Source organism: Alexandromys fortis, unplaced genomic scaffold (genome assembly GCF_014885135.2).
Source record: "Alexandromys fortis isolate MF-2015 unplaced genomic scaffold, M_Fortis_MF-2015_v1.1 scaffold_0, whole genome shotgun sequence".
NCBI lineage: Eukaryota > Metazoa > Chordata > Mammalia > Rodentia > Cricetidae > Alexandromys > Alexandromys fortis.
Genome location: NW_026067949.1, coordinates 28,579,551 through 28,651,639, shown reverse-complemented (window position 1 = coordinate 28,651,639; position 72,089 = coordinate 28,579,551). Strand labels below are relative to the sequence as shown.

General features: G+C 40.7%; 1 protein-coding gene and 1 pseudogene across 2 annotated transcripts; one reads left to right on the top strand and one right to left on the bottom strand.

Annotated features, from left to right (window-relative positions):
* Positions 1-13,122: 13,122 nt before the first annotated feature.
* Positions 13,123-68,707, bottom strand: Slain2 (SLAIN motif family member 2). 2 transcript variants are annotated; one of them, XM_050149813.1, is made up of 9 exons: positions 68,073-68,707; positions 48,547-48,695; positions 42,925-43,089; positions 35,780-35,941; positions 34,705-35,064; positions 34,051-34,188; positions 26,197-26,274; positions 17,658-17,967; positions 13,123-15,975 (listed from the first exon to the last, which is right to left on the bottom strand). In XM_050149813.1, the coding sequence occupies exons 1-9, from the start codon at positions 68,459-68,461 to the stop codon at positions 15,909-15,911; spliced, it is 1,818 nt and encodes a 605-aa protein (XP_050005770.1). In that variant the 5' UTR covers positions 68,462-68,707; the 3' UTR covers positions 13,123-15,908. The 2 variants fall into 2 exon arrangements, with proteins under 2 accessions (XP_050005770.1, XP_050005771.1); XM_050149814.1 differs by lacking the exon at positions 26,197-26,274.
* LOC126506631 (uncharacterized) lies at positions 21,311-21,411 on the top strand (annotated as a pseudogene).
* Positions 68,708-72,089: the final 3,382 nt, after the last annotated feature.

The following is a 72,089-nucleotide window of genomic DNA, read 5'->3' as shown; positions in this document are numbered from 1 at the left end:
CTAGGCTTGTATCCCTGATGCCTTTGCCATCCTCTCCTCTCACAAGGCCTGATGACTCTCGGTGGTTTTGGGGTATAGTGAGGGACTTGACCTGTGTGATGTCGGGTACACAGGCAGCCATTTTCCTCTACAGTTTCAGCTGCAAACATGTATAGAAAGGCTGTGCTCTGAGACTGGGAGTAGTAAATGCCATCAAGGTCTTTGTCACCAAAGAGATGCCCCGCCAACCCTTTCCCGCCATGACAGCAGGCCAAGTGCTAAACATGTCTTGGTAAAAGGGGAGGGGTCTACTCTTGCTTGTTTCTGGATAGTTCCACTATTCAAAACAATGTAGCTTGGGAGAGACTGGGAGGAGAGAGTGGAAACTGCAGCCAGGATGTAAAATAAATAATTTATTAAAAAAAAAAACAAACACAACTCTGTGAGGAGAGGAGACGTCTAGTTACAAATCTGGGATGTTCGCTATTCTTGAAGATCGTCTGCGGAGATGTCCCCCTGCTTGTCTGAGTGGTCGCTTAGGACTCGGTAATTCAAGCAGTACCCAGAAGTCAGCTTCATGACTTCACTGGGACTTGTCACTTATGTTGACTTGGGGAGTCTATCCTCAGAGCTCTACTTAGCAGTGACAAAGCCAGTTAGGGCCTCGGACAGTGTAAGTGCCATTAGATGGGTCGACTTTCAGAGTGTCTGCCATTAGGAGGATTTTGTCAAGAAGACTGACTGTCATCCTAAGGGACTAGTCACAGTAGTGACACCGACCTGAGGAATTTATTGACCTTTGTTACCATTCGGCTGGGAAGTTCGCCAAGTTTTGACACATCTGTCTATATCTGCACTTTCAAGGGTTAATATACCAATTTAGCTAAATCGAATCATGATTCGCTAATTGATACCAAGCTCTTTGGAAATAATTGAATTGTTTTGACATCTTTTAGACTGGAGACAAAGTAAAGTGTCCCATTGGCACTTTCCTTAAAGTCTTAAGCGAGACATTTGCCAGTTAGTAAATGCCTGGTGGGCCTGGTGGTTTTTTAATTAAATACATTTTTAAAAGGCAGGATCAGAAGTTGCTAGGTACATAAAAAGTTGCTATATTTTCGGTCAGAGTTTGAGTTGAAGGGAGGTCTACGAGGTCAAACACAACCCAGCTATTCTGGAGTAGAGTTCCATTTCCTCCCAAGGCAATTGCTAATTGTCCAGGCCCACTGCTGGAAGGACACACCCCAGTCTCAAATGTACAACAGCAGAAGTTTGTTTTTCACCCACAGAATGCCCATGGAGTGTGTTGTGAGCCGTTTACTGAATTGTTCTTAGGGGAAAAAAAAAAACCATGAATTTAATTCCCCATCCTCCAGACTGACTCCTTTCCTCAGTCATGAGACTCTAGACATGTGGAAAATGGAGCACGGGGAAGATTACTTGAACACAGTTCTTACCTTTAGGTGATAGGCAGTTTCTTACCAAAGATTCTATTGGTCAAACTGTGACAATCTCAGTGCCTGCTGGGATCATCTGGTCCTGGCTTCTCAAGGAGGTTTCTATGAGTCTCTTCCTAACTTCTGGTTTTTTGTTTGTTTGTTTTTGTAGCATCGGTGTGTGTGTGTGTGTGTGTGTGTGTGTGTGTGTGTGTGTGTGTGCGCGCACACACGCACACACGTGTTTGCTGAGCATTGAAGCCAGGGCTTTACACATGCACACTGATGTAAGTAGCTGTGAAAACCCCAAACAACATAAACAAGAGAAATACTATCTTCCTCGGACTCTGGGATGACTTGTTAGTCTGTTACCTCTTCAGCTCCCTCCATCACTGAAGGAAGGTGCTGAAATTAGGGTTTCTATTGCTGTGAGGAGACACCATGACCACAGCAACTCTCATAAAAGGAAAACATTTAATTGGAGTGGCTTACAGTTCAGAGGTTCAGTCCATTATCATCATGGTAGGACATGACGGCAGGCAGACAGACATGGTGCTGAGGAGCTGAGAGTCCTACATCCTGATGTGCAGGCAACAGGAAGTGAACTGAGACACTGGATGTAGCTTGAACATAGGACACCCCAAAGTCTACCCCCACAGTGACACTTCCTCCAACAAGGCCACACCTTCTAATAGTGGGGTCCAATAACATTCAAGCCACCACAGGAGGTAAGACTAATTCTTTCATTTGTAATAGATTGGGGAGGCTGTAACCTCTGACCAGTCAGCAATGTCTTCCAACAATAGGGCGTGCCATCCTGTCTGCTCTTCATAGGTAGACTGTGGCCTTGCTTCTGCCTCCTTTCAATAAGACTGGAAAGCTCAGCAGGAGGGTTCGGTGTCTGCCAACCTTCTTGGCACAAGCTGGATTTGCCACTCTGATCTTTTTTTTTTTTTTTTTTTTGATTGGTTCAGGCTCCCCACCCTCACCTCAAAACTGGTACAGCATGCCCTACTGCCTTTTCAGTTCTCATTGCTTTTCATCTGACTTGGGTGCAGTTTTCACTCAAAAAAGATCCTTAAAAACCATCTAGCGCCCTATTAATGAAAACTGACTGTTTATAAGAAGTGTTATGGCACATAAACCGCCTTCCTACTTGCAATGCTCCGGTCGGTTAGCCCAGGAGTTGAGGCTCTCAGCTCCACATGTTAGGTCTGGATTTCATCATCGTCTCAGACAGTAGTCAAGACATTTTCTCAGACTGGCTCCCAGATGCTCTAGCCTCTGCTGTTGCCATACAAATCCAATTGTGAGCTCAGCTGCCAGCCTGTTCTGGCTGGAAGACGCCATAGCACCAGAGCTGCTCTCCCGGAGAGCTTCATCCCGAGGGGTGCGGCATCTGAAGGGAAAGATGAAAGGGAGTGGCGGATACCAACCTGGATGGAGAGTCTACTCACAATGGTGGTGGTGCCCACGACAGCCACGAGCTAAGCCCTGAATGGCAGCAACTGGACCAAGTTTGTGAGCATGAGGAGGAATTAGGAGGGCTGGCTTCCAGGCAGCAGCTTGAGGTTTCTTTTCCTTTTTTTTTTTTTGTTTGTTTTTTCCAGGCTGGTCTCGAACTCACAGAGATCCGCCTGCCTTTGCCTCTCCAGTGCTGGGATTAAAGGCGTGTGCCACCACCGCCCGGCAGCTTGAGGTTTCTTAGAAGGAGAAATAGTTGGTGGAGAAGCAGGTGGGGCTGTTAGAGCAGAGCGCAGGCCTGCAAGCATCTTGGCAGGTGGGGAGGAGCATACAGCGGTGATTTCTGAACCAGAGAACAGGGTTGGGGCTGAGTCGCTTTGATGAGAATCAGGACTTGCTGGGTCAGAGTTGCTCACCTCTATTACTGTCCTAGCCATGTTTCTCATTGGCTAATCGCCTTTCCTCCCATCCTGTTACCTACTCAGGTATTTTTTTTTCTCTCTTGCTAATTTAGATGGTGTATCTAGAAGTGCCAACTTTTTGTTTGTTTGTTTGTTTTGATTTGTTGAGACAGGGTTTCTCTGTGTAGTTTTGGAGCCTGTCCTGGAACTCACTCTGTAGACCAAGCTGGGCTCACTCAAACTCAAGAGATCCACCTGCCTCTGCCTCCTGAGTGCTGGGATTAAAGGCATGTCCCACCACCGCCTGGCCAAAAGTGCCGATTTTTAATAGTTGCCTCCAATAACTAGTGTTCTCTTCTTCTTCTTCTTCTCCTCCTCCTCCTCTTCCTCCTCTTCCTCCTCCTCCTCCTCCTCCTCCTCCTCCTCCTCCTCCTCCTCCTCCTCCTCCTCCTCCTCCTCTTCTTCTTCTTCTTCTTCTTCTTCTTCTTCTTCTTCTTCTTCTTCTTCTTCAAAGACCCCCAGTTTTTCTGGGAAGCAAAGAACTCCTCATGATTTGCCTTTGTTTGGAAACAGGTTTCCTTTTCTCAAGGGCCTCCACCTCACAGCCCATTTCTTATCCTTGCACAGAGGTTATACCATGTATAATGCCCCAAATACAAGCGAACTCCCTAAAGCCATATTCCCAATACGCTTCATGGCCAGGCTCCTTGTTACAACTTGGCCTAGGACTTGGCAGATCTTAAAATCCAGCCTGATGCCTTCACCCCAAAGCACCTTGTTCCTCTATGAGTGCTCGATCCTTCGCGGATTTGCTCACTAGGTGTTGGGCTCCATCTGGGTGCTTCCCCAGAGCCCCTCGGAAGAATCCTGAACCAGGTACACACGGCCCTTGACTCCACAACTGTTACCATCTGGAAGAACATTTCCAGAATGGATCAGTACAAGTTCAAAAGGCCCAAGGAGGATTCCCCCAAGAAACTTAACACCTTCCCCATATGGGATGCCAAAGCACTTGGGACAAAGTGTCCTTTTCCTTGGAGAAGTGCATCACATTCAAAGCAAAGGCAAGACTTTCATCTCAACCTGAAATACTTGAGGGACCATCAAGGAATGGCCCCAACATTCCCAGGATCTAGTATGTCTTAGGGAGAATACTCCTCTCTGAGTTATCAATCACACACGTACTAGTTAGAATCCCCACAGAAACAGAACCAATAGGAAGAGTTGAGTAAGATCTGTTTGAAGGAATTGGTTCATGTGACTATGGGTGTTGGAAATACGACAGTTTGCCTGCTGGGTTAACAGCATTGGGTAGAGAGGAACTAAACCTGTGTTCAAGTCTGAAAGCTGACTTTTTTTTTTCCTCTTCTTTGGGGAGTTCAGTCTAGTTTTGCTCTGGCCTTGAACTGAGGACGTGAGGCCGATTCACATTATGGAGGGCAGCCTGCTTTACTGAAAGTCCTCTGTTAATTGTACCCCGAGCACTTTCACAGAAATATCCAGAACGCGGTTTTACCTCCTATCTGACACCGTAGCCCGTGGAGGCTGACACATAATGGCCACCAAATGGCAAAGGAAGAGGAAACGGCGTTAAACACTTGAAGAAAGCCATCTTTAAAAGACTATCCCTTCTCTCGCTGTGATTCTTTTCCTATCAGCTTCTTGGAATTTTCAGCAGGCAAGAAGGAAACTAAGAAACAGAAGAAGAGCAGGGGTCACAGCGCAGTGGGTTAAGGTACTAGCTGCCAAGTCCGATGACCCCAGCTCCATCCCCGACCATGGAAGGAGAGATCTGTAGTGCAGGAGACTGCCCTATAACAGCTACTCATGCTGGCCACGGGACTCAGTGGCTACAGGATGCTGGGCAAGCTCCTTAATCCGTTACTGCCTCCGTTTCTTCACAAGTGAAATTGGGGGAAATTACAACTCCTTTTGCATGGATGGAGCTGGGCAGACGGTGCGAGAGTCAGGAGGAGCTGGCCTAGGCTGCAGTAACAGGCGCCAGATCTCAGTGCTTTAACACTACAGAGGCAAGGGGGCTGGAGAGATGGTTCAGAGGTTAAGAGCACTGCCTGACCTTCCAGAGGTCCTGAGTTCAATTCCCAACAACCACGTGGTGGCTCACAACCAAATACTGAGATTTGCTGCTCTCTTCTGGCCTGCAGGAAGAACAACAACTACAGAGGCAATTTCCCCTTTGTTGTGCTATGCCCTTTGCAGGCTGCAGTAGGCTCCACACTGTCCTCATTCAAGCACAGGAGAGGGAGCCCTTCATCACCTGTGGTTGTTTCTGCAAGGAAGACAGAGAAAACAGGCATCACAGAGCAGCTCTTAAGAGCTTTTGCCCAGGGCGGTGGTGGCGCACGTTTTTTAATCCCAGCACTAGAGAGGCAGAGGTAGGAGGATCTCTGCAGGTTCGAGGCCAGCCTGATCTACAAGAACTAGTTCCAGGACAGGCTCCAAAGCTACAGAGAAACCCTGTCTCGAAAAACAAACAACAACAACAACAACAACGACAAAAGAAGTTTGAAGCCAGTCTGTTGTATATAGTGAGATCCAGGCCAGACAAAGCTATCAATACAACCCTGAACTTAAAAAAAAAAAAAAAAAAGAGCTTTTGCTCAGTGTTTTGTTTCTGCTTGTAAATATTGAATCCTCACCTTCTTCCCAGAGGCAAGAGAACTGATGTTCACATATGATGGTGACTAATGACAACCACAGATGTGGACCCTGACCCCTCGAGTTACAGGGACGGAATCCCTAGCTCCACGTATGTATTTGGAGGCTGCTTGTTTATTTCCCAGCCACCCAGACTCCCGAAATAATCACACAGAAATCTGTATTGATTAAAACACGGTTTGACCCATCACTTAGGCATATTCCTAGCTAGCTCTTCTATCTTAAATTAACCCATTTCCATTAATCTGTGTATCACCACATGGCTGTGGCCTACCTGTAAAGTTACATCCGGTGTCTGGTGTCTGTCTCCTGTGGCAGCGTCTTGGCTTCTCCCTGACTCTGCCTTCTTTCCTCCTCTACCTGCTTGGAATTCCTGCCTTGTTCTAGTCTGCATTGGCTGCTACAGCTTTATTCATTAACCAATAAAAGCAACACATATACAGAAGGACTTCCCACACCATGTGTAGGGGGCAGAGCCACATGAAAGGATGAGAAAGTGGATCCCTGAGGGACTAGGAAAAGGGCCAGGGGAGGGGAAAGGGTGAGTGAGTCTGGGAACAGTGGGGTTTGGATCCTGGGACTGAAATAACAAGAGACACTGTAAGAACAGGGGCTCTGTGAATGAGAGAGGAGGGCCTCGAGATGAGCCACACATGTGAGTTAACAGGACTGACACGGACTTCCTGGGCTGTTTGTGGAAGTATGCACCTGACTCTGCTCCGACAGCCTTTCCCGGCTTCATCTGTGGATTGGGATTCAAACGTCAAATTTTGAGTTTCCGGTAGGACTGGGGCTGTAGCTCAGTAACAGACACTTGCCTAGCGTGCACAAGCCATAGTTGGACTGCAAGACCCCACGGGCACCCATATATTTGTACAATGTTTAACTTTGTGTCCACTCATTCTCATGTGCCTCACATTCTCATGGGTTGCTCAATAAACTTCTACTAAAGTGCTGTTCATGGCTCCAGAAAAAAACAAAATCAAGTTATGTTCTGTTCTCATTTATAACAGCTTTTTTCTCTGCCAGGCACGACACACCCCTTTAATTCCAGTACTTGGAAGACGCAGGCAGGCCGATGTATGTCTTTTTTTTTTTTTAAATATTTATTTATTTATTTATTTATTTATTATGTATACAATAGTCTGTCAGTGTGTATGCCTGCAGGCCAGAAGAGGGCACCAGACCTCATTACAGATGGTTGTGAGCCACCATGTGGTTGCTGGGAATTGAACTCAGGACCTTTGGAAGAGCAGGCAATGCTCTTAACCGCTGAGCCATCTCTCCAGCCCCGATGTATGTCTTTATACATGTGTGTCAGCAGAGGCCACAACAGCCCAGATCCCCTGGACTGGAGTTACAGATGGTTGAAAGCTGCCACGTAGGTGCTGGGAATCAAACCTGGGTTCCAGGAACAGTATTCAGTGCTCTTAACTGCTGAGCCAGCTCTTTGACCCCAGTGTGGACCATTTTTATTAGCTAAACTTCATTACACTTCCTCAGTTTTTATAATATTAAATTTGCTTTATCCTGTTCCAAGATTATGAACAAAGTACCACATTTGATCACTGTGTACCCTCACTTTATTTTAATTAATAATGAAAATATCACACTGATTCATTTGTACAGAAAGACAAAACAATCTGAATTTAGAGCAAGCTGGAGAAACTAGACACTTAACATTCCAAGAGCAGACAAGGTTTCCCCCTAGTGTCCGATGTAGATAACAACATCCTACACAGCTCATCGGAAGACAAAGAGAACAATGGATATTTGGTTTAAAAAATGTCAAACTGGGGCTGGGCATGGTGACACATACCTTTAGTCCCAGCACTTGGGAGGTAGAGACGGAAGATCTCAGTGAGTTCGAGGCTGGCTTGGGCTACATAGCAAGCTCTAGGATCGCCAAGACTATAAAGAGACTCACAAAACTAAAAAGGCAAAATGGCTTTATCACATCTTCCTTCTCACTCCCTTTAAAGACAAAATGTATTTCTACAATGAGCACACTGAGGACTACATAAGAGCAAGCCCTCCTGTCTCTGTCGTTTTCTCCAGCCCAGTGGAAGCATTAGCACTAGACAAACCCTTCAGCTTTGGGAAGGCAACAGGTCTTAGAATAAACACACTTGTTGCAACTGATCATCCTGACAGGAGCCAAGCGGCTGGCAGGTGAGTTCTCTCCCTGAGTTAAAGAGTTAAAGGCAGGGATACAGTTCAGCCCAGAGCAAATGTGTTCACTGGCAAGCTCGCCAGCATCTGGGTTAGAGAGTGGCCCAGAGCTGGGGAGGTTGTGATGGTCAGGGTGTTAGGGTTTATTTGGTTTTGGGGGGTCCTACCGGTGACTCCCCTCCCTTCCCATCTCTATCAGTGTAAAGTTGTCTGTGTGCCCCTTCTACAGCAAGGCTGGGCCTCTGTAATTGTTGGTTGGCTGGGGTTAGAGTGGATTCCCCAACTCCCTCTGTTCCTTGTGGAAGGACAGGAATAGAGTCCCCCCCACCCCACATACATATGCAAGGGGAAATGGGCTCCATTTCAGCGAAATAGAAATTTATTACTGGGGACAAAAAACAAACAAACCCTATCACGGGGGTGGGGTTGGGAGGATGGCAGAAACACAGACAAAATGCAAATTGGGATTATGTCCCCCCCCCCTTCTGAAAATGAAAACAGCACACGGGTGGGAGAATCCTTGATGGTTTTGGTTCACCTGAGTATCTATCTATTGTGGTCAGCTGACTCGAAGGTCATTGTACCCTCAGTCTCCTGTGCCAGGTAACCTAATACAGTCACATGCTACCCGTGGGGGGGGGGGCGAGTCTTTAGAAGGTCACAACTCTTGCCTCTTTTGTGTTTTTTTTCTGATAATCTATTATTATATGTTTTCTTAGTCACTTTAATTTCCTTCAAATTCTGCTTTTATACTTTTATCTTGTGCAGTCTGGAGAATTTTCTGGCTTTGCTACTGATTTTGTTTTTGATGCTAGGCTATTTATAACTAGTGCTTTAAGATTTCCAGATTTTTTTTTTCAGGGACCTTTCTGTAGCTGACTTCTGCTTTCATTTCTTATGATCAGAGAACATGCACTGTATAATTTCAATACTTCTAAGTGCATTGGTTTTCTGCCCCAGTACGCTTCCTTCGTAGATACCACTTTGTAGAGCCTACTTGATGTTACAGTAACTGCCTTCAAGACTATTAATTGCAGCAACTGGATCACTTGTGTTGAGGTGGGGTTTTTGCTGCTGCTGTAGTTTTGTTTATCATATTTCCTCAGGTCCGTATATGTCAAGTAATTTTAGGTAAAGTGCTGGGTTTGGGTTCCAGTATTAGACTCCTCACGTTAAGGTAGTCCGGGACTGTTTTTATTTAAATCAACCCAGACAGTTTCAGACTGGTAGTTCTGTGCTGCCTGTTGCATCTCTGCACAGCAGGGCTCTACAGACTGGATCTGTCTCTCCCGTGACTAGTCAGCATCCTACATCTCAGCCAGGGGCTCAAACTGCACCTCAAGTTTTCGAAGTCTGCTGGGCTGTCTCAGGTCTGGTGTCTGTAGTTTAGGGGAATGGTTAGGCTGTGTTAACTAGAAACAGGAAAAGGAGTTGGGTGTGGTGGTGCACGTCTTTAATCCCGGCACCTGGGATGCAGAAGCAAGTAAATCTGAGTTTGATACCAGTCTTGTCCACACAGAGCGTTCTAGGCCAGCCAGGGCGCCACAATGAGACACTGTCTCAAAACATAAACAAAATTAAAAACATTTAAACAGAAGTGATTCCTTCCCTATCTTTCTTCTCGGGGCTTCCCTCTTGCCCCACAAAAGTACCCCCCTTTTTCTCTGGACAAAAATACTGTATTTCCCTTCAAACTGAAGCCCCATCAGTACTACTGCACAACTCAGGCCATTCTCAGGAGGGAGAAAATGAAAAACCAGTCCAGGAAGGTGGGGCTCCCATCCGCTGCAGCTGGTGACACTACTCGTGAAGCAGGCTTTTGTGGGGCTTTCCACACGTGCCGTGAACACACCAGCTCCCATAGCGCAGAGCTGTGGCTGCAGCAGGTGCGGCTGCCCTCCTTGGGCTCAGTGAGAAGGAAAGAGGCAGAAATGGGAAACTCGCTTTTCTGTGGGTTGACTCCCCTCTCCAATCTGCTTTTATTTCCCCAGTGTTCTCAGCTGCCTTTGGCCCAACAGATTTCATTCGGTGGGGTGTTATTTTGTCTCTTATTTTTAAGAGCCCTCAACTGCAGACAACTGCCTTTATTGGAGATTGCAAACCGTGATTTACTCACACAATGGCACGGACAAAGCTGCGAGAATGAACAAACTATGGTGAGTGACAAAGGCAACGTGGGTGAACCTTATTTTGTGAAGTGGCTGAATCTGAGAGAAAACCGTGTTTAGCCTTCAATCAAGGAGAAAATACAAACTGTATGGTTTCACTTGAAGTTCAAAACTCTATTATTAGTGTTAGAACTGAGGACAGCTGCAAGGTGGAGGATGGGAGCGAGCGGCCTGTAGGGACTGTCTGGGTGGCTGGGCCTTGCATTTGCAAGGTGTTTGAGATTAGTTAGAATTCTAATGGAACATATTTTATGTATCAATTTCAGAACCACTTGAATAATGAGTCCTTTTGATTGCAAATGACAAAATCTGAGCTGAAACTGGCCCATGTTCTGGAGGAAGTTTATAAGGATGCCAAGGAGCGTGGTGCTTGCCTCATGAACAGTGAGTCTCAAGCACTAACACTGCCAGCACCTTGGCCTGCCCTGTAAGTGCTACCTGCAGGGTAACAGGAACTGACGAAAAGCTGTTTTATGTTGTGCACTCTGGCATTTGTGCTGCAGACCTGTTTTGTGTTTGTGCATAAACTTGTTCACGTAGACAGCACCCTTCATACGAATAGGTCTTCCTCCACTCCACTCCCAAGGTTCTCATGGGAGCTATGCTGTTTTAACTTAACTCCAACTTTCTGACCACACCCAATTAATCCATTACCTCTGAATTTAGGGGATGCTGACTTTGGTACTCTTGGATGTGGGACAGAGAATTCTGTGTTCCAGCAGCCTTCCAGGATATTCTAAAGTTGAACTCAACACAGACATCTTAATTCTGTGGTGTCTGCTGTTTTTCTAAAAAGTATTTTTGGCTTATGGGCTGGGGAAGATGGCTCAGTTGGAAAGTACTTGCTGCTTAAGCATGAGTAAGGACCTGAGTTCAATCCCATATAAAAAGCTGCAGCGTGATCTTGGAATCCCATCACTGGGGAGGCAGAAAGGAAGACCCCTGGCGCTTGCTGGCCACCTACTGTAGTGCAATCATCAAGCTCCACATTCAGTGAGGGACCTCATCTCAGAAACTAAGGTGGAAGGAGACGACCACACACAGAGATTTTGTTATAGAACTACCACTGCGTTCAATCCTGTCATCATGGCTTGGAGCCTGGGCTGGGAGTAAAGACATTAGTATTTGCCCATATGTCTGGAACCAAGAGCCTCACACGAGCAGAGTGTGTGAATCACAGCGGTCACCAGTGGCAACTGTGGAGCATGACTGACCCCCAGTTCTACAGACAGAAAACAAATAGCCTCCAATTCCTAAGATCGAGTTGAATACCAATGTGATCGATTTTCCCTTCTGATTCACTGTATTCTAATTTCTATGTTTATAAGAGTAAATCTGTTTTAGCAATGAGTCATGTGCACAAGGATGTCACAGGGAGAAACAGATACACACCACTCTCCACAGCAGCGAGTCATAGCAAGTGCACTCCGAATCTTAAATGAGAAAAATGTTCTCATTTTAAATGAAAACTTTCTACCCTTCAGTTTTGTATTTTATAACCATGTTTGGTAAAGGCTTTAATATTAATTTCTGAATTGTAGAACTATAGACAGTCATTTGACTTTATAATTAATGTTTTATTAAAGCAACAGGTATATATTACTTTTAAAAAGTCATAAAATAAATTTTTCTTTTTATTGTAATTCATTTGTTAGTAATTGACAACTATATAAATCGAGGGCTTAAGGTATGTTTTGATGCATGTATATAATTTATAATCAAAAATAGCATATTATAATTTTCTTATGAGAATATTCAATATACCTCTTCCAGTTATTGAGACATACATTACTGTTGACTATGAACTTCACTCTAGTGTGCAGAACAGAAGAATTTAGGTCCCCTTAGCTGTAATTTAGTTAACTGTTGATCAATCTTTCCTAAAATGACCTAAAGTAGATGAGAATTGGTTTGAATTCGTATGTAGTTCGTATAGTCTTAAGTAATTTGTGGTAAATACAGCCATGAGTAATCTGTCTTATTTAGCCCACCTAGATTTCTTAGGACTATTCCCTCCCACTATGTTGTCTTCTCTAACCTTTAGTCTAAGTAGGCCTTTTCTGTTTTGAGACAGCATCACTATATGTAGTCCAGACTGACCTTGAACTCACAATTTCTGTTTCAGTACTAGGATAGCAGGTCTGTGCTATTTGCCTGTCTTTCAAATACACACTACTACAGGAAATATTTCCTAAGAGCCTCCACGTAGGTCTTCATGCTGGAGACATACATGGCTTAGATAAACTTCTCATTCATAACTGACATAAGCATACCGACAATTCTTCAAGTGGTTCTTTAAGCTGCCTAGGGAGAAGACTTCCAGTGTGGGGTACTATTCTTGTGTGTCATCAGTAAGACAAACTGTAATGCAGGTGCAAGTACCTCCTAACACAACTAGCAGAACTCACTGCTCTCACGAGCCTCCACTGTTCCAGCCACAAGAGTCACATGCTAAGCTAAACTACGCAGTTTAGCAATGCATGGGCTTTTCCTGTTGGAAACCCCAGATAACAGCTTCTGTTTGCTTTACAGATGCTTCTCTAGCTACAGATCAATTCAGAGCCAATGAAAAGCTCCAAGAACAAACCCAATGTAAACTGAGATCACTCCAAATGATTCAAATACGAAACAAGGAGAGAGAGACTGTAGTGACCCAACCCTAGACTTCTAGTCTGGACCTGAAAGGGCAGTAAGATTAGAGTCTGTGTGTTTAAAAAAAGACTGAGAAATTTATTAAGACCAACTGGAGGCAATGGGGTGGAGGAGGGGAAGAAAAGGACTCTTCCCATATTCAGAAGTTAATAAAACACTTGAAAATGAATATAAATTTAATATAAACATTATGGTCAGGCTGTTTATTAAGGAGGCAACCACATATTACAAGTTCAGCTATAGAAATGTTTGTAAATCAAACTTTATGTGATCTAAACGGACCATGCATCGTACTGTCAAAACGGAACACCTGTACAGTGAATTGTCAATTGAAACATACATAGTCTAGACCATCCTAGTTATACAAACACTGGGGCCACATATGTATTTAATTTTCTTTGCTTTCAAAAAAACTTTTTATAAAAGCGATGTTCTGAGATAATTTAAAAAAGTATCTTGACAATTTATGAATGGTCCCAGTTTTACAAAATGTGATTTCCAGGGTATGAAAACTGAGAAGTCAATGCTTCCGAGGGTTTTATAATATACAAACAAGTTTTGTAGAAAAATGATCCAGCAAATGCTTAAGAATATTTATATTTTTCCAATTCTTTACACTTTTATTAACACACTTACAAAAAATAACATCCAAACACTGAGAAAATTAAATAACTTTGGAAGCAGAGGTCATAGTTTTCTGCTGACATATAAGTGACAATTCTGGGCTGTTGGCACAAAATAATCAACATTCATAACCCCTTACTACTAAATATCAAACATAAGTTAAAATCATAGGCACTAGTTTATCAAATCCACATTTTTTTCTGTATGACTAACCACAGTAAATCCTTAGATTTTCCCAAACAGAAAAACTGGCAATATGCAAAGGCTTTCTAGTAAAAAGGCCATTTTTCTCTTTAGGAAACTAAAAGTCAATAGTCTGTGGTAGTACAGCAGCAGGTAAAATAATATCACCAAACTCAGATCCCAAATACAATTTTAAACAAGTGATGAAATAGTTTAATTAAAAAAAAATAGATATTTTTTCTGATGCAGCCATTTAAAAACAACATTAAATAACCTGAATATTCCTTTTGAAACTGATTATCTAACTTAAAAATGTAATAGATGGTTCATTAAAAAGTTCTTTTAGATTATTAGATTGCAGCATTTATCATTTTTTGAAATGTCACACTGAAACAGAGACCTGTCTGCTGTGTGCACATGTGACTCCACAGACAGCGGCTACTTCTTTGTTCCTTAGATCTACACGAGACACTCCCCACCAAAGCACCTGTTTCCTCCTCCTCTGAGAAGCAACAGTTCTAGATCTAGTTCATCATTATGGATAACCCCTCCTTTCCCCTCACCACCTTCAAATGCAAGGATACAAGTTCTTCCAGTCTACACTCCAGCTCCCGGCAAGGACAGCTACTTGTGCTAGCTAGCTCAAGGTCTCCCTGCTGGTCCAGCGTCAGTCCTGGCAGCCTGGGTCTTTGTTATCATTAACTTGATGCTTTCCTGGGCAGGAAGCTTCCCTTCCATTTCTACTTCCAACTTACAGAACATGCTCTACTAACAGGAAACGTGTTCACATCCCTCCACTTTTATGTGACCCAACTGCCAATATTTTAGATCTGTCCAGATTAAGTATTTAAAAAACAGACCTCATTATCAAAAATGAGAAGTCAGCTCAAGTTAGTTTGGTAATAATCCAATAAAACCGAAACAGTTGACTTCAAGGGGATATATATACACGTATGCCACTAGAGTGCAAGTTATCTAGCAAATTAGAGTCAGATGGTTTTTACCAAACAATGCAAACACTGATGTAAGGCATAATCTAAGTCAAAAGGGACAGTATTTTAAAAAGATAGTTCATACAGTTATTCAGCTTAAAGTGGATCGACAACCACATAATAGACCGTTTTGCCACTTATGAGCAACAACACAACCGTCATCACCAGAGATATTTGTAGTTAAATGCATAGATTTCCCCTCCTCTTGCGGTATGGTTTTATTCCAGGTTGTAAGCTCTGAGGTGGTGTTTTACAAAGAATAAAAACACACACAACTTGTTCTTTCACATCACAGGAACCTGGTAATGGAAACAAGATCGCTTAGTTCTGTGACAGAAAACAGCGTGTGAGTAAATGGGCTTCAGTAGAAAAGCCACCTTTCCTGAGCCAGGAACTGTAAAGTTTAGAGAGATTGTGCAACTGATAGTAAGCCCTTTTGGCAATCAAAACAAGCACACAAAAGTCTGAGATGTTGACGCAACGCAGTGGGCCTGCACGGTGACGCCATTTGGTGGTGGCTGTATGTGACTACGTCTAAAACATAACATTTAAAAGACTGATAATTTTTCCAATGAGCCTGCAAAAGTAATTTATACAACTCTCTTAAAGACAGGTAGCATGTTTTAAGTCTTTAGCTCAAGTCTTTCCTTTCCTTTCTCCCTCCCAATCTTTATAATTTACTCTATCCTGAAGGACTAATAAAACAATTTAACTAGTCAGAATATTAGTTCTTGTTAACACAATATTTATTGATACAGTAAAGTAGGTTGAATGTGACGTTCTGGACAGCCTGAATTCACCACCTTCCCATGTACAAAGGTACTCTCTTTACAAATGGGCATTTCTCTTTGGCATCCATTAGGTATTTGCCCAGATAGTGGCCTCTGTCAAATAATAAAAAATAAACCGTGTTTCTAGTGAACAAAACTAAGAGTGACTCCATGGAGAGCGATTGCATGATTACCAAACATATCCGATGTTACATGGTATTAAAGTGCTGCTTCGTCATCTCTGCCAGTTGTGCTATTTTAGACAGAGAGGGCTGGGGTTTTACAACCCCAAGAGTCCTATCTGCAGAGTCTGCATAGAAAAGTTGGTTTCAGTCTGGTGAAGGGGTGGTCATGAAGCTGTGGACCTCTGCGTTCTTGTCTCTGCTGCTCAGTAACAGCCATCTTTCCAACTGTCATCTTTCATACTACCATAGGTCTTAGGAGCTGGCAAGGATCTGAAATAAAGGAAATTTATGATCTTTTTTAAAATGTCTACACAAAATACTACATACATTCTGTTACACGTCTTCATTACTTTTCAGGTAACACCGTGTCCCATGAGGGCTATTCAGGGAGCTATGAGACCATGGCTCTAAACGACTTTCAGAACAATCTTTCCTTGCTCAGCATCTTCACAGCTTTCAGAATTTTACTACATCCAAGATGATTCCTCTCCTTTTCTGTTAATGTAGCTATAGAATTAAAGTGAGAGGAAAGGAAGTCTCACTCTAACCTACTGTCTTGTGAGACGAAATGACGACTGTGACAACTCAGATTAGTGTCACCACCACCACCAGAGTGGCCGGAAGTGTGGGCACCAGGGAAAGGGTTTTGAAGTCAGATAAACTTGTAACCGACGGTCTTAGTAGTTGCATGTCTTCACAAAAATGACTTAATTTTACTAAATTCGTCTATAAGAACTCACTACTGTGACAGCTAGACAAGGTCAGGAGTTATTTAGTACAGTGCACAATACAAAACCATTGCGTTCCACAACTAGATCTGAAACTGTATTTATATCAAGATATAGCAAGTACAGAGTATAGTTTAAATACAAGATTGGAACGTCTTTGTTTCAAGAAAAAAAACTAGCTCAGTTGGTAGAGCATGAGACTCTTAATCTCAGGGTCGTGGGTTCGAGCCCCACGTTGGGCGCCATCTGTTGAAATAGGAGCGGCGGCGGGGCTGCGTCCCCAACACCCCGGCCGCTTGGCTAGCTCATGCCCGAAATAACAACACACCAACTGTATTCATTTAAGAACTGCTTGGCCCATGAACACTAGCCCTTACAGGCTAATTCTCGCACCTGGACTAGCCCATTTCTAATGATGTGTGTAAGCACCCCAAGGTGCGCTTACCGGGAAGAGTCTAGCCTCCGTCCATCTTGGTGTCTCTGCTCCAGAGAGCAGAGCTGTCCGGTCTCTCCGGGAGCCGAGCAGAGTCTGACCTCACTTCCTCTTCCGCCCAGCATCCTATCCTGTTTATTCCGCCCACCTATCTTTTAACCTATCAGGACCAGCAGTTTCTTTATTGCTCAGCCAATGAAATCAACAGATTGATATATGACACTCCCACATCAGGTGATAGCTGACATCTCTCTTTACTGATGGTGCTAATCCCCTTCCAGAAGGGTAGAGATCATGTGGCTGGGTCACAACCTCCCTGGGATCAGAATCATTTCAAGATTAAGCAACAAAATGGGGAGAGAGGCTTAGAATCTTTTGAGGTAGAAGCTGGGTCTCCATTTATAAACACTCCATAGACAATTCTGAATTATACCAGTGTGAAAAGCAGCTGCTCAGTGCAGGCACAAGTTTTTCAATCCCCTTGTGCTTCTCTCATCTTTTCCGCTGTCATTCCCCAAATGAACAAATATCACAACAAACTCAAGTGTCTTTAACAACTTTGTCCTAGGAGTTTCCTGAGATGCTTAATCTTGTTAGGCATTTGAATAAAATTAATCTGAAACAAGAAGAGTATTATGTCCAACTGAAGACTTCTTCAGAACAAGGAGGTAATGCTTTACTGAAACTGTCCTAAGGTGGGGGGAGACACCATGAGTCCCCACACTCAGTACCGAAGGGAGACAATACTGACTTCCACAGGCTCAAGTGTGCTGAGCACATTTACTGCTTACCTGCGAACAGGCTGTGCAAGCTTGCTGCGAGGCACTGGTATGCCCCCCGCAGAAGGGGCGCTCGGCCGGGGCAGGCCACTCCTCATTGTAGTTGTCCCTGCAGGTCTGGTTAGAGTGGCGCTGTTGATATTGCTGGAAGGGTTTGCTGGGCCTGTGTTCTGCACCACGGGAGGTCCAGGTGAGGAGGTGGTTTGTGTGAACTGTGTAGTTTCTTGGCCACCAGAGCCATGGTTACTAAATGCTTTCACTGGCTGCCGAAGAGCCAACGGTGATGGTGCTGCGGGGGAGCGGAACTTGCCTGGAGAAGGTACTGCATGCAGAACAGCAAAGGAAAACCAGTGTTTCCAGAGGGAACCAAGCACCAGCGAAGTTACTGCTTTGTTACCGTGACAATTGAGCACTAGAACATCTAATTATGAGCCTCACATAGAGGATTTCTCTGGGCGAATAGAAAAAAGGTTACTTCAGAAGGTTACAATTGTCCTTGAAAAAAGTACATTAAGCAGCGTATCTTGGATCCCACAATAGAGGAGGGGGTGGGCACCATAGGGACCAGAAAGATGGCTCAGTAGTTAAAGGGGCTTGCCACAAATACCTAGAAACTCAAGCTCAGTCTGAGGAACCTATATAAAGGTAGGACTTGACAAAGCTGTCCTCTGACCTCTACCCCCACCCCACCATTGCCTGATGTTCATCTGCACATGCAACACAACAAGTAATTTAAAAAGAAATAGACACCACTGGATGCTGTCTAGAGGAAAAAGTAAGGGTTGACGTAAACATAAATTGGATGGCTGTAGCCTCAAAAACATGTCTTCAGTATAATTAAGAATAAGGAATTAACAGTTACTATTATTGTAAAAGTTAGCTCTAGAGGCACTGAGATGATTTAGTGGGTCACGATGCTTGCCATATACATATGACAACTGGAACTGGATCCCTGGAACCCGTGACAAAATGAGAGAAGTAATTCCTGAAAGTTGTTCTGATACACATGCGCATGCAGTCCAGGAGCATGTGAGTCTATGAAGTCATATAATGCCAAGTCTACTAAGAAAAATGCTTTTTTATTAAAACAAATGCCAGATACATGAAATGAAATGTACAGTCTGCATTGATTTCTAAGTCAAGTTTTAAAAACATTTTATTATGGCAGTAAGTCCCACTGAGCTTAAGTTTAGATCTCTTGGGGTACACACCCACTGTTCTCTACTTCTTCATGTTTGAACACATCTCCTCTGAAAGAGTTTCCTCGGAAGGTCATGAACAGCAACACACAATTCAAATATATCCTTAACATGTTTTATCAAATTAGAGATAAGGCAGGGTGGAGGTAGGGGGTGGACCAGAGGCAGAAAGACAACACTTTTACCAAACACCTCCCTTAGTTTCAGGAGGGTACAAATGGAGAGAAAGCTTGGGTCACAGAAGTGGGTTATTCTATACTATTTTGTTTTCTCCACTTCTCTCCATCCGTCTTTGGGACAAAGTGACACTAAGATACACTACAGTAATGGGAAGAAAGACAGGAAATGTGGCTAACTTTGACTGAGAAGCACTTAAGGTTAGAGAAGCAGACTTCTAGGTGTGTTTGTAAGGATGTTTCCAGAGAGGATCAAATAAGGCAGGGAGACGGCTCTAAATGTGGGGTCGGGGTGTGACAAAGAGTTGGGGACCTGCTGGATGTCATAAAGGAAAAGGAGGAAGCTAGCTACAGCAAACACTTTCTCTGTTTCTGGCCGCCCAATGGGAGCTGTTCTGCCCTGTCTCACCCTCCCTGCCAAGACTCATCAGAAGTTCTAAGACCAAGATGGAGAAGACAGCCTGAAATAGAGCTTAAGTAGGGCTCTATAAGCCTGCTGCTAGACTCTTATAAGACTGGACAGGTTCATGAACCATTGAGTACAGTGGTTTCTGCAAGGAGGAGGCCTGGAATGTTGGTTTCAAGAGTAATATGAAATGAGAAAGTACTGAAGCCCTATAGCTTTTTGTTGTTCTGAACATACTCTCTGATCTCAGGCAGATCAAACTTATGAACAGAGAAGACAAAATCAGAACTCTGCAACACAGTGCTTCAGAGGAGAGAGCTGCTTAGAAGACTTTCAGCACTCAGCTTAGGGGTCTGCTTGAGTCTCCAGCTAGACAATGGGCTGAGTATTTGCAGAGTGAAGCTCCATGCCTGTGGACACAGGGCTGTAACACTATAAACTGAAAGCTTGCAAAGCCACACAAAATTACTGTGCCTTGAGTTTCAACCAACTACAGTACAGTCCTTGCCAAATCAAGATGTCAAGGCAAGCCAGGGGACACCTCTAAAAGGATCATGTCTTAACTAGGGAGCAGGGAAATGACATCCATATGGGACTGGACACCAGCCCTAGAATAAGATACCCAGAATCTGCTCTAACAAAGCTTTAAAACAAACATCTGAATAAATGTGTCCCAAAGCTGCTCTCCAGGAGAACAAATCCAATTTTGTAAGGTTACTAGAGCACACCCATCCAGTTGTACATACTTAGTGGGGGATTTCGAGTTGCAGAATGAGGTTGAGAAGTTGGAATAAAGACCATATGTCCACAAACAAACCTAAACTAGTTACTATGTGGTCTTTGAGAAAATAATCGATCCCTACTATAAAGGCTTAAACTAATTTGTAAGAAGTAAAATTACTTAAAGTCCAACAATATTTAAAAAATACAATATCTATCACAGAACAATGTAGACTTCCACACTGTCCACTGTCTAGTATGTAACCACAGAAGAGCAAGGAAACAGTAATGAAGGTCAGGAAGGAAGTCAGGAGGAACAGACCAAGAAGAGACTGTGACGACTGAACTAGCAGGAAGGACTTTACAAGAACTCTCACATAGGCTCAAAGATACACACTGTTTAAATGTAAGGAGGAGAGAAACACATTTTTAGGAAAAGCACATGAACTTTTTAAAGATGAAGACTTGTATTCAAAATGCTCAATTCTCAATTCTGTTAAGAGATTACTAGCAACCTAAATGCTGGAGAAGCCCAAAAACTAGGAATGACAACCCAAAGCATGGAGAGTCGTCAGAAGACTCAAAAGAGGGCAAAGGCCCAGTACTAGTATCTTTTAGTCCATGCACCTGAGTACCAGAATTGGGGAGAGACTATATGTGTATGAACAAGGCTCTAAAACTCCTATATTTGATAACAACTCATAGGGCCGGTAGATGGTGGATAGGCTAAGCCTGACAATCTGCGTTGGATCCCTGGAACCCAGGGTTGAATGAGAGAACTGACTCCTCAAAGCTTCCTCTATCTCCACATTCATGCTGTAGCACAGACATGAACATGTGCACACAGGCATGCATGCACACGTACACATAAATAGAACAAAAAGACATACTCAAATGGACAAAAAAAACCAACCAAACAACACTCCCCCGCCCCCCGTAAGAAGGGTAAAACAGGAAGAAAGCGGGACCTCTATACTAGGACATCAGTCAGATTTCTGAAAGCCAACAACGAACTTTTGCTTTTATTGAAAACAGAATCTTTTCTTACACAATGTATCCTGATTACAGATTCCCTTCCCCATTACTCCTCCCAGGTCCTCTCCACCTCCTCTCCCATACGGAACCATTCCCTTTCTGTCTCTTAGTAGGAAAGAACAGGCTTCTGTGCTTGCTTCAGCAGCACAGACAACAAAATTGGCATATACAGAGATTAGTACGGCCCGAGCAAGGATGACATGCAAATTCATGAAGCATTCCCTAATTTTCTTTACAGCAATAATAAAATGAAACCCTTTCAAAATAAAATATTTTATAAAACAAAACTATCACACTGGAGTTAGACAAGTGAAGGCAAAGAACAGCGACCCACTTATTACACACTCAGGCACCACACAGCAGGAAGCCATGACATGTATGCAGAGGAGCTGGTACAGACCATGCAATGTAGGCTTTGTGCACGCTGCCTCAGTCTCTGAGTTCCTATGTGCTTTAATAACATTAATATAGAGGGCCTTCCAACAAAGAATTTTTTAAAATATTTATTTATTTATTATGTATACAATATTCTGTCTGTGTGTATGCCTGCAGGCCAGAGGAGGGCAGCAGACCTCATTACAGATGGTTGTGAGCCACCATGTGGTTGCTGGGAATTGAACTCAGGACCTTTGGAAGAGCAGGCAATGCTCTTAACCTCTGAGCCATCTCTCCAGCCCCCCAATAAAGAATTTTTAAAACAGGAAAAGGGAACACTAAGGAAATGGTTCACTGGTTAAGAACACTTGCTGTTCTTGCAGAAGATCTGAGTTCAGTTTTCAGGCCCAACGTGGCAGTTTCCAGGACCCTCTTCTAGCTTTCATAGCTACCAGGCATACGCATAGTGCACATATATACATGTAGACAAAACATCCATATAAAGAAAACTTAAAAAAAAAAAAAAGGACTGGAGAGATGGTTTGGTGAGTAACACATGGGCTCTTCCAGAGGCCATGGGTTTGATTCCCAGTAACCATGAGGCAGCTCACAACTGTCCAGGCCTGAAGGATCCAGCACCTTCTGCAGCACTGTACTCATGCACATGGTGCACAGACATACATGCGGACAAACATACACATAAAAATAAATATTTGAGAAAGAGGGAAGAGGAATTAAAATATCGGATTTCTCAACAGAAACAACGTAAAACTAATGGAATAAGATCATTAAAAGTCTGCCCAAGAGGCTAGAGAGATGGATCGGCAGTTAAGAATGTTTACTGCTCTTGCAATGAATCCAGGTTTGGTTCCCAGCAACCATATTAGGCGGTTCACAACTGCCTGTAACTCCAATTGCAGGATATAATGATGCCCTCTAACCTCTGAAGACACCTATGTGCATATGGTGCACATAAACTCACACAGGTGTGCATACACACACTTAACAAGTAAGTTAAAAACCACACATAAATATACATTTTAAACTCAATATAAAGATGTTTAAGATGTTTTTTAAGAACAACAGAAATGAAACAACTCCCCAGACCAAAGTAAAAATTTGTTGTGCCCGGCGGTGGTGGCGCACGCCTTTAATCCCAGCACTCCGGAGGCAGAGGCAGGCGGATCTCTGGGAGTTCGAGGCCAGCCTGGTCTACAAGAGCTAGTTCCCGGCCAGGCACCAAAGCTACAGAGAAACCCTGTCTCGAAAAACCAAAAAAAAAAAAAAAAAAAAAAAAGAATTTGTTGTTTTTGCACTCAAATGCTAGAAGAAGGAAATGATACAAAGTGCCACCACCTTCAATCTGAATGAAGTCAGGAGAAAAGGGCAACAGTCGTTTTATTACTGGACACTAGGCACTTAGAGAAAAGTGGCTATTCTTGGTGCAGTGGGCTTTGGCCTCAGAACCTAGAGGTGTTCTAAACTCAGGATCATCAGTAATTGAACCAGTGTTGTATTTTACAGTGCTGGGGACTGAACACACACCCTTAAGCATGCTAGTCACGTGCTTTACCACTGACTACACGTCCAGCCCTTGGTTTTTGAGATGGGATTTCACTACATATTGAGGTTGGCCTTGAACCCACACCTTCTGCTTCCACCTTCCAAGTGTTGGAGTTACAGGTATATTAACATTACACACAGCTAATACTGAGAAGGGTGTAATGATAACCCCACACCACACCACAACATACGAAAGCCTGGATCACTAAGCAAGAATGGGTTGTTTGCAGTTGAAGAGCTTGGATTCACAAAAATTACATAATCCTTTAGAAATCTGGTCAAAAGCTTTAGTCTTTTAATACAAAATTCATGAGATTAAATTTATGTAAAAATGTAAAATTACACAAAGCTACTTGATTCAAAAGTAAAAAATGATGCGCCAGACAAGGAGATTTAAGTAAGCAACAGTTCTTTTATTGTAGTCTAGTTAGTGGTCTCTGCTCTTTTGGATAACATGCCTTTTGTCACGTACCTCTTCCCGACCACTCTACTGAGATTAATTTGCTTTTATTTTTTCCAGTGCTGGGAATCAAACCCAGAGCCTCCCTGATAAGTGTGAGCAAGCTCTCCACCCTGAGCAAACCCCTAGTCATGTCATGTTTTCACCTTCCTTACTAGCTAGAGGCAAGAGGTTTTCAAAAATCTGGAAACCTCAGAAAAGTAGCCCACTGTTCTCAAACAATTCCATAAGGTATTTTTTTTTCTTTTAAAAATATGGTATAGCCAGGCATGGTGGCACACGCCTTTAACCCTAGCACTCAGGAGGCAGAGGCAGGTGGAACTCTGGTGTTTCAGGCTAGCCTCATCTACAGAGTGAGTTCCACAGTCAGAACTACATAGAAAAGAAACTATCTCAAAAAAGAGAGAAAAAAGTATACATGTTTCTGGGGCAAAAGTAATGTTTTCATTCAATGCATTGTGCAATGATGAGGTCATGTTCACTTGTAACTTTGTACCCACTGGCATCCGCACTTTCCTTCCACTCTTCAGATATCCACTATGTTACTTTCTATTATTTGAGAATACACATTAGTGGGATGATTAAAATATTCTATGTGTCTGGGTCATTATATATAACACAAGAGCCTTAAGGTCCATCCATGTTGTCACAAATCATGAGATTTCATCCTACTAAGAGCTGCATGCATCTCATTGTGGTCACATGTCCAAAGATCCAATCATCCACTAGGACACCAAGGCTGACTTTAGTAAACAGTATTTCAATAAGCAAGGAGATTCTTAGTCCCCCCTTCCCATATTTATCTTTGTTTTTCTAGCAATATTTGTGTATCATTGGTTTGAACCAATAGCTTTCCTTCTTATAAAAGGGTTTTTTGCTTTTTTCTTAAAACTAATTATATGTATCTGTGTGTGTGTGTGTGCACCTGTGGAGGCCAGAAGAGGGCACTGGATCTCTAGAGCTACCTGAATGGGTGCTGGGTTCTGGGAGCTGAGCTCAGGTCTTCTGGAAGCCTAACCAGCTCGTGCTCTTCACTTCTGAGCCGTTTCCAGTCATCAGTTTTAGATTTCAACTACTGTCTTTCTCAGAAAGTAAATGTGATCTAACTTTCTTGCTGTTCTTTACCTCAACCTCCTAGGAATTCCTTTTCTGTCAATAAAGCTATACTGTAATTATTGCTTAAATCTCAGCTATATTTATGTTATTATGATATAAATATTGTTCACAGCAGCGCCAGAGACTCTGAGTATGCTTACTTCCTTTTTGCTTATTAGATAATAGGATGTCTTTCCTAAAGCCCCAAATCATCTTCTCACTCTAAAGAACTAGCCCTACACAGTGTGTTCTTCCTGACTGTGGTACCACACAGCAGGTGTATCTATCTAGCACGTAGCACATTAAGCATGCACCCTATGCTACTATTTGACTATTCTTTTTCCTACAGATTCTAATCTTTTTTAAGTTTTATTTTTAAAACAATCTTTTCTCATCTTACAAACCAATCCCAGTTTTCACTCCCTCACCTCCCCCACCCATTCCTCAGAGAAGGTAAGGCTTCCCATGGGGAATCAAAAAATTTTGTCTGGCATATCACTTTGAGGCAAGACCAAGGCCCTCCCCTACACATCTAGGCTGAGCAAGGTATCCCTCCAAAGAGAATGGGCTCCAAAAAGGCAGTTCAAGCACTAGGGATAAATCTTGGTCCCACTGCCAGAGGCCCCACAAACTGCCTAAGCCACACAACTGTCAGAGGGCCTAGTTTGGTCCTATGCAGGTTCTTCCACTGTCATTGCGGTATCACAATCACACACTAACTCATTGTTGACATACTTAAACCTGTTTAAAAAATAGTGTTTTGCAATCATACTAACCACATCTTATTTATTTTTTTAAAAATCAAACATCAAAATTCCTCTTTCCTCAAATTTTCTTACTCTCAATAGGGAGGGAGATATCTTTCCCCACTGCTTCTGTTTGTTCTGTCCCATTCTGAGACGTCTGTTTGTTCTCAGGACTACAAGTCTATTCTACATCACTGTTTTCTTAATTCTTTTGTCCTCTATCTACCAATACACTCAATCTTTTGGAATCGATTATTGTCTAGACTTAGTGCCCAACTTTCATATATTTCTTTAGCATTCTGTTCTTACAAAAGCTACCACTTATATACTAAGTCTTCCACATGTATTCACTAACCAAAAAGACTTGAGTCTTAACTTCAATCAGCTTCTAACGCAAATTTCTCCCCTTCTTATCTAACCACAGATAAGTAAACCCAAAGACCAATATTTGAGGGAAAATATTAATAGAATGTATGACATTTATAGTACCTATATGTCCAATTCTCATTAATTTAAAATATATCTTTGATTTTAGATTAGTAGGAAAAATGATAAATTGTCATTTAATCCTTTCATAACAATTCAATACATACCTCTGAAGAAAATAGGTTTCTTCTGCAATTATCCACAACAGGGAATTAATCTGCATTATTTTATTAAGAAAAACAAACAAACTGAAATGTGCTTATAGGCACCATTGACTCAGAAATCCAGAAGGTGAAAGATTGATCTACATTACTTGCTGAAATTTAAACTCAAGCAGAGGCTGTAGTTACCTCTTTTTGTAGATGAAGTTGGAAGCAACTGTTTGGCTTTGAGGGAAGTACGAGGCAAATTTTTCAGCCTTTGAGAAGCTGTTGAAAAACAAGGAAGTGTAATATTTGCCAGGAAGAACAGGTAAAGGCTACAGCTTCTGTAAACTTGAACACTTAATGAAATTTAAAAGCTATCAAGGAACAGAAACCATTGAGGTAAATGCATTAGAACTCCAGAAGTGCAAGATTTTAAAGTGATGCTTCGTGCATTGAGTTGGAAAAGAAAAGGGGCAGAAATCTTAGTGCCATTGCATATTTTTAGAATAAGTTTTTTTTTGGTAGATTAAAAAAAAACTCTAATATGTCAATTGGCCGGAACATCAAAGAGAAAACAAGCTACCAGCAAACATGCTACAGATGCAAAGAATATAAACACAATGATAAAAGTGATGAATATAAGCACGCAGAACAGAAAATAAACACAGTACTCATTTGATGCAAAAAAAAAAGAGCACATTTTGGCAAAGCAATTATTGGTAGATTTACTGCTCCAAAATCAAACAGGAATTTCCATTCTCAAAAAGGAGAAGAAAACTCAGAACCAGGCAAGTCCTCGCACAACCTGGCAGCTTTAATGTGTTCAATGTTACCCTGATGTAAAATCCAACTAATTTGTACCTCAGACAGGGTAGTAGCATGTCTGGTCTGAGGGCCTATAGCCTATGCATGCATGTTTGTATGTGTGCATGTGTGTTTGTGCGAGTGTGAGTGTGAGTGCGTGTTGAGGGGGTTCTACATGAGTTAGGACATCTGCTTTGTAATGTGATCAAGGAGGACTGTAAGTCACTTTTCTCAAACTTCCAGTCTATTGACTACACTGAAACTTCCAAAACAGGCATGTAAGACAGCCCAGCACTGTGCAGATGAAGAAGAGCCAACTACTGCAATATAGAGTTACTCTGCTCTAGTCCCACTCTATCACCTAGTTAAGTAGTTCCAATCGCCATCTTTTAGTCTTGCAGGATGTGTAGAAAGATAGGCTTTCTACACCTTAGGAATTATATCCAAAAAATAAAAACAAATAACAAAAACACCAATGTTCTATTCCTCCAAGTCTATGTAGGATAAAAGGTCATCATAAAAAAGATCATCAGGTGGTAAAAGGATACTGGATGCAACACCAGAGAGAAGGGTAAAGTCTGTTATCTCTATCAGAGCCAAAACACTACTATTTCCCTCAGATAATCAACTTTAAGAAACTGTGGCTGACTTTTAATTTTGCAGCACTGCAAACCTTACTGTAGTGACATTGTATTTGATGCCAATGTAACTCAAACATGGTCAGGCAAATAAGCAAAAACTTCTCCAGACTTGGGGGAGAAAAAGCTGTTACTTTATACCTATAACCACAACATTATAAGATACTATTCACCTATATATTTGCCCACATGTTCTGTCATCCATATTTCTTTTCCTTCCTTCCTTCCTTCCTTCCTTCCTTCCTTCCTTCCTTCCTTCCTTCCTTCCTTCCTTCCTTCCTGCCACCCAGCCACCCAGCCACCCAGCCACCCAGCCACCCAGCCACCCACCCACTGATCCATTCATACATCTTGATTTTCATTTATACAAACAGGAGTATCCCAGGTACCCTGTTTGGGTAAAACAGTCTCAGGAGCCAGCTAGGAACTTTTCTTATTCTTATGAAATTATTTAGGAAAGAAAAAATATTTTTATGGAATATGTAGTAAAGGGGAGAATGGCAATAAAGTAGCAAATATCTAGCCTTCCAGACAGGGATGGCCACAAGGCAGGAAAGGAGGATGGGGAGAAGACTGGAGTTGCAATTATACAAAGCTAATCCATAAAGACTTTTAAAAGAGGATATCTACTCGGAGATCAGTGAAGAGTGGGAAGAGTTGTGTGGGGTCTGGAGAAGGCATTCCAGAGGGAGGAAGAAGCAACAGTAGAGAATGCTGAGACTGGGCATGCCAAGTGTTTAAAGAACAGAAGGAGGCTCAGTTGTAAAGAACCACAAAGGAAAAGCAAAGGATTATTGTTGGCAAACTATAAGCCATTGTTTTTTCTTACTTCTAAAATTAAAAATCTTAATTGTGTGTGTACATGACCACATATGGCATGCCATGGCAAATGTATGTCAGAGGACAACTTGCAGGAGTCATTTCTCTCCTTCCACCACACCGGTCCCAGGGTTGCTGAACTCAGGTCATCAGGCCTCCATGCTGAGTTTGATGTCTCTCCTGCTTCCATAGCAGCTCTGGCTTCCCATTCCTAGCTATGGGGAAGTCTAGGCTATCTGACATATAAATTCTCAGTGCTTGGACTATCACATATACTCAACCATTTCTACTGAATAATTACAGTGACCAACAACTGTACAAAATGTAGAGATTTAAAGTTATATTAAATTTGCATTTGCCTAAAAATCAATTGAGACACAATGAGAGTCTGAGCCTCTAAGATGTATTCAATCAAAATGCCTAGTGATAAAGGCCCCAAATCACCACAATTCTAAAATATTTTTTTGATTAAGGTAACTGATCCAGTATTACTTATTAAACTGATGGTCCTTTATATAAGTACTGCATATAATAGGATATATTTTAACTCATGTTTCAAAATAATGCAAAACTGAAGAATATTAGTGTTTTGGTAGTAGGTAAAACCTTGAAGAAATTCCTTCCTTGTGGACCTTAGGAGGCTACATAAAGGTTATCAACCACCCAGATACTCCGTAGGTGAGTGGAGCAGAGCACAGTATTAGTCCTATATACCTCCTCTGGGGCACACTCTGCATCCATGTAAAACTGTTCCTGTATTGAGCAAATTATCTACAGTTCAATCTCAAATCATGTCCCAATAGAGCCATCCAAGAGAGTTTTCCCAGATGCCTACGCATGCAAATTAGCCTGGAAGCAGTCTGCAGACAGTAGTGGGAAGTGCTGGGGAAAGCACTTTGGTTTCAGTTGGGTCAAACTCTAGACAGGCGGTCCTGCATAATTAACTTGACTACATGGAACCCTGCTCTCTGCAAAAACAAATGTGTATTTGGGAAGCTCAAATGCTACAATACATGTAAAAATACCTTAGCCATTAAAATTAATAATCAAGCTTCTACTATACAAAAAAAGATTGTCTTGAGGTTTTCATCTATTCCTTTTCGTCCCTTATAAGCCAATACTTACTGTATTTTTCTGAAAACTAAACTTAAGCCCATACTCTGGTAATGTTAGAAAGTAAGTTATTATCCTTTTGAAAACTTCTGCCTCTGATAACACCTCTCCCTTTAGTTGAAGAAACTGAAAAAATGCTCTGGTTTTCTTAAACTTTTTAAGTTACTCACATTTTACAAATATCAACATTAAAAATATATTAGCACTGTTATAATGCCCATATTTGAATGCCAGCATCCACAATAATGCAGCCATAGCAAATAAGCATGTAAGAATAGTGACTGGCATAGTGACAAGGCAAAAGAAGTGGTCCAGAGGGTAGAAATCAGCAGCCTTGCAAAGTTAGTCTCATGCATACCAGCAAGTGAGAACCAAAGCTTTACCATTCATAGCTGAAGAAAGATTTAAAAGAAAATGAAACATCTATTAAATTAATAACTGGAATTTATAGTGAAATGTACCAATTCCTTATATAAAATACATAAAAATTGTTGCTACATTTTTACATGTACTTTCTAACTTATTTGATTAAAGTATATATTAAGGTAAAAATTAAGAACTTTATATTATATAACTATACATATATAAAGCACAATCACACATTTTATTAAAAATATGTAAAACAATAGATAACATTTAAAAAATTGTGATGTATTACCTTTAAACAAAAATCTAAATTTTTACAGTATACTTAAGTTTTAAGCTTGTTAATATTCTGGATTTCCATTTTCTAAACACATTTGTAGTTATAAGTGAGTATTACTGTAGCTGCAAATGTAAGAGAGAACAAGCAGATACAATTCTCATTGTGGTTTTTCATGACAGGGTTTCTCTTTGTAACAGCCCTGGCTGTTGGTTGTCTTGGAACTCACTCTCTAGACCAGGCTGGCCTCCAGCTCAGAGATCCACTTGCCTCTGCCTCCCAAATGCTGGGCGTAAAGGCGTGTGCCACCACTGCCCAGCCAGTATACAGTTTTAAAAAAATGATGATCTAACTCTTCTGCCTATATAATTTGTCAAATGCTGAAATTAAACTCTGCAAAACTACACAAATATTTCCCATATAATGAACTAATAACTAGAAAACTATTGTTTTCCCTATACCTTTTCCTTAATTATAAACTACTAGAAAGAAACAAAAAGTAATTCTAGAATAATGTGACTATATAATGGCAATTCTATTTGCTAAAGAAGGCAGGTAATTATAAAAAAAACCTTTAGTATACATTTTTCTGTTGACATGTTAATAGGTGTATTATTTTAGTCTTAGGTTCCCAATCTGTTCATTGCCATAAAGCTTTAGGATGCTAAAATAGTCTAAGTAATGGGACGAGGATAGAGAGAGAATTTAGGCAGAGCTGGTTTTACCACACAGGAAACTGTTTGGAGATTTATCATGTAGAATTTTGAAAAATCCAGACCTTAATAACTGAAGCTAAATAGAATAGCACACCTGAAGGCGAAGTGCACATTTCAGCTCTATGTGGAGATGCTATAAAGAGCATGGCTGTAATGCATGTGAGGATTGTGACTCACTCAAAACGAGTTCATGCCATATTAACTAATACTGTAGACTGTTCTTCATTACTGGGTAAGTATTTGAGGGGGAAGCCCCCAGAAACAAGCTATTTTCACGTGTCAAATTAATTTGTGGGTTTAAAGACATAAAACCCACTATTCTCTAATCAAAGATAATAAACTTGAAATTCTACTTTTAAATTCAATTTAAAATTTTATAAATTCATGTTTCCTAAACCAATTATTACTACTACAATGAGTATCTTAACACTTAAAGCAAAAACAGTATCAACTCTTCAGTAAATGGAACACGAAAGTTTATTTGTACAGAAAACATTTCAGCATATACCCAGTGGAATAAGGCATATAAATCTTGAGTAACAATTTTCCACATAGCTTTAAAATGTAGTTTCAAGCTCAGAAAAAAAAAAGAAATATTTCTGTATGATCTTTATACCTTGGTAATAAACCACGGATATAACAAGTCTCTTGAGCTGGATCAACACAGTTTGAACACTAACCTGTCATTTGTTAAGATGTATAAATATAATATTTATATATTATAGCGAGGTAATTGCAGCAGTTCATTTTAGATTGGCTTATTATTTTTCTTTAACTTAAAAATTTTTTTAACCTAAGGGTGGTGTTTTGCTTGCATGATTATCTGTGCACTGTGTGCATATCTGGTGCTCAAGGAGGCCATAGATAGGCACTGGATGCTCTGAGACTGGAGTTACAGATGGTCATGAACAGTCAGGTGGAAGCTGGGAATTGAACTTGGGTCCTCTGGAAGTATACCCAGGGCTCTTAATAGAAAAGCCATCTTTTAGGCCAGGCAATAGTGGCGCACGTCTTTAATCCCAGCACTCGGGAGGCAGAGGCAGATGGATCTCTGTGAGTTCAAAGCTAGCCTGGTCTACTGAGTGAGTTCCAGAATGGCTCCAAAGCTACACAGAGAAACCCTGTCTTGAAAAAACAAAACAAACCCAGGGAGGGAGGGAGGGAGGGAGGAAGGGAGGAAGGGAGGGAGAGAAGTCATCTTCCAGATCCCTTGATTGGTCTGATTGTATACTCATGCCTACCTTAGTTGGTAAGCAGCAAATGTTTCAAACCAAAGCCCTTTTATAATGAGGCTGCATGCAACGCACAGATGTTACTAATGCATGGTTGCTAATGTGCAGTCATTCCTGAATCCCTTACTTGGGCCGTGTTTGGCCAACTTGACTTAGAAGTCATCACTGTGTACCTGTTTGGTCTTTGTCTATACTGCATGTGTCGTCTTTGTAACACTTACCAGTCTTGCTCCTTTCTTTCCATTACTTATCCTCAACACTCTTCTGTGCTGCTATGTGCTGGAACAGTCATTTTATTAAGAACTTTCATGGTTTTACTATGACAGCTGTTCCTTCTGATGGACCATTACTGTTTTTGCTAATGCTCTATGAAAAAGCTGCTGGGGTTTTAAGTTTTGGGTTCCAGTGCTATTTCCTCCCCCAAATTCCATCATTTTTAATGTAAAATACCGAACAATTTAAAGTTTTAAGAAATCTGTCATGCTAGAGTAGGAATGCCCTGTCACAATACTTCCTGTCACAAAACAAAAGCAAACACTACAGCTAAAGATATGAAAAAATTATCTCCATGAAGAAAGACCTATCACATTCCTTGGTTAATATTCACCCAGTTACCAAAAATACAATTATAGTGAGCACGCATCTGGGTCTCACTCTGTAGACCAGGCTGGCTTTAAACTCTCAGATCTGCCTACTCTGCTTTCTGGTGCTGGGATAAAAGGTGTGAACTACCAGACCAGGCCTCAAATTAATTTATTCTATATTCTATTTGATTTCAGATTTAACTCAATAGTTAATTCCCCAAATATTATAAAGAAATGTTGACCAATTCTTAAAAAATGAAAGTTTTGGTAACTTATTACCTCAAATTTAAACTATTATACAAGCCAATTAGAAATAGGGACTAATCTGACATCTACACTGATTAAATGTTATACTGTTTACAAATATATCTTTGGCAGACAGATTAATCAAGTAAAAAATACAAAATTCATATGAACAGATACAGATATTAAGTGAGATTATACACATCCTTATAAAATACTTTTGTTTCACAAAGAAAAGCCACAAGTTCAGTTTTGCTACAGATTTAATAGGCTATTATTAAACCAATTACTTTTATTATGATATGGCATTAAATATGTAATAATAAACTTTAATTCTGTTTTACTTCTGTGGTAGTGGGGATAAAATCCAGTTCTCCTACATGCTCATCAAATACTAGCACTGAGCTGTTTCTCCAGCTCTAGAAAGTCTAAAAGGGAAGATTTTTAAAGAAAATCTATTTTATAAGACATATACTTGGATAGTGACTGCCTACTTCTATAAATAAAAGCAAAGTCTATCCTTTTTAAAAAATAGATTTAAAAATTATTTATTCAATCCCTTATTAGTAATAAAAGCTTGACTTTATGCTACATAAATACAGGCATTTCTATGATAGCACAACACATACATTCCTTGAGAGCTTTAAATTATACAGTATTGCATATTAAAAACTGATGGATCTTAACTGAGAGTGGTGACACACACCTTTAATCCCATCATGTGAGGGGCAGAGGCAGGAGGAGCTCTGTGAATTCAAAGGCCAGCCTAGTCTACATTGTGAGTTCCAGGACAGCCAGGGCTATACAGAGACCCTGTCTCAAAACCAGAAAAGAGGAAACAAGACAAAACAAAGATGATCTTTAGCAAAAGGAAGTAGAAACCACAGAGAGTGTCATGCAATTATAAAAACTGTAAATATTTTATAAAAAGACAATTTTTAAATTTTATTACAGAATTACCTTTTTAGTTTTACTCTATTTTTTATTTAAAAATCTAAATCCAGTCACTGGTGGGCAGGAGGGAGTGCTGCATGCACCACGGTGCAGGTGTAGAAGTTGGACATCACCTTTTCTACCACGGGAGTTCCAGGTATCTAACTCAGGCTGCCAGCTTGCCAACAAGTGCCTTCACTGGCTGAGCCACCTTGCTGGCCACACAAAATCATATTGCAGTAATAATTTAATATAGTTATTCAGCACAAAATCAATCTCTAAGTTTCATTTTCTGCTCCTGAATGCCACTTAAAAGTGTAAGGAAGTACTTACTGGCTGAGGCCTGAGGCTGCATTCGAGGTATTCCTCCGTTTGGCACTTGAAAGTTGGAGTCGCTTCTGCTGCTCTTCACCGAGTCAACTTGGGTGTTTGATGTTCGGGATAGGTTTGGAAGACTGCGCCTAAGTTTCTCTACAATAATGGGATTTGAAACAAATAACAATAAAAAAAATTAAGCTATTCTTTCAGATATTAAGTATAATTCAAAGTAAAATGATATATTTAAATATTTCTTTCTGTATACTGTAAAAGTAACAGGAAATGAAAAAAAGAAAAGAGAAAAAAAAGAAGAAAAAAAAAAGGGAGGGAAAAACAACCATACCCAGACAGAGGCTATAAAAGAATGAAATAACAGCACCCTTAAAGAAACTATAAATTATATCATCAAATTTAAAGAAATAAAGGCCACTCCATGAGTAAAATAAAGCAAACCCTTAAAAATTCCCATGTCCACTTAATCCTGTAGTATAGCTTGGGACTGATATTACTACTGACAGATACTTAGCTTCATAAAGTTAAATTTACTTTTTCTCATGTTTGTATTAATAAAATGGTGAACATGACTATTTGAAATAAATATTTGGGGGAAAATGCATTCTTTTTACACTAAAATATGGACATCTTATTCTCCAAACTCTGCTGTTTTACCTTCATTTTTAACATTGCTTGTCTGTAAGTCTGTGGGATGGCCCTGGAGGGAAAGGCGAGGTTGCTGCAACCGGCTAATCATAGGCTGTGGGGACACTCTGCTGTATTCTATTCCCCGGGCAGGAGAGCGTGAACGAGGCGAATTTCTAGGCGACTGCTTAGGAGATGGTCGGGGTGAGTTGCGTGGTGATGGCGAAAACCTGTTAACAGCAGGGTATACTGCATGGTGCATACTATCCTCTTCATCATCCAAGCTCTGTGCATCCAGTTCTTGATCACTGAAAGTGCCCCGCCTCGTAGAATTGCAAGATGAACCAGAACTGCGCCGAGAGGTGGTGGCTGCATATTCTTGCCGGAGACCTAGCAACAGTGAATTTCTATTTATTTCTTTGATTGTATTTTTCAAACATTTAAATATTTTAAAAATTTAAGTAAATGATTACTATTGAGAAATTCGACTTAAGAGTGTAAAGTATAAAGAAAATTCTTTTTCTACTTCTAGACATCCTTCTATATAAAGATGCAAAGTTATTTTTAAACTGAATGAAAATGTACTATTTGTTTAATTCCAAGACTTTTTGAATCTGGAGTCTAAGTAACAGCGTAAAGCCATAAATTAAAACAAACAAACGAAAACCAAGTTCTACTATATAAACGTAGACACTCAACCTTGGACTGAAGGAACACTGAGGGAAGAACTACTATGTAGGCAGTGAACAGAATACATTAGCAACAACCTTTAGAGTAAGCTATAACGGGGGGGGGGGGGGGCTTAAGTACATCTTCAGAAAGTCCTACTAACTACTGGCATCCACAAAAAATGAATCTTAGAATCAGAATCAGGCCTTTATGTCATTACTTTATGCAGAGAAACTGCTATTGAAGGGGCAAGATCTAGGGCATCTTTTAAGGCCATAAATCTCTGGAGAAAGTAGCTCAGTGAAGAGCACACATTAAGATGAATCCCCAGGAACTACAAAATAAAAAACAAGTAACCACTCCAAATCCTTAGAACTTCTAGGTTCGTGTAGCCCTGTAGAAACAAAAATCTCAACTTTCAACAATAAAAACTTACTTTCTTCCTGCATCCGGGCTAGAATCTGCACATCAGTTACATCATTTAGCTTATAGTTGGATCCAATTGAATCTTCATCTAGTTCTGAAGCACTTAACTCACTATCTATAGAGGATTGAGGGCTGAGTGGAGGATTTCTATCTGATGAACTTTTGAAGTTACCTTTAGAAAAAGGAAAACACATCAAACCTTAGTAAAGAGAAAAACTGAGTTAAACATCTGTTGCAGCAAGTAGCCAAATAATTACACCCTTGATTCAGTTTTTATTCTGTCATTTACACATATAAAATTCTTAAAAACTAAATTAGAAACTGACCTCATTAGAAGAAAAGGGATATAGAGACTCCTTGACATACCATGTCACAAATACAAAAAATCTTTTAAGTATAACTTACTCATTTCCCACAAAACAATTATGCTTTCAGCCAGTACCTGCAAAGCAGTTGATTCGGTAACTACTGGCTAGACCAGCAGTTCTCAACCTTCCTAATGCTGCAACCTTTTAACACAGTTCTTCCTGTGTGGTAACCTCAACCATAAAATTATTTTTGTTGCTACTTCATAACTGCAACTTTGCTACTGTTATGAATTATGATATAAATATCCATGTTTTCCGTTGATCTTAGGAGACCCCCATGTGAGGGTCCCAACCTACAGGTTGAGAACTGCTGCCCAAATGGGTCACAACCCAAAGGGTGAGAACTACTAGGCTAGAGTCTTTCATCTTTTACAAGATACGCAAGGAAACCATTCTGTAAGTAAATGATGGCAGTGCTTTTTCCTCTCAAATTCAGTCATTTGCACCATAACCTTTTCCTTCAAGAAAAAAATTTAGTTTTCTTAAACAACAAAATTAACTGAGAAAAGTTTATTTCTTAGACATTTAAAAACCAACCAAAAAAAGAACACTAGGTTAATCTGTCATGTTTGCCAAATTAGAAATGGGAACCAGAATGTTCTGATGTTTGGTAGTAAAGTACACTAGATGGTAGCAAGAAAATAAGTATATTTTTTAAAATGTACTCTATTACTTAGACCAAAAGGAGGACAGAAAACTGCAGGGACAAGGAATACATACCGGCAAGAACCTAGCATGCTTCTCAGGAAACACTTTCATGTGACCCAGCTTTGTGAAGCAATGATAAAAGCTCAACACTCTCACTAACGTGCCTAATACAGATTTAGAACATACTGCCACAGTTTGTAGCTTCTTAAATTTTTTTGTTATGTATTCATTTATTTATTCATTCATTCATTTATATTTTATGTACCTTAATGTATGTCTTGGTAAGTATGTCAGGTCCCATGGAACTGGAGTTATAGATAGCCATGAGCCACCATGTGGATACTGGGAATTGAACAGGGGTCTTCTAGAAGAGCAGTTTTAACCATTGAGCCATCTCTCCAGTCCTGTAGCATTTTTTTAAAGATTTATTTATTTATTACATGCATAGTGTTCTGCCTGCATGCATGCCTGCATGACAGAAGAGGACACCAGATCTCATTATAGATGGTTGTGACCCACCATGTGGTTGCTGGGAATTGAACTCAGGATCTCTGGAAGACTAACCAGTGCTCTTAATCTCTGAGTCATTTCTCCAGCCCCATCCCCCCTTTTTTTTTTATAAAGACAGGGTTCTACTTTGTAATATAAACTGTCCTTGAAATTACTACGTAGCCTAGGTTAGCCTCAAACTTGCAATCCTCCTGCCTCAGCCTCCCAAGTGCGCGGACTACAGGCATGTTTTATATCATGTTCATCTAGTTTTCCATTATAGTCAATTCCCCACAAGCATTGCTCCAGACCATGCTGAGATCCCTCTTTGTCCAGGAACCACCTTCAGGAGTAGTAGCTGCAACCCTCTCCTAGCCCCTAGCTTTACCCTTCTGTCTGTAGCCATCTCAACACCTCGGCCCTACTTCCAGATCAGTGACCTACTTTCTGGAGAGTCACCTTTGACCTTCCTTTCCTCTCCCATCCTTTCCTCTGTCTGCTGCCATTTCCACACCCAATGCTCTAGTCCCAGACCTTGAAGACCATCTTTGCAAGGCCAATTAAACAGCTCATCTACCACCTGTACCTATCTAACCCTCAGATCATACATCTCCTGCACTGGCCAGATTATCACAACAGACACAAAAACAAAGGAAAAGTCCACATGCTCAACTCAAATCACAAATTCAAAACCACGAATGGGCAAGGCAACATGTTGTTTTACCCACTAAAACTATGTAAACAATTTCTAACGAGAGCTTTTTAGACACAGAATTTTAAAAAATAATCATAAACTTTATCAAAGGATTACAAGAATTTAAAAAAAGACAACACTTCATTTGACCTCCAAGAGGATAACAGTAAGAGAAGAAAATAAAATACATGGTTGTATGAAATGACAAAGATAATTCAGGATTTGAAAACTGAACTCAAAGATAGAGACATTAAAGAGAACATAAATTAAAATGAAGATGGAATTGAAAACTATATTCCAATTAGAAAACTCTGGGTAAAGCCTTACAAATAGAAATGAAATCAGGCAGAAGATAGAATATCAGGACTTAAAGAAGAGGATTCTAGATGAAATAAGCACAGAATATAAGAAACATTTTACAAGCAAAGGAACATGCAGAAAAACACCATCAAAAGACCAAATCAGATTTAATAAGATCACAGAGAACTTTCCAAAACCAAGAAAGATATATCCATACAGATCAGGGAACATACAGAATTCTAATTAGATGAAATTGGATGAAACTGGGAGGGAGGGAGGGAAGGAGGGAGGGATGGCATAAACAACTTCTTACTGCATGATGAATGGGTCAAAGGGGGAAAAAAAAAATCAAGAAAGAAATCAAAATATTCCTGGACTAAATAAAAATGAAAGCATAATACAACAAAAGCTCTGTGATACATTAAAAGCAGTCCTAAGAGGCAAGTTTATAACCTTAAGTCTCTACATTAAAGAGAATAAATAAATATCCTAATAATGTAACCTAAACAACTGGGAAGCCAACTCAAACCCAAGAAGTGGCAAGAAATAATAAAAATCAAAGAAACAGAAACAAAGAAAACAATACACAAGATCAATTAATCTAAGAGCTGATTCTTTTAGAAGACATATTAGTTGGTTCAACTAATCAGAGAGAAAGAAAGATGGAGGGATTGAGGAAGGGAGAAGGAGAGAAGATGGAGGGATAGACTGAGGGAGAGGGAGCAGTCAAATTAACAAAATCAAAAATGAACAGGGAGACATTATGACACCAAAGAAATATTTATTATAAGGTAACACTTTAAAAGAACATGTACTCCATTAAAATGGAAAATCCTGAAAAAAATAAGATTATTCCTTGATTCACCCAAACTACCAAAGTTAAACCAAGAAGAGACCAACAACTTAAACAGACCCATAGGAAAGGAGGAGACTGAAATAGTAATAAAGTGCTTTCTGAATGAAAACAAGGTCCAGGTCCAGTGAAATCACATGAGAATTCTACCAAACTTTCAAAGAACTAAAATGAATACCTAAGGATCCCTCCAAACTTGTTCTATGAAGCCAGTATTACTCGAATACTCAAATAAAAGATACAACAAAAAACAAAAAGTACAGACCAATCAATATCCCTGATGAACACAGATGCTAAACTCAATAAAATACTAGCAACCCAAATACAGGCACATATCAAAAAGATCATCACAATGATCATGTTGGCTTTATCCAGAAATTCAAGGAGATGGCTCAACATATATGTAAGTCAATGAATATTAAGTCATATAAATGGACTTAAAAGTAAAAAAAAAAAATCACATGATCATCTCAATAGATGCAGAAGAAAGTCCTAGAGAATGTAGGAATGGAAGGGACATACCTCCTAAATAAGGAATATATATGACAAACGTGAATCCAACATTATCATAAATGGAGACAAACTTGAAGCAATCCCATCAAAATCAGGAATGAGACAGGGCTGTCCACTTATCATCCCTCCTTTTCAATATAGTGGTGGAAGCACTAGCCAGAGAAATAAGGCAAGAGAAGGAAATTAAAGTGATACAAATAAGAAAAGAAGTCAAAAATCCCTATTTGCAGACAATATGATATTGTATCTAAGAGATCCCAAAAAGTATAGAAATGTAGAAGAAAACTTCTACAATTAACAATTTCAGCAAAGTGACAAGGTACAAAATCAATTTACAAAAAGCAGTAGCCCTTTTATACACCAACAACAAATATATTAAGAGGTCATGAACACATTCCCATTTATATTAGCATTAAAACAATAAAATATCTTGAAATAAACCTAACCAAAGAGGTGAGAGACTTCTACAACAAAAAAGTGCGTATTTCCAAGTGAAATTGAGAAAAACACTAGAAAATGGAAAGACACTGTGTTCATGAATCAGTAAAATTAATATGGTGAAAACAGCTATCCTACTAAAATCAATTTACAGACCCAATGATACAATCCCAATCAAAATACCTATAACATTCTTCACAGAAATAGGAAACCATCCTAAAATTTATATAGCACCAAAGACGATCCCGGATAGTCAAATAACTCATGAATAAAGAATAATAATGAATGGATTGCATTTCAGAATTCAAAGTGTGATACAGAGCTATAAGACAAATAATAAAAATATGGTACAAACCAGATGTATAGACCAACAGAATAAAATAGAAGACTCAAAATTGAGTACATAACTACATAACTGATATCTGATATTTGAAGAAAGAGGAAAACACACACACACACACACTGAAGGACAACATCTTTTACAAGTAGTGCTGGGAAAACAAGATGTCCACACAGAAGAATGAAATTAGAAACTGTATTCTATCATCTCACACAAAAATTACCTTGATCAGAGACCTCAATTTGAAACCTGAAACACTAAAACTACTAGAAGAAAACACAGGCAATACCCTACAAGATATAAGTGTAGTAAAGAACTTTCTATATAGGACCCTTTTGTCCGGTATTTAAGGCCAACAATTGACAAGTGGGACCTTATAAAACTATGAAGTAGGCTGGGCATTGTGACACATGCCCTTAATCCCAGCTCTTGGGAGGCAGAAGCAAGTGGATCTCTGAGAGTTCGAGGCCAACTTAGTCGAAGTAGTGAGGTCCAGGACAGCTAGGGCTACATAGAGAGCCTATTTCAGAAAACAAAAACAAGCAAACAAATCTTAACAAAAGAAACCAAAAAGGTTCTGCACAGCTAAGAAAAACAAGTCAAGAAGAACCCCACAGAATAGGAGAGAATCTTTGCCAGCCACATACATGACAGAAGATTAAATATCCAGGACATACAAAGAACTCAAAAAACCAGAATGAAGGAAACAAATGACCCAATTCAAACATAGGCTAAGTATCTGAACAGAATGTTCACAATAGAATGAATCAAAATGGCTGAACAATATCTCAAATAGTGTTCATTATCTTTAGCATTTAGGGAAAGACAAATTTAAAACGTGTTTGAGATTTCATCTTACCCTATTCAGAATGACTAAGATCAATAAAACTTATAACGAATGTCAGCAAGACTGTGGAGAAAGAGAAATCCTCATTCCACAGTTGGTGGGAATATAAATCAGTGGGTGTAGCCACTTTGAGAAAAAAAAAAAAGAAAATTGGTATGGAGAATCCTTAAAAAGCTAAAAATAAATCTATCATATGATCCAGCCATATCATTCCTTGGCCTAAATCCAAAGGATTTAACATCTTTAATCTTACTCTGCAGAAATTTGCATGGCCATGTTCATTGCTGCCCTATACAAAAGAGCCAGGAAATTAAACAACCCAAATGTCCTTCAACTGATGAATGAATAATGAAAATGTGGTGTGTGTGTGTGTGTGTGTGTGTGTGTGTGTATCCCTAGAAAAGATTATATTGAGTGGGGTAACCCAGACTCTGAAAGACAAATGCCACATTTTCTCATCTGCCATTCAAATCTTCAGATGTGAGTATAGAAACATAAGAGTCACTGAAAAAAAAAAACCCAGCAAAGTATGAAAGAACCACGGGTTGGGGGAGCTTGAGAGATGGAAATAACAGATGATACAAAGAGAGAAAGAGAAAAATAGGGAGGAAGGGTTCCAACTTGGAATGGGGAAGAACAGCAACACAGAAGAAAGAGGGAGGGCAGACAACACTAAGGTTGTTTGATAAGCCTCAAGGAATCCTATTATCTTATATTTATCTAAAATTACATACATGACTTATGTATATGTATATACATACATAGAGATAGGCAAGATAGCTTAAATTAAGTTATGCCAATTGGGCTAACAATGCTCCCCACAGGAACCAAAGACTAACAAAAACCCAGGTACCAGGTATAAGTGACTCCCCAAACAATATAGACCATTGCTGTTGCCCTTGGTTAGCTCTTAGAGGTTAAAGGTCAGCCCCTTATTGCTGAATATACCATCTAGAGGCAGCAGAGTCTGCAAACTAGCACAAGGGACTGATAGGCAGGTGTTTCTGGAGCTCACTGGCCTGACCCATCTCAAAACTAAGGCAGAAAATGAAAGAGACACCTGATGTCAACTTTTGGACTCCCTGTGCACTGTACACACACACACACGCACACACAATTATATAGCACTCAGTTTCGAGGAAAGCTGCACGAGTTAGAAAAGACGGCATTAAGAGTGACGTGGTGAGTTATTGAGAAGACTAAGCTACTCGAGAAATGTCTGTAGCAGACCAAGAATTGCCCAGGCCACAGCAGTCTGTCCTCCTCACGTCTATTACAGCACATTAATCATATTAAATCACAAGCTATGATTTAACTATAGTATCAAAGCTTACTAATACTCTTTAAAAACAGGTCTGTAGATTTTACAACCCCAACAGGCTGTAAATAAGGTTTTATTGGTTAAAAGAATCAAGTTTGTGGTTCTGTTTTTTAAATACTAATTTAAAAACCAGACTTAGGTATACCCCGAAGAAAATGACATGCACATAATTCACAGTCACTGACTTACCTTCGGATTCTTAGCGCTCGTTACAGGAACGAGTGGAAAAGAGCACAAAGAGATTCTCTCTCACTGCTTCAGAGTTTCCTAAATAAAATGGACCCAACCCTGTGATGGAATGGTTCCTTTCTGAGCTGGGCCCATTAGGTAAAGTCATTCCTTACCTGAATTCCCAGGAAGTATAAGCTGCTTGACTATAGGAGGTCGCACTGGTGTTGAGGATGGAGAGTTGAAGCCGCTGCTGTAAGGGCTACTGGCATTTGGGCTATAAGGACTTGTATAACTCATAGAGTTGAAAGGATTATTGTATAAATTTTGCCTCTTGAGAGCTGCATTAATGAAAAGGGAGAAAATCAAATTTAGTAACTGGGAAAAGGTTAACATTTCAAAAGTTTTCTTAGTAAAGATCCATGAAGTCAGGACACGATGTATCCACTAAATCACCTTTTCTATCACTATGTTCATGTCTGTAGGTTAGTGCTGCTGTCAGTTTTGCTAAAGAACCACTGTACAGTAGTCAACAATAACTAGACTTGTAACTGGTCCAAATGTTCAAAATGAGTGACTGTTGAGTGCTAAGATATCTCCATCACTCCTTCCAGAGCTTAGGGGTCATGGTAGCACTGGAAGCAGGGGGATGTAGAAGGGACGGCTCCCATGAATGACACGGCTGCTGCCCTCTTGAACTTGGAGCAGCTATGTCTGCCTACATGAGCTTTGCCTGAGATTCAGCAGTCAACATCCTGTCACGGACAGAAGAGAGGATGAGGGGGCTCCACCCTTCTTGGGAATTCTATGTAGTTAATAGTTGATGGGGGATGCTAAGACATTTTTCTTCAGTGATAGCTACTAGTAAGGCATCCACACTCCTGTCAACAAACATAATGAAACTCATTAGAACACACACAGAGAGAGAGAGAGAGAGAGAGAGAGAGCTATGAAGTGGGGCCAGTTAGTAAGAGGAAGAGGACTGGCAGGAGTGGGAGGAGGATCTCTACCAATTCAAGACCAGTCAGTCTGGGTCTAAGACAGCAAATGAAATCATAAACAAGAAAAATCAATCCTTAAATAGACAGTTCTTCCTTCCATCTTTTCCAATATTTACAAACATTAAGGTAAATAGTAGAGAACAGACAGACAAGGGCTGGGGAGAGGAAATCTTTAAAATGTAACATGTGTGCAGGGAATGAGTAGCCTACAGTGGTAAAGAATAGCAAGGAGCAGCTTAGGAAAAAGTAGCTGGTGCCAGGTGTGGCAGTTCCTGTGTGGGTCTTGGGTACCAGCATCAGTACCCCCTCAAGGCTCAAAATTAGATGTCTATGTCAGGCGAGGATCTGAGGGTAAAAAAAAAAAAAAAATTAACTCAAGCATGTTACTTCTGCATCTTTTATATTTTTCATGCAAGGGGAAAAATGAAGCAAAAGGGGGTACAAAGAGAGGAAGAATAAGGGTTGATCTTCATAAGGTTTCTAATTTTTACAGACATAGTTAGAAAATTCTATAGGAAAGGACAATGATAATATGCATATCAAAATCACAAAAAGAGACAGGTAGAACCTGACAAAGCTGTACACCAGGAACAGGTGGCCCAACCCAGCATTCAAGGGGAAGCACCTGACATTCCAAAACATTAGATAAAGTTACTAAGCGTCCCTGAATCCTGGATTCACCCATTCTCCTCACCTAATCCCTTTTGTGATAACCAGCTTTGATGACACCCAGATTTGTTTGGTAGTAAAGGTGGGGCATGCTGTCTTCCTGCTCATTGCCTGTCTTCTATAGAAATTTCTATGTGGTTTGTTAGCAGGTAATTTTGTGGGCTAAACCTGATAAAACTTAGTCTTATGAAAGCTGCTAACTTATGAGAGACTGTTAGGAAATACAAGTAGTCAGTCACCCTTAAAGTATTAATAAAATTAATTACAGGGATAAGCCTTATTTAGGCTTACCCTGTATATGTTTTCAAAGTCAAATTTAAAACAAGTAACAAGAAACAAAGTTTGTCTCATCAGACATATCTAGGCAGCCCTCATACTTCAGATATCTGCAGAATATGGCATTTAAAATAATGATTAAAAAGCTTATAATATTAGACAGATGATGGAGGAAGGTCATTGGTTAATTATAATAAGCCAACTGCTTGGCCTCATAGCTTAGAACATAGATGGGAGGAGGAAACAGAATAGAATTCTGGGCGGAAGAGGAAGTGAGGGCAGACTCTAAGATCCTAGCAGTGACCAAGGTTTCCAGAGAAGATTATGGGACACCATGATGTCTCCACCTGAATTACGATGATGCTGACCACTGGGCAAGATGACCTGCTGCCAGGACCGGGTCCAGACTGTGGACAAACAGCAGGACATTGGGGAATTGATTCTACCACTTTTTTCTAGACAAAATAAGGTCAGTCTTTTCCGTGTCCCTCTTCCAAAGGAAAAAAAATAACGTTATGGGCCGGGCTAAAACTCTTAAGACTGATGTTCTGATACTTCTGCCTCCAATGCTATGGAGACTGGATATGGCTAACTGTATATGGACTCCAGTCCATTTGGAAGCTGCCTGGTCCATACTCAGGTATAATTAATTAATTAATTAATTAATTAATTAATTAATTTATTTATTTATCCTTGAATCTCTGACAGTATTGATGGCTAGGCTACCTATAACTTTGTCAACTTAGCAGCAGCAAGTATCCAGGTCTTTCCACAAAGCTATAGCCAGCTTGTTAGCTCATTTTATATATGCAGAAATCAAGCCTTGCTTTTTCTAAAGCTACTAGATCTTTTAATTAAAAACATTTTAAAATATAAATGCTCATAAGCTTTAAGAGTCTAAAAATGATTTAAGATGTAAATACAGGTTACGATATGGAAAATGTTTCTGATTTCTTTCCCCTTCTATGGCACAGTTCTGATAAGCAGATCAATGACTACTTACTGTTTGGGTCACAAGCTCAAGATTTTAGATTTATTCTGGTTGCCATCTAATTATGAACTTGAAGGTGTTTCTCATCAGGCCAAAGACATCTCTGTCCAATCTATAACTGGGTCTCTGGACAGTAGAAAAATATACATGCGCCACGCGATGGTGACGCACGCCTTTAATCCCAGCACTTGGGAGGCAGAGGCAGGTGGATCTCTGTGAGTTCGAGACCAGCCTAGTCTATAAGAGCTAGTTCCAGGACAGGCTCCAAAACCACAGAGAAACCCTGTCTCGAAAAACAAAACAAAACAAAACAAAAAAAAAAAAAAAGGAATGTCTAATATCATCTGACTAAAATTTAGTTGTTTCACATTATCTACAGTATTTTTTTTTTCCCCGACAGGGTTTCTCTATAGCTTTGGAGCCTGTCCTGGAACTGACTCTTGTAGACCAGGCTGGCCTCAAACTCAGATCCACCTGCCTCTGCTTCCCGAGTCCTGGAATTAAAGGCGTGCTCCACCACTGCCTGGCTATCTACAGATTTATAACCATCTATTTCACTCAATCACAGACGGAACATAATAAAAATCAAGTTCCAGAGTATAATTCTAAAAGAATTCATACTGAGACAAAACCTTTTGAAACTCATATACAAGCTATTTGTCTTTTCAAAGAGTTTCTTACAGAGATGAAAAGACTCAAAATCAGCAGCTCTGTTATTACCTCCTTAAAGTTATTTGCACATAATAACCATTACTTATAGCATTTCAGCTTAACTGTTTACCTAGTCTTCCTTCTGCGTTCTTGATCACTTTCAGCTTAAACTCTAACCTAAGAACACACGTCTATAATAAAGCCAAAGCAGAAAATTTTAACTACACAGCTGTAATGCAAAGAGAAACTAAAAACAAGTGAGCTGCAAGCTGCAGGAATGACTCGGTGGCTAAGAGGAGTACTTGCTGCTGCTCTTGCAGACAACCCTGGTTCAATTCCTAGCACCCACAGGGTGGCTCAAAACCATTTGTAATTTGAGTTCCAGAGAATCTGATGCCTTTTCTGGTCTCTGTGGACCATACATATGCACATATACAGGCAAAATACTCTCACATACAGATTAGTTCTTTAATTTTTAAGTGTTTACAAGCACAAGGTCCTGAGTTCAGATCCCCAGCACTCACATAAAATCCTGAGCACAGCAGTACATACACATTTGTAAACCCAGTGCAGGAGCAGGTGAAGAAAGGGAATTACGTAGAGTTCCATGGCCAGTTAACATAGCTGCATCAGTGAGTTCCAAGTTTCAGTAAGAAACCCTGTCTCAAAATCTAAGGGGGACAGCAAATAAGGAAGACACATGCACTGGCTGGCTAGTTTTTATGTCAACTTGATATAAGCTGAAGTTGTCTGGAATTGGAACTTCCTTTAACAAAGTGCCCCTATCAGAACGGCTTGAGATGCATTTTCTTGATTGGTGTGGGAGGGCCCATCTCACTGTGGACGATGCTACCGCTGGACTGGTTTTCCCAGGTGCTGTAAGAAAGAAGGCTGAACAAGCCAGCAACCAGTACTTCTTCATGGCCTCCACATCAGCTCCTACCTCCAGGTTCTTGCCCTGACTTCTTCCCTCAGTGATGGGGAACTATAAAGCTGAAAGAAAACCTTTCCTCCTGAGGTTGTTTTTGGTCATGGTGCTTTATCACAACAAAAGATACCCTAACTAAGCCAAATGAATGTCAATCATTGGCTTCCACATGCATATACACATACATACATACATGTACCTATACCAAGATATATATGTACACACACCCTCATGAATACCACATACAAATACATATACATACCAAAAAGGTAAAGAAAGCTTATTCAGAATTACTCATCATGCTTCATATTTCATCAATAGTGGGTTTTAAGAGACTGAAAGAAAGGCTGGAGAGATGGCTTAGTGATAAAAAGCACTGGCTGGTCTTCCAGAGGTTCTGAGTTCAATTCCAGCAGCCACATAGTGGCTCCCAACCATCTATAATGGGCTCTGATGCCCCCTCTCTCACGCAGACATACATGCAATTAGAGTACTCATACATAGAAATAAATACTTTAAAAAAAAACCACTTAAAAGAGACTGAGAGAAATGCAAAGAAATACAATACTTTCCCTGTATTTCTACCCACACTGGTATGTTACACTAAATAGCACAAATAGCCATGAACACCATTTTGTAAGCTTTGTGAATGCTGTTAAAAGAATATAAAGGCAATTTAAAATACCAAGTACAACAAAGAAAAGAAATAGGGCTGTAGAGATGGCTCAGAAGTTAAAAGCACTGGCTGCTCTTCCACAGGTCCTGAGTTAAATTCCCAGCAACCACATGGTGGCTTATAACCATCTAAAGTGCCCTCTCCTGGCCTGCAGTCAGACATGCAAGTAGACACTGTATACAAATACAATCTTTAAAGAAAAATATCTGAATGGAAAGGAAATGAGTATGAAGGATCTGAAGAGCCAGGGACCAATCAGTCTTGAGTGAGGAGGTGATGCCTCTTAGGTCTCCATGTATATTTTTCAGCACAATCTATTTATCAAGTGTGGTATATGGGATAATTTAAGATGACATTTTTTCATTTTAGAAACTGGCTTAGGTTATTATTAAAAAGATTAAAATTCATAATCTCATGGATATAATCTGCCACAGTGAGACTAAGAGTTTTAAAAACCTCTATGGCATGAATGCAGCCTTCATGAAGGTATACAGTGAGATTCATAGAAGCTATCAAGCAAGAATTGCCTGCCTAAATATGCACATTCTGTGTACATATATGCAATTAAGAAAATGAACAAATTCACAAGTAAAATCATAAACATACCTGACATAGTTTGATCAAGTTTGTGGATAAGAGACTTTTTAGCACATTCCACATCAGGACTTGGGTAATCCAAAACTTGCCTGCACCAAACTAACGGACTAACAGATTTCTGCATTGGTGTGAGTTTTTTCTTTGGTGATGAGTACAGCCTAGAAGAAAAAAAACAAAACACAAAAGAGCAACGTTCGTTATTGAGCACAGCACTATAAAGTAGGGTCTTTCTGTACTGGTTCAAATAGAGGATGGTAAGTGATGTGTTTGTTTAAAATCCCAACTACTTATTATGCAAGAAAATGATACTAGTACAAGCAGTATTACCTCAAACCTCAACCACAAAATGAACCCAAAAGTCAGATCTCAAGATGGTATTACTTTTCTCCTGTGATTAGAGCTATGAGCAAACACCTGTCTTGGCAACAACTGATTTATGTTTTCAGCAGTATTTCACTAACTTCCTAATGCAATCATGCCATTAAATCAAGTGGAAAACTGGGCACCTTTAATTCCAGGACTCAGGAGGCAGGGACAGGGTGGGGGAGGGGATCTCTGTGAGTTCAAGGCACAGCCCAGGGCTCACTGTGCAGACAGCCTGGCCTATTTGGCAAGTTCCAGGCTATTAGCAGAAAACAAAACAAAAACAAACAATGGATGAAGCAATGAGTGGTATCATGTCTTGGAGGTGGCAGTGGTAGAATGGGAAGACCTGAGCTTTACTACCATCCTGGCCACAACCAGGCAGAGAAGAAAGTGGTTGTTGATGAGAGCTCCCAAATACCTTCTTCATCTTTTTGTTTATTGAGGCAGGGTCTCACTGTGGAGCACTGGCTGGACTCATAGAGATCCCCCTGTCTCTGCATCCCAAGTGCTGGGATTAAAAGTTGGAACTACAACTCCTGGCTTCCAAATATCCTCCTGCTTGTAGAAAAGCCTGATTGTCATCTGAATGTTCTCTAGATCTTCTTTGACGTTAGTACCTTTGGTACCAATAATTCCTCCTGGTAGACAAGGATGGATCAACAATTTCTTCCTTGTAGTATTGATAGTTTAACTATTCCACAGCACTGAATTTGAGTGTTAGTTAGCTGGTTGCAGCGGGTGATGGCCAAAGAACTTCTTCCAAGGTAGGGACAACTTTACACCAGTGGTTCTCAACCCCTTTGGGCAGCAGTTCTCAACCTGTGGATCATGACCCTTTCACAGAGATCGCCGAAGACCATCAGAAAACACAGATATTTTCATTACAATTTATAACAGCAGCACAATTATAGTTATGAAGTAGCAGTGAAAATAATTTTATGGTTGGGGGTCACCACAACATGAGGAACTATACTAAAGGGTCGCACATTAGGAAGGTTGGGAAGTGCTGGTCTACATGGAGAGCCTTATATTCTTCCCAATCACTGCTAGCACTCTTGCTTTAAACATGTACTCCAATGATCTCGATATTTCTAGATTATAGATGCTTGTTTCTCTTCCATCTTCTGCAGTGTGTTCCCCTGATATAAAAGACATTATCTTTTATCTGGCTTTTCAGTTTCTGTTTTCTTGTGTTAAATGGATGCACCAGTTACAGGCAAAATGTTGATGACCACACAACCAAGCCCAACTTTTTAAAATACAAATCTGACTCAACAATATTCACTCCTCTGCTAAACTTCTGTGCCAGTTCCCTTTGCCTTCCAAAAACGGTGACTAATGATCCTATTACATTATATCTTTAGCTTCTTCACGTCTCAGCTTCCTCCACAACCCAAATCTAAATTCAGCCATACAGGACCAGTTTCTATTCCTGGAAAACCTAAAACTTTAGCTGGTAGGTTACTTGTATATACTGTTATATTACCCTTGTCTGAAACAATTCCAATTTGATTCTTTTGCCTCAATGTCCCCTGGCCAATTTCATTCAGATCATTCCAACTTTCTCCAGGGTCTTCAGGAATACCTTCCTTAAACATGTCTGGTGAAAATTACTAGATATCCCCAGTAAGTACAATGTTGGGAAGAAAGATATAATAAGGAAGCGTCCTTATAGCCATTTACATACATCATACCTTACCAAGAAGGAAATTCACATTCCACTTTAATCTCCATTCAACTGAACTTCCCTACCCATTTTACTCTGTTTGAATGCTTTGAGTTAACAGTTTTAATGCATAGACACACACACACAAACAATTTAGAAATGTTAGTGGCGGAAATAAAATTGATATAACGTGGACAGAACTCAAATCATTATGCTAAGTAAAAGAAGCCAGTGACAAAACACATATTCTATATGACTTGCTTATACAAAAAGTCTGGACTCTATGGAAAACAAAGCACATTAGTGGGAGGATGGTAGAAGGGAGTGAGAAATAACTACTATTTATGAGTACCAAGTTCCATTTAGAACTGTAAGAAATAGTCTAAAACTATATTATAGAATTGCTGTATAATTCTGTAAGTACATTGGAAAGTAACAAACAATAAAAAGGCACAATATATTTAGACAGTTAAGCTTTATATTATGCAAATTACATCCCATTAATCAAATTTATTAGAAATAAATTTGCCCATGAACAATTACAAAGAAATTAAATACCTTTAAACGGAAAATTTTTAGAAATGTAATTAAGAATATGAATGAATCATATTTGGGCTATGTCACACACTAATGCCCATGACACAACTAAGAATGTAACTTTATTGTGTTTTTGCTTACATACAGAGATGCACATACATACACATAAGCACACTCACATGAAAACCAGAGATTACTTCAGGTGACATTCAACAAGTGCCATCTACCTTGTTATTTTAAGACGGGGTTTCTCTCTTGGTTTGGAACTCACCGTGTAGGCCAAACTGACTTGTCATGAAGCCTCAAGGATCCCCTCTCTACCTCTCCAGTCCTTATATTACAAGCACATATTGCCAAGCCCTAGGGATCGAACCCAGGTCCTGATTGTGTGGCAAACATTCTACTGGCTGAGCAGTCTTACAGTGATATTTTGCTTGTATTTTAACAAATAAAGCTTGTCTGAAGATCAGAGTGCAGAGCTAAACCACTGGGGAGCAGGCAATGGTGCCACACACCTTTACCCCATTATTCGGAAGTCGCAAGCCTTTAATCAGCACTGAAGAGGTGGAGACAGGACTGGTATGGCTGGGCAGAGAGAGGAATGTAAGGCGGGAAGAGACAAAAGTTCAATGCAGTCTGAGGACAGGATCGCCCTTTTGGTCTGAGCACTGGCAGAGGTAAAAGAACTCTTCTGTAGCTGGCACTCAGCTTCTCTGTTCTTCAGCATTAACCCCTATATAAAACTCTGGATTTTTAATACCAATTAGAAATCGTGCTACACAGTCTCCCCAGCATTGAATATAATTACTTTAAAGTACAAGAACTTTAAAGTCTACAGATACAAGAATAACATCACCTTTCCCTTGCTGAAATTAACCCCCATGTTACTTACATGTTGGATTATCTGACTCTTCTATTTCTTTGCATATTCATATAACTGGCATATTATTAAGATTATGGAAAGAAGAAAGACCATAACTGATTGGTTGAATTTATAACTATAGTAATCATTTCTTATACTGTAAACAAAATAGTCTATCAAAGCTAAGGGCAACAAAAATTTAACTGTATTTAACAAAACGTAGTAAGACAGTTAATAGAAGAGGGAGACTGTGCTTTCATTTCTTGGCTGCCCAGACACGAATAACTACACAGAAACTACACTAATTACAACACTGTTTGGTCAATGACTCAAGATGTATTCCTAGCTACTTCTTATATCTTAAATTAACCCATTTTTATTAATCTGTGTATTGCCACAAGGCTGTGGTTGACAGGTGTGTCATGTCACTACTTCAGTGACTACACATGGCATCTCTTCAATTCAGTCTACTCTATCTCTGTTTGGATTTCCTGCCTGGCTATACTCTGCTAAGCCATTGTCCAAAACAGCTTTATTCATCAACTAATAAAAGCAACACATAAACAGAAGGATATCCCAATCAACTTATTGAAATACATCTCTTGATATTACTATGGAAATTTTTCTTTTTTGATATTTTGAGACAGAGTTTCTCTGTGTAGCCCTAGCTGTCCTAGAACTCACTATGTAGAACAGGCAGCCCTCAAACTCAGAAATTCACCTCCATCTGCCACCTGAGTGCTGGGATTAAAGGTATGCCCCACCACTGCCCAGTAAAATAGTTGCTCTTATGAGGGAGTAAACAATCTTGGAACAAAAATAATGATTTTCTTCTTAGGCGAATTAAGTGAAGTGGACTTTTAACCATTTGGCTTGATAGTACGGTTTTCATATAACCTATGGTGGTAGTTTGAATGAGACTTCCCCACGTAAACTTGAACAGTTGGGCATTTGGTCCTCAGCTGCTGGTGCTATTTGGAGAGGATTGAGAGATATGGCTTTCCTAAAGGAAGTATGTCACGAGGGGTGGGCTTTGAGAGCCTCAGGCCTTGACCTACCTGCAGTTTCCTCTTTCAGCTTTGTACTTTTTGTTCAAGAGAGATCATGCTTGCCTGCTGCCTCCACCCTGCCATTGTGGACTTTAACCCTCTGTGACCATAAGCCCAAATAAACTCTGAAACTGCTTTGCTCATGGTGTTTTATCACAACAATAGAAAAGTACACCTACTTAAGTAGTTGCAATGAAATGGAATGATTTTCACCTCAAGAAGTTGGTAAAGTGTTTTCAGCAAATAAAGGTGGCTGCAAGTCCTGTTCTCATCTACATTCAACTGCCACACTAATCTTTCCAAAAGACCATTTGTTAAGAACATTCTCACACTCAAAAAGCCTCATCCTAGATTTCACAGCTAGCCACAATATGTTCTCCAACCCACTTAATTTTATAAAGTTATTTACCTTTGCTTGATGCACATGAACTGTATTAGTAATTGTGTTTCTTACTTGTTCTCTAACAAACTTCACTCTAGTTAAGTGTGTTTACAGGCCATTCCTCCATCTTATTCAAGTACTAATTCTTTTCCCTGTACTTTTAGATTCTGACAGAAAGACATACCCTGCCATCTGCACCCAAGCCCAAAATCCTAGCTCTCACATTTAAGTCCATATAAACTTTTCTCCTGTGAAAAATAATTGTTTTCAGAGAGAAAAAGAGTCTATAATTTTCAACTAGACATAATCTAGATTCACCTGGGGCAAGTTGAATCAATGGTGAATTACTGACCTATCAGTATGTCTGCCAGGACTACCTTGACTATGTGAATGGATATGAAAACACCCAGCTCACTGTGGGTGGCATCAATCCCTAGATCTGGGCGTTCGACTGTGAAGAGTGGAGAAGAGTGGATAAAGTGAGCTGAGTAAAGAAAGCATGCATGCATCCACTTCTTTCTACTCTCGACTGTTAAAATGCTGTGATTAGCTATGTCAAGTTCCTGTCACTCTGATTCCCTGCAATGATGGACCATAACCTAATTGAGAGCTAAAACAAGACCTTTCTCCCCGAAGCTGTTTTGTCAGGGCATTTTGTCACTGCAACTAGAGCAGAAAGTAAAACACCAGCCCAACTCTAAAAATCCTGAAAGCTTTGTGTCATGCTCTATTCAATCATGTAAACAACCATTAGTGTAGCAGCTCCTACTGGCCAGGCTTGGGACAGGACAGAAATTCAAAGATAAGCTATGATAAAATTAGATTATCACATATAGATTATTATTCATATAGATATCATTAGTCTCTCACTCACAGGCTATACTGCCGTCAAGATGCCTGCTTACTGAATTCCAAACCTCCAGCTAGACGTAGGTTTCTAAGACTCATTAGCTTTGTTTTTTTCTTTTCTGTTTGTTCGGTTGGTTGGTTTACTTTGGTTTTAAATCAAATTCCTGGATTAAAGTGGGAAGCAATTGTTGTTGTTATTATTATTATTATTATTATTATAGAAACACGGTCTCTCTGTATTATTATTATTATTATTATAGAAACACGGTCTCTCTGTATAGCCCTGGCTATCCTGGAACTTGCTCTGTAAACCAGACTGGCCTCAAACTCAAGATCTATTACCTGCCACTGCCTCCCAAGTGCAGGGATTAAAGACATGGCCACCATGCCCAGCTTATTTTATTTTCTTAACTAGAAATATTTTATGTGTGAGCATTTTGCCTATGAGTATATCTGTGCACCATGCATATGTGTGGTGCCATGGAGGTCAGAAGAAAGCCCTGGATGCCCTAGAACTGGAACTAAAGATGGTTGTGAGGCCCATGTGGAATAAGTCTGATCCTCTGAAAGAACTTGTGCTCTCAGCCAATGAATTCTCTCTCCAGCCCCTGGGTTGTTTTTAATCATCAAATCAGTTTTAGATACTGATATCCAATGGCAAACAGAAATTTCATAATTACAAATCAACACAAGATCCCGTTATCTTCCTTTCTATTAGAAAAAAAGATATCTATTTGAAGGATATGCACGTTCATGTTCTAAGATTACTAACAGCAGTCCTTTCTAAGTCTACTACTGAGGTATTAACAAAGATATACCAACTTTAAAAAAAAAAACACCCAACAATCTGCTGTCTAATTTCATGACAATTAAAAAATGTAATATTGGCTGGTATCAAATTCACAGCAAGGACTTCTTAATTCCCTTGACAGAACCTATTAAACCCCATTCCTCAACCTGATCCACTACTACTTCTTACTCATTCTTTTCAGCAGACTGTCAACAGCCACCATGACTGGCTTTGTAATCTCTCCCAGAGAGATGAGCAGAAGCCCTGAGGAAGAGCAGAAGGCAATGTGGGAGAGCTTTCCTTCTAGTAAACTAGATTTAGAAGACAGCTTGTCTCATTCTCATCATGCACATCTAAAGTTTAAGTGAAGATCCCTGTTTCATCTTATCTTTCCAGGTAGTTTTATAAGTTTCATACAAATATCATAATACCGTGCTATTGTGTATTCATTATTCCTCATATTTCATGGAGAGTAATATTTTAATACCTCCTCCAATGGTTTTTATTGATTTATTGAGATAGAGGTTTACTACATAACCATGGCTGGTCTAGAATTTGCTTTGTAGAGAGATCCACCTGCCTCTGCATCTTGAGTGCTGGTATATAGCACCTCACCAAATTTAGAGTTATTTTAAAAAAGATTTGTATTATTTTTATTTATGTGTATGTAGGTATGTCTGTGTAAAAGAATGTCACATGTGCACAGGTGCTCTCTGAGGCCAGTAGCCAGTACTGGATAGCTTGAATATGGAGTTACAGGTGCTTATGAGCCAAACTTGAGTCCCTTAAAAGAGCAGCGTGCACTCTTACCACTGAGCCACCTTTCCAGCTCTGCTATGTTCTCCTAATACCCTTTAGAAGAGATCAATTTTATTTTAGAATTACGGATTTTCCAATCAAAACATGTTGTTTTGGTTTATTTACTTTTTTACCTTTCCTAGTTTAAACTTCATAATATAGTTTGTTCCTAAAGGTATTAGTTTCCTCCATAATTTTAATCTCCAAACAAAAGATCTTAGAGGATATGATGTGGAAATAATGGAATAGAAAACACAATTAACATCACTGAAAGCATTCAAACTTTTCACGCTTTTACATGTTCAATTTTTCTGTTAACAATAGCACAACAGAAATAAAGGTGCAGTGTGTTTCAATTAAAACTAATTACTACTACAGAAAAAAACTGTAACTCCATCTGTTTACTAGTTAATTCTGCTTAGTGACCAAACTGTCTCTTTTTAAAAACCACATAAAAAATCACATTATTTGTGGATAGTTACTAGTAAGAGGGTGAGGAGACAGGGTATGAATGAGTGTACAGAGTGGAGATGGGGCCTTTGGGGCTAGCAGAGCATTAGCGAAGTTTCCTGGTAGTACATAGAATTTACAGACAGAGCAATTCCAACAGCAGTGATCCAGAAGGCTCATGAGTTCATTCACTATGGAAAAGTAAGTTGAATAGTGTCCTTAATAATACACTATGAGAAATTCCTCATCTGTAACTAGTATAATGGTCATGCAAGAAATTTGGTCTTGTTATTCTACAGCGTCACCTTATTTTAGTCTATTACTCAGACTAATGCAAACTAGTTTAATGTAACTGAATTTCTACTACATACCAAATGCTATGGTCTTATCTAGAAATGTGAAGATGAATCTCAACTGCTCATGACCCAGAGGCACAAAAGCAAAACATTGTTGTGTTGTCTCCAAAACAGACATATACACAGTGATGAGTTAACATGAAAGAAAGGGTGGTAAAAAGTGAGACTTTCCTTAGACAGAAAGTTGCAGTGGAGACTTAGTGAGATTTTTGGCAAAAAAAAAGAGAGGGAGGAAAAAAAAGGAACTGTAGGCAAAATGAACACCAAAAGCTCGGAGGTGAATGCACGGGAGCTGTTCTGACAAAAGTGAACCAGGAAAAAAGCAAGTCAGCATGGCACAGAGACACTCAGACCTTCTGTTTCTTGTTAACACAGTTTGATCCACTAAACATGATAAAGGCAACTAGTAATTTTTAAAAATCTTACCTTCCCTCAGTAAAAAAGAAATTGGCTATTACTGAGGATATTCAAAAAAGACCTAAAAATAATCCATGCTTCCACGGCTACATAGTTTTCTATTTAAGCTTCTGCCTTAATGTGAACTGCAGTGTTTGTTTTATCACAGAAACAGAACTACAAGCACAAGTAACCTCTTCATTAACATTTTACATATCTGTTAGCACCCTTGCCACAGACCCACTCTGCAGTCTTTGTAAGAACATATCCTCCAATGATTCTGAAGTCAATCTGGAGGTCCAAGAGCAACTGCATTAAAAAAAATTCTTCACTGTTTATCAAAAATTGTCCAACATTAACTTATACCCAAACTACATATCTATAACTAAATAAATCAAGGTCAACTATTTTCCACAGATGTTTTTCAGTCTTGGTGTAAATCTCAATTTCCCCCTATTTATCAGCTAGGTGACTTTGGGTCTAGATTCCTTTCCTCTAAGAAGAATGACATACACAAGTTATAAAGTGGATTAAACTTTGAAGGCATAACGCTAAATGAAACAAGCCAAAACAAAAAGACAGTGGTACTTGATTCCTTTGACATTAACTTCTCTCAAACAACTTGCAGGAGAAGAGAATTCTTCTGGCTCAGTTTCAGAGGGTCTCAGTAAGTATGAAGAACATGACACTAGCAGACAGTCCATGGCAACAGAACAAACAATTGAGCAGAACAATAAAAGGCTATAACCTTCTACAAGCAACCCTTAGAAATCTTAATAGTCAGTTAGGCCTGACCCCCTAAAGCCTCCACGGACCCCACCCCCCCAAATAGCCCACCAGCTGGTGAGCAAGTGCATGAGACTGTGGGCGACACGACAGATTCAAAACACAGCAGTAAGCTTCCTGGCTTTATCAAGTTTACAGACACAGAGAGCAGAATGGTAGCTGTTGGAGGGTGAGGGTGTAAGAAAGCATTATAGCTGAATTGGTTCAGTTTCACCTGAAGGAACAGTTACAAAGGTTAGTAGTGGTAACTGAGCACAGTGGCCCATGCCTGCAATCACAGCACTGCAGCTGCCTTGTCCTTACCAGGTATGAGAGGAAGCTCATAGATTTACAATCTCAAAAATATTGGAGAAAGAAATAATCAGACCTACAGCCACATCTCAGTCTACTTCTGACTTCAATTTTCTACAATTTTATGACATACATCTCCGACTTCTCTGTAAAGAGCATGATAACTCATACTGGTTTGCTTAGAAACTCTACTTTCAATCAGCAGACTGCATAGAGGATTTAGGGGGCTCATGTCAGTAACAAAGGTTCTCTCATAGGTAAGAAGAAAGAGAAAGCTACAACACAGCCTTCAGGGAGCTAACAGAGCCAGCTAACCCTGACTAAGCAGTGCACTCCCATGAGCACAGACGCTATGACCTCTCATCTATTCCAGGGCAGCACAGTAAGAAGGGACACAATGTAAATTTAGACACTCTTCAAATAAATTCTCCCCCTTTGCTCACAAATTCTTGTCTATTAGCACAATTCAAAGGATGGATGAAATGGCAGTAACTGATTGCCCAGATGACAGCTCTTAATCCTCCCCACAATAATAAAGATTCTTACAATATATTTTCTAGTTCAATTCTTTTCCAAAAGCATTAAATTGTAAATATAAAGTAAGAATGGCATTGTGGGCCGGGCTATGGTGGCGCACGCCTTTAATCCCAGCACTCGGGAGGCAGAGGCAGGCAGATTTCTGTGAGTTCGGGACCAGCCTGGTCTACAGAGCTAGTTCCAGGACAGGCTCCAAAGCCACAGAGAAACCTTGTCTCGAAAAAAAAAAAAAAAAAGAATGGCATTGTGGGTGTTGATTTCAGGCCAACAGGGTATGACTAAAGCTGTCCAAGTAAGGAAGTCTCAACCTTAGTACAAAGGACACAGCAGTGACAATACAGAGACATGGGCCACTAAGTGCTCAGACACCTACTGAAAGCTTTTCCTGCATGACAAACAGAAAACCTGAGATTCTGTGCTTACCTTAACAGTTTATATGAGCAACAGTGGCTGAGGGTAAATAAGAACTTGGTTTGCTCTGATCACTACTAACTGAGAACATATAAATGATCAAAACATAGGCAATACAGCCAGTGTGAACAACAGAAGGGCAGCTCCTTAACAAGCTAAATTAGGGACTTGGGAGCTACTGCCGAAGTTAATTTGCTTGCCATACACAAAAGAGAAGCTTTCCAATCCCAGAACCCATGAAAATGCCAGGTGGCAGCTCACCTGTAAAATTCCAGTCTCTGAAGGACACGCCCTATCCCTAGCACCATGCACCCCACCCCTGCAAGCTGATTGGCAGGACTAGTCATTTGATCAGTGAGCTCTGGGTGTGACTGGGAGACCCTAACTCAATAAAGTAGAAGAGCTTTCAAAGTAGATTTCTGACTCAAACTTGGGCCTACACATTGCACTTGTTATTCCATGCACATTTGCATACACACTCGAATATGTGTGTATATATACACAAGCATAACGCACACCAGATAGGAAAGGGAAAATTAAAATACAGGATTACCATTTGGTCCATTCAATCCACTCAAAGTGCAGACACTCAAATACTTGCACCTTCGGTCAGGGCATTATTCACCACTGACAAGATGTGAAAGCAACGCTATCCATCGAGGAATGAAGAAAATGTGACATATACAACAATGAACTATCACCTAGCCATAACAAAGAAGGAAATACTGTCAAATGCTACAAATCCTGAGTAACTTATGTTAAGTGTGATAATCATGACAAATAAAAACCTCTTATCTAATGTGCCTACAGCAGCACAGACAATGAAAGCACACTGGTGTCAGACAGGGAAAACAGTTACTATTTAATAGGAAGTTTCCATTTAGGAATATAGAAATGGCCTACAGCTGGACACTGCTGATAGTTGTGTAAGAATATGAATATAATTAATGTCACTGAACTCTATTTGTTTAACAGTCAGGAGTGGTGGCTCATGCCTGTACGCAACATTTAAGAGGCCGCAGCACTCGCCTTAAATCCCAAGCCCAGCACTCGGGAGGCAGGAGGAGGAGGATCTATATTAAACCAATTAAATAATTAAATAAATAAAATCCAGCTAACATTTTGGAAAGCTGAGGGAAGAGGTTGTTCCAGGTTCAAGAACAGCCTGGGCAACCTAGTGAGTTATAAGCAAGCAGAGGGAGACCCTGTATAAAGAATTTAAAAAAAAAAAAAAAAAAGAGAGAAATAAAGAAAAAGGGCAGGGCAGATGGGTCAAATGGAAAAAGGTAAAGTGCCTGCAATAAGCTCAAGATTCTAAGTTTGATCCCAAGATCCCTTTGGGGAGGAGCAGGTATAACAATGTGTGCTTTTAATCCCAGTGTTGGGGAGACAGAAACAGGTAGATGGCTGGGCTCAGTGGCCAGGCAGCTTAGCCCATGTGGTAAGTTCCAAGCCCACTGGAAAAAAGGCAGATAGCACCTGAGGCTCATGTGCACCCACACAGGCATTTCAACAAATAACACACACACACACACACACACACACACACACACACCAGCAAACAGAGTGGTGAACAAGGTAGCATTTATGTTATTCTACTTTAAATAAATCCTGAAGAATATGAAGGTCTAAAATTGCATGCTGGCAAAGATGTGAAGAAAGGTGAACCCTCATTTACCGTTGGTGGGATTACAAACTGGTGCAGCCACTCTGGAATTATAATCATAGTGAAGACGTCTCAAAAAGCTCAATAGCAGCCAGGCGGAGGTGGTGCAAGCCCTTAATTCCAGTACTAGGAAAGCAGAGGCAGGCAGATCTCTATGAGTTCTAGGCCAGCCTGGTCTAGAGAGTGAGTTCCAGGAAAGGCTCCAACGCTCCTCATGATAGTCTAAGCGACTCTCAAGACAGGCTATTGCTGTTGCCCTTGGTTGTCTCCCAGAAGCTGATGGTAGCTCCCTATTATTGAACAGACCACATACTTTGGACACAGGACTCTGAGGAACTAAGCTGGATCTGATCCAAAGCCTCCTCCCTGAGGATTAACCTTTAAAGTGCTGGAAGACCTATGTGAGCAGCTTAGGGAGGAAAGCAATCAGTAGTTCCATCCAGCTGTGATAGCCTTCATCTATAACAGTGATCACCAGCACTCCAAAGATATCCCTGAAGGTACAATAGTGCTACTTACATCTTAGCAGTAACCAATACACATCTAGCTGGCCTTAAGGGCCACTCAACAGGAGAGAAATCATGTCCAGTACTGACACCTCGCCATCTACCAGTGACTATTGAGATCTTGGATCTTAGAGGAAAATGTACTGCCACTCTCCTAAGTCACCAAAATTCCTAACTGCATTCTAAGTACTGAGCCTTATATCAACAGCTAAGTGGAGTTCCCACCCCTAGATAAAGCACTTTCTTTCTGCAGCAGTTGCAGGCAATTACAGGAAGCCACAACTGGTCAAAATACTTACGCCCAGGTGATACATCTAGAACACAACACCCATATCTATGGCTCAAGAAAGAGGTTGAAAATTCAGAGCCAAAGGTTGAAAGAGCCAAAGGACCAGGAAGTCAGCTTTGAGACTGTGCCTTCTCATTACTACGAATGGGAAAGCTATACCCACGAAATCTCAACAATATGGCTGCCTAAACAAGATCTAAACAACACTAGCTGACATACCAACATGGAAGGGGGAAATGTCATGGGGCTGTACCCTTAGACAAAGTGCTACACGGCAATTAATAAATGTGGAGAGAGAATTGGTTTTTCCCAAAGAGGAGCTCCCTATTTGGATATTCAATATCAGGTGGTCAGCCCTAAAATATATACATAAAAGCAACACTAAATAAACTCGGCAAACTATATTTACTCATAGGTGTAGCAATTTATTTAAAAAAGAGAACATAAATTTGAGAGGAAGGGGCTAAGGGAGCAAGTGAGTGGCACTGGAGGAAGGGGAGAAAATTATGTAATTATATTTTGATTAAAATAAAAGAAACTGCTGCCTGTGGTGGTGCACACTTTTAATCCTAGCGCTCTAGAGACAGAGGCAGGGCAATACCTGTGAATTCAAGGCCAGCCTGGCCTATATTAAGAGAGTTCCAGATCAGCCAGGGCTACACACAGTAAGCCCATCTTAAAACACACCAAAAAAAAAAAAAAAATTAAAGAAACTTAAAAAAAAAAATCAGTCAAGTGTGGTGGTGCACATCTTTAATCCAAGCAATTGGGAGGCAGAGGCAGGTGAAGCCAGCCTGGTCTACAAAGTAAGTTCCAGGACAGCCAGAGAAACCCTGTCTTGAAAAAACCAAACGAGAGAGATCAAGATCCATAATTTATGAGGAATTCTTAAGCCTTTATAGTATAAAGACAAATAACCCAATTATTAGAAAAGGGGCAAGTGGAGCCAGGGATATAGCTCTCCTAGCATACCCAAAGCACTGGCTCCAAATCCCTAGTACTAAAAAAAAATGTATAAAGAATTTGAATAGACATTTTCCAAAAAGAATTATGATAAATGGCTGAGAAATACAGGGAAAAGATGCTCAACATCACTAAGCATTAGAGAAATTCAAATCAGAACCAAAATAATATTAACAGAACAATTATAGTTAAAAAGATAGACCTAACAAGTGCTGACAACGATGCAGAAAAAGCAGAACCCTCATACGTTGCTTGGGATAAAGAGAAGTGGTACAGCTACTGTGAAAAACAATCTGGCAGTTTCTCAAAAAATTAAGCATGGTGATGCCATTTGGAGTAATTTCACTCCTAGGCACATACCCAAGGGGGGGAAATGAAAACATATGTTCATGCAAAAACGTGTAAATAAGTGTCATAGCAGCATTATTTATGATAGCCAAATGGTGGAAATAATCCAAATGCCCACCTACCAATGAATGGATAAACAAAACCCGGTAATTTCACACAATGGAATATTGTTCAGGCACAAAAAAAAAAAAAGATCAAGCTAATAATCTGGCACATGCTACAACATGGGTGAACCTGAAAGAATTATGTTAGATGAAAGACAGACACAAAGGCCACTTGATATATGATTTCATTTACATGAAGTGCCCAGCAAAGGCAATCTGATAGGCAAAGTAGATAATAGGAACGAGGAGGAGAGAGAACTAGGGAATGACTGCTAATAAGAGTATCCGTCATCGATAGAAGAGGTGATGGTTGCACAACTTTGTCTATATTAAAAGTCACTGTTTTGTAGGCTTTAAAACATGCCTTACAGGGCCAGAGAAATAGCTCAGTGAATAAAGATGCCTGCCACCAAGTCTTACTACCTGAGTTCAATCCCCGGGACCCACATGGTAGAAGAACACCAACTCCGGTAAGTTGTATTCTGACCTCCATGTGCCCACTTGTGGAGTGAGCAGTCCTCACAGGGAGTAAATAAATTTAAAAATAAAATGTACATTATAAAAATTAATTTAAATGGTGCATCATATCCTATAAAATTATAGTTCAACAATGAAAAACTTAAAGAGGAAAATCAATTACATCAGCATCAGTACAAAGAAGCCACAGTCCCAATCACAAACAAAATAAACCCTGACACTAAATATTGAAGACAAAAATATTTCTGTCATCAGTTTGTTGATGAACAAGGAAGAATGTTCTTCAAAGAGAATCAAAGCTCAAAGAAACAACGTGAGCTATTATGCCAAGTGCAGTTAAAACAGGCTTAGGCCTACCCCTCCAGACCATGGAAAAAATAACAAAAAATTTATCATAAAATTTCTGTGGATCAGAAATATGAAAGAAAAAGGTTAGGACCAAAGATGGTAATTTCTAAAAAGAATAATAAGCAGTTTCTAAAAATTCCAGAGCAAACTGATTCCTTACAAAATTCAAAGTAAGATTAAACAACGTTTGTGAAATTAAGAATGGAGTGATTCCATAAACTTGAGTAAATCCTTCAGAACCACATCAAACCAAATTCACTCCAATTTCTCCTTTAAGAGAGGGACTTCCTGCAGGTAAGAACCTCACAGGCTCATTACAGCTCAATTACAGAATAGCGTTTGCCAAAATCTTTCAGGATATTCACACAAACCAAATATCATAAGGGCCTGACAACAGGGAGAATGGTCAGTGAACGACCACACTGGGTATTAATGGGGAAACCAGGCTGGGCTGCACACTCCAGAGTAATCTATTCTGTCACTTACATTTTTTTTGTCAACAATCTGAACGAATATATACAACAGAGGTCTACTAAATGCAAAGATACAAAAAAGGAACAGAAAATAGGTAATAATTGCCTAAGTTAAGACTGAACAAACATGAAATTTAAATCCTTCTATTTAAACCCAAAAAAGTTAGGAAGACATAGTTTAACAGTATATATAGAAAACACATGGTGGAGAAGTTCATACTACCAGCAAATATTAAACGTAGTAACAGAAGCTGAAACTATTAATGACTAACAGTTTAAAATGTAATAGTGGGCCTCAACACACACCTGTAATTCCAACATGTCGGATGCTGAGGGCTGTCATGAAATCAAATCAGTCTGTATTATGTAGTAAGATCCAGTCTAGCACAGGCTACTTCTAAATTAATGAGACCATCTCTAAATTAATTAATCAGTGAATTGATAGTATTTACTGTTTTACAAGTAGTTTTTAGTTCAAGAGAAGTATACACACACTCTGGCTAACTTAAAAATGCAATTCTGGATAAGATGTCCAATAATTAACAACTAGAGTAAATTAAAATAATTAATTTTATTAATTAATAAATTAGGTCAGGTGTGTTGGTTTGTGACTTTGGTCCCAACACTTGTTAGACAGGTGTCTCTGAGTTTGAGGTTAGCCTGGCCTACAAGTTCCAGGACACTCAGAACTACATGGTAAGACCCTATCTCAATAATATTCTTCTTCTATTACTAGTACTATGGAAGGACCAGAGAATTATACTATCTAAGAAATTACTCAATAAACTGAAATTTACTCTGAAGAAAATGTCTAGCATATGGTGGGAAGGGGGGGGCGCAGTAGTAGTCTTCAAATACACATTAAGGGACAGTTCATGTAGGAAAGTTGATGCTGTATTTGGAAAATGCAAAACACAATGGAGTATCACAAGCTTTAATGTATGAAGAGCTAGATTCTAATCTTAGTGTCATCATTTACTCTGTGTTATCTGATGCCAAGATAAAGTTTCCTTACACCGAAATTGATACCTACCTTATAAATATATAAACGTTAAATCTAATTAAATGCAAAGATATTTGTAAATTCCTCCCCCAGTAATGCTGGAGGCTATTAGGTAATCCTAACACACTACAATACACAGTCATCTTAATTCTCTTCCTGAGACTTTTCTGAGTTATGAGAACAAAGATTTTCAGACTGGAAAATGCGATCCATTAGTGGATCTAGATGTCAGTCTAGTAGTAACTACCATTCTTCCCTCAATGAAATACAACAGAATAGAAAATATTAAAGTGTACCACTCACAGTAAAACTACATTCGTGAATACAGTTATTCATAAACAGCTGTGTACTAGGTTGTGTACTTTGTATCAGAAGCTGTCCACCACTACTGCCTAAGTGTGTTCTATGAGACAGTAGTAAGCTCTTTGGGAACTCAATTAAGTTTAGGAAACAACCATAATCCCCAGAGATTTATTATGGCCAGTACGCATCTGCATCTGAAAGAAGGCTAGTATGAAAGAAACCTGTTATTTTTGATGAGGAGTTTCCCTTAATTTTATTCCAGAATTTGGTTATTTTTTCATCTAATACCTACTCCTACCTTCTGCATTTTGTGGCATATATGCTAGGGGCAAAAATTTCCCTAGATGAAAATAATGTGCAATAGAGAAGTTTTGGAAGGTAGTTTGTGACTTGCTAAGAAAGCAAACTTTACCATGACTCTTCCTGATGTTGACAGCCACGCCCTCCTCAGACACATCTGAAGGCATTTTAACTAGGATTTCTTTAACTCTCCCCTGACCTATCATGGTTAAGATCAAAGCCAAAAGGCCAGATTTTAATTTCAGATTAAATTTCACACAGGTATTTTCAGGGAAAAAGTGTATCTCTAGCACCAAGACACAAAACCAGGTAAAAACATTAAGCAGGAATCAGGCGGTTAAGACAAACTTCTGGCATGCTTATCTAAGAACATTTGCTTTACCTTAACAAAGACATGCTCAGAAACCAAAGTAGCTAAAGACTTGCTTGGTGTTTGGAGGAGTCAATATGCTCCATCAATACATCTAAAATGGGCTGATGAGCACAGCCCATCCTCATTATCATGAGCATTGATCTCATCATCACTTGGAAAGATGATGACACCTGGATGACTGGGTTCTTTCAAAGTGCATAATACACAGGATTCCTTCAGAAAGCAATGAGTCTCACTAATAGGAAAGCTGTAACTATTACATACTCAGTTCTACTTGGCAATAAAATAACATACGAAAGAGTATCCCTATCATTTGTAGTATCCTAAGGACAAGTTCTAAATACCTTCTTGTATTTGTCAGAAGAGAAAATGCAGTTCCCAATTCCCACCCTTGCTACCTTCTCTGAAAGTCTGCCCCACTATTTGGGCTACTGCTTGCTACCTAGCCTCTCGCTGTCTGGTTCCTAGTCTCTTAACTCTCTTCAGCACCTCACTCATCCTACCTAAGATACAGCTCTCAACATGACCCCCACTGCCTCACACACAGACATCAGCACTTAAGAATCTTTAGAATCTCCCACAGCAGGATCACCTGTAAACTCACTAAATAGTGTTGATTTAAATAACCAGGCTTAAGGGTAATAGTACCCAGTTGGGGAGAATTTATCGTATGCCAAGCCCAGTGCTAAAAGTACACATGGATTATCTAATTTAATCTTCAGAACTCTACAGATGTTAAGAATAATGTTAAGATAATTTTCCTGAGGACAAAAGTGAAGCTCAAAGTAACTTCTCCAAGGTCATAAAGCTTTAAGTGGCAAACCTAGGGCCTGCATGCAGGGCAAGCTTACAATACTTCAAAGTCCTAGGCCTGGATACCAGTTCTTGAGGGATTTCAACTTTACTGAAGTTTTCATGGCAACAGCCTAAACGTTCTAGCTAAAAGTTAAGACTTTCAAAGCGATGAATTATGAGGATAATTCCCCGCAGATGTTTTAAGTCTAATAAGAGCCTCTCACGTCTTTTCTATTTAATGAAAGTGTGTGTGACTTTAAGGTGTGGGGTCACAAGCTCATCAAGAGCTGCCTTCTGGTTGGGATTTTAAAATAGGACTCTCTCTGCCTCCAGGAGGGCATGGAAAAGAGATAGTCAGCTTTAAGAACTACCGCTTCACGGCTCCGAAATGATGTCAGACCCAATTCTTGTTTTCAAAAATAAAATCCAGGGTTCCTGTTCCAGCACCGACTTCACACAAAGCAGCCCCATCCCTTCTCTGCCCTCCTCACACAAAGCAAGCTTTACCCCGCTACCTAAAGGGGAGTGTCGTCCCCCCCCCCCGGTCTCCCCACAAACATACCCATCTCACTCCCGTCCAAAACACCGACTGCTACTCTAGGTCCGGGCACCTGGTATTAGTTACCTCAAGAAGCAGGACCCCCCTCCCTCTAGCCAAAATGCCCAGACCACCACCCGAAAGCTGTTCTTCCACACAAAGCAGGAGCCCTTCCTACGAAGCAGCTTGCTACCTCGGAGCGCTCTGAGCGTGCGGGCCCACCGGAGCTGTGCCAAGCCACAGATTGCATCTGGGTCCAGTTGGGTCCAGCACCCCGAGGTGCCACAACCCAGACAAGAACTAGCTACAGACCCGTTCCCAAGGCACGCCTCGAACCAACTCCAGCCGACCTACCCGCAACAGAAAGAGGCAAAGCCAGTGTTCCCCGCCACCGCCGAGCCCACCCTGCTTTCCTCCGGGATACACACACACACACACACACACACACACACACACACACACACACACACACGATTCCCCCCACCCCAACCCGACCCGCCCGGTCCCGGCGCCCCGCACTCACCAGCTCTCCTCCTCCTCCTCCCAGCCTGACAGTCGCTCCAACTCGTCCGGCCGCAGCGGCTCGACCTCGTCCAGCAAGCCGCCCTCGCCTGACGCTAGCAAGGAGGTGGCGTCCCGCAGGTCCTCGCTGCTGGTCCGCCGCGGGCCCGAGCCCGCTGCGACGCCCACCTTGGCTCCCAGGCCCAGCGGGAAGCCCCGAGGGGACGCCGCACCCGAGCAAGGGGTGGACACGCCGGTCCGAGCCGGGCTGCCGGGCCCGAGGAGGCCTGCGCCCTGCACGGCTCCTGAGCGGCTCCTGAGCTGCTCGTTCTGCTTCTCCAGCTTCTTCACCAGCTCCTGCAGCTTCCGCACCTCCTGGTCCGCGTTCACATTGGAGTTAACGTCCTCCATGCCGGCCGCGCCGCCCGCTCGGACACCCAAGCCGCCGGGAGAAGCGCGGGGTGGGGAGAGAGAGAGGCGTTACCGCCGCCGCTGCTCACGCTAGCCGAGGCGCCGGCATAGAGCAGGGCCAGGCCCCACCGCCAGGGTCCCCCCGGCTCGGGTTGCGAAGCGCCGCTGGCCCCAGCCGAGTCGCCTCATCTGCGCCGGCTCCGCGACTGGGGGAGGCGGCGCCAATATCCGGCCTCGGCCGCCATCTTCCCTCCGTCCCTCCGCCCCCTGCCGGCCAGCCCGGTCGGTGACCTCAGAGCGTCGGGGGAGGACGTGGCCGCCCGCGGGCCGAAAGGACTAGGCGCGGGGCTCGCGGTGGGGCGGGGCCGGGGGCGGGGCCCGCGGGAGTCACGGGGTCTGGAGGGGCGGGGTCGCTGTGGGGGCGGGGCTTCATCCGGAAGAGGTGGGGTGGGCGCCGGCGGAGGTGGGCCCGGCCGGGCTGGGCTATCCCCGTAGGGCTGCGTTGGCTGCAACCCGAGGCTGATCGCGGGCGGGACTGAGACGTCGCGTCCCCCTCGGGCTCAGCCCCTCCCGAGGTGTCGTCGGTGGTGAGGGGCCGATGCTGAGACTCGCGGACCGGCGGCCCCTCCTGGCCGCGTGGACAATCCGCTTGGTTTGTTTGGCATTACTGAGTTGGTTCCTAACTTGAAACCCGAGACTGTGGGAGCTGGCAGCAGCCCGGGAGACCAACTGTGGCCGGTTCCTTCCCCTGAAAATGAGAACTCGAATCCTAAATGGTTGAGAGAAAGCGAAGGTCAAAATAATAACCGTCGTTTGTTGAGTGCTTACTACGGGCCAGACACTGCGCTAAGCACTTTTAAAGGCATTATCTCACCCGTTGAAACACGTGGATAGGTTGTTGTTTTCTATTTTGATTTAAGATTTACATACAGACAAGGGGGCGATGGAAAACACTTCTGTATTCATCTTTAAATGTTAATTAATGTTCATTGTATTCCTTGGATCCGCCCTCTGTCCCTAAAGACTTTATAATAGTATGTCTCGACTTTTGTTTCAAGGCAAGGCTTCTCTGTGTAACCCCAGCTTGCCTGGAACTAGGAGTTCTACCTGCCTCTGCCTCCTGAATGCTGGGGATTAAAGACGTGTGCCCCCTTGACTTTTTTTTTTTAATTGTGCATGAAAAGTACTTAAACAACCGGTAGACAGATAATAGAGAATGTTGAGGGGTGCTAATGTAAAATTCTGCTTTCCGTGACATCTGTAATGCGCACTCGGGCAGCAACTACAAACAAAACTGAAATGCTTTGTTTTCATCACGTTGGCTCACTGTTCCGCAGCTGTCAATTGTGAGCTACTTGACTTGCCTCTGATACAGTAAGCAGCTAAACGGGCCTAATTTCTCAACTACTTGGCTGGTGTTCGCAGGTGACTATTGCCTCCCCCACCCTAAGCTAACATGAACCAGTCTTATTTTACACCTGGGTGTGGACTCATGGCGACTTAAAACCTTCTGCCTTTCTATGCTGTATTTTCCTTGCCTAGAGTATCCTACCTACCACATTTGATTTCTTTTCGTAAAAATCTCTGGCGACCTCCAACCGGGGAAGTAGTTACTGTCTTTGCTCTGACGTCACCTCCTCAATAGTTAACTACAGATACTTGTATTTTTTAATTGGATTTTTTTTTCTAGCAAGTCTTTGTTTTGGTCTGTATAGCTGACTAAAAGGAAAGATTTGATTTCCCTTGCCATGCGCAGTACAGTGTTTGACAAAGTGGACATTCAGTGCCTGTTTTGCTAAAATTAAATCGCATGTTGGTTTTGACAGGTCAAGTCCCAGAGAGATAGCAAAGTAATTTGAGTATGCTGAAGTTTGCTCTTGAGTACAAGTGGTTTCCTGGCTTTGCAGACTTATTTGAAAGAATGCCTTTGCTTGCTGACGGAGTTCTGTGAAACACAGTGTATTTTCTGTATGACGCACATTAAATGCCACAGTTGTCCCTGAACTCATTGCTGGAGGGCCCACCTCTGAGACTGCCTCATATGTCACAGCCATTCATTGGCATTAACTGTTTGTGACATGGAGCCCAACTAGCCAGTTTCCAGAGAACTCTTGAAATATGTTTCTTGAAATGTTCAGTTAACATTATGAAGTTAGCATCAGTGTTCTTGAGAGGAGGAGGGTCTGATGTGATGTAGAACAATTATCTGTGAACCAGGAGGTCTGCTGGCAAGTTCTTCTCGTATCATGAATGTGGTCCTTGAACTTAATTTCTCTCTCTGTAACCTGAATTCACACATTCAAAATGTGTAAATTGAGTTATTTCTAATATAGATTTTATTACCACGTAAAGGATTCTGGTGAATCATCATGATTATAAAATATAGGTGTGAATATGCTTCTACACAGAAATTTAAAGAAGATATACTTTGATTTTTTAAATTGGGCTGCTTTACTAACCTTGGTTTTTAGTTTAATGAATATTAGATGTGTAGTATATGGCAGATACTGTCTGGGCACTTGCTGGTTAATAGGCATCATTTATTTGAAGCAGTGTCTCATATAGCTCCAGCTTGCCTAGAACTCACAAGGAGTGGGGTGGGGAGTCCAAGGTCCTGATCCTTCTGACCCTACCTGTAATATGCCCAAATCTGAAGTTAGCTGGGCACGGTGACACGCACCTTTAATACTAGCATTCTGGAGGAAGAGACGGGAGAATCTCTGAATTTGAGGCCAACCTGGTCTGCGTAGCAAGTTCCAAGACAGCTAGGAGCTGAAGCTACAGTTCATGCAGACAAAGATTTAGCACCTCCACACAGACACAGTCAAATCTGCTTGCCCTGTACTACACTATTACAGTAAAAGACAGCTTTTACTACATTTTTTTTTTTTAGATTTAGGCCAAAAACTGTGTGATAATCCCTACTAGTCCTGTTCGCCCACCAAATCCATTCCTTAAGCAGGTCAGCTGCCTTGCTTCCTGAATAGGTTTAAACACCTCCCAGTTGCTGGAATACCAGGACTCTAGTTCAAGTCGCCCTTGTTCTCCCGTCTGGTTTCCTCTCTTGTCTTGATGGGCACATCCCCTTCATTACTGATAGCCTGATGGATACACAGTAGCCTGAAGATCCTTCCTGCGTGTCAAGTCACTATCAGAAGCCTCTCAGAAGCTGCTTCCCAACATACTCAACTCCAAAGCTCCTTTGACCTTGACTCTGGATACTGGATAATTTCTGCAAGCAGCTCCTGGACCACCACTCTTCTGTTCCTCCTCCTGCTCTACCCTCACTAGCCGAGATGGACTTCAAAAAAGACAAGTTTCTCCTGTCGGGACTGTGCACCAGCTGCAGATTCCTCTAGCTAGGATCTTTGGGTCATTCAGAAGGTCTCATGGTTTGTCTCTGCCCACATGTCACCTGGTTCACTATCTTCATTATTGCTCCCTCACAAAATAGCATCCCTCTCATTGCTTATCTTCTTGGGTGTGTTTTCTTCTTTTTCGTCATATCTCTCCCCAATAAGAATTGCAGAAATTCCCTACTGCAGTTTTACAGAAATTCTGTAAAACAGTGCCTGGAATGGACTAAGTGCCCAGTAAATATTTGTCAGACAAATTCATGGGGGTCAAG

Coding starts and splice junctions, on each gene's coding strand:
- Slain2 (XM_050149813.1), bottom strand. CDS start 68,461: ATGGAGGACGTTAACTCCAATGTGAACGCGGACCAGGAGGTGCGGAAG. Junction 34,189..34,704: donor AAGCAATGTTAAAAATGAAG/GTAAAACAGCAG, acceptor CCATTATTGTAG/AGAAACTTAGGCGCAGTCTT. Junction 26,275..34,050: donor GCAGCCTCAGGCCTCAGCCA/GTAAGTACTTCC, acceptor GTTTTTCAACAG/CTTCTCAAAGGCTGAAAAAT.